At 42.6% G+C, this 72089-nt stretch overlaps 2 protein-coding genes and 1 pseudogene across 2 annotated transcripts; 1 reads left to right on the plus strand and 2 right to left on the minus strand.

The window, feature by feature from the left end:
• Positions 1–1895: 1895 nt before the first annotated feature.
• On the minus strand, positions 1896–3118 carry LOC109555245 (retrotransposon Gag-like protein 8). Its single transcript, XM_019955958.2, has one exon. It carries the CDS (start codon positions 3051–3053, stop codon positions 2712–2714), a length of 342 nt encoding a protein of 113 aa, XP_019811517.1. The 5' UTR covers positions 3054–3118; the 3' UTR covers positions 1896–2711.
• A 29031-nt stretch (positions 3119–32149) lies between these two features.
• On the minus strand, positions 32150–33368 carry LOC109555375 (retrotransposon Gag-like protein 8). Its single transcript, XM_019956208.2, has one exon. It carries the CDS (start codon positions 33309–33311, stop codon positions 32970–32972), a length of 342 nt encoding a protein of 113 aa, XP_019811767.1. The 5' UTR covers positions 33312–33368; the 3' UTR covers positions 32150–32969.
• A 19505-nt stretch (positions 33369–52873) lies between these two features.
• On the plus strand, positions 52874–55676 carry LOC109563095 (transcription factor Sp2 pseudogene; annotated as a pseudogene).
• The last annotated feature ends 16413 nt before the right edge of the window (positions 55677–72089 follow it).

Genomic DNA, 72089 nt, shown 5'->3' on the forward strand with positions numbered 1-72089 from the left:
GAAGGTAAAAAGGTGAAAGGGGTTGAAAGGCTCAGTTGTGTCTGACTCTTTGGGACCCCATGGACTGTAGCCCACCAGGTTTCTCTGGCCACAGAATTTTCCAGGCAAGAATACTGGAGTGGGTTGCCTTTTCCTTCTCCAGGGGATCTTCCGACCCAGGGATCAAACCAGGGTCTCTTGTATTGCAGGCAGATTCTTTACCGTTTGAGCCACCAGGGAAGCCCTAGAGTGAACATTAAAAGACAAATCTAATCATATCAGTCCCCTATTCAGTATATTTCCATTGTTCCCCAGTGAATACAGAATAATTGATATATGCCTTAAAATTACATAAGAGAGATTTTTCACGATGTAGCTTTGTACTTTTGCTATCTCAACTCCTACCATGACCTCTTCCTGACTTTTATATACTAACCACATTCTCTCATTCTTCTGAACTTCAGATTGAGGTGACCCTCTTTAATTGGCATCACATCTCAACACATTTACTACTTCCTCTATTAAGATGGTCCCTGACTCATCTAGGGCAGATATAAGTATTCTTTATCTTATGTTCCCACTGTGTTATATAAAGCCCCAAGTCATTATCATAACCTAAAAATTATTTAAACTCCTACTGTTATTATAGTTACAGCAAGTCCTACACACTGAGTTCTCAGACTTTATATTTGTTATTTAACTGAATTCTCAAAAGGAACCCAATACATATGTATTATTTTACCCACTTACATAAGAGGAAATATGGCTTAGGAAGGTTAAGAAATTTGCCTAATGTCATACAGGTGGAGTGACCAAGCATGGATTCAAGAACTTCTTAATTAAATCCAAAGCTGAGATTTCATATAGACATTTTTTCCACTACAGCTATATGCACTCTAAATTCCTTGAAGACTTAGGCCATAATTTTGTAATGGTGTATCCATAGTTCATAGTACAATGCCTGGGGCATAGGAAGTACCTGATAAATAATAAGTGCCTGTCAATTAGTGAACCAATCAATTAATCAAAATTTGCAGAGAAGATTGAAAAGGGATAGCAAATGAATTGTGAAAGCATTATACTAATATTAGGCATTATAAGTATATCATATGTTAACCAACTAAGACATACAATCTGATAAAAGATTAGAGGGCAGAATGCACCAATGTAATATAATATTTCAAATTTCAGTATGTTTCTGTAAAAACATTAATCCATGTTGTTAGCACTCTCTTGTATCTCTATGCTACATAGAGATTTTGGAATGTACAAGATGAAGCAGCAGCACTGGTGATTTAACAGGTTAGCATGAAGACAAATAGTAAGGAGTATCATTTTTGCTTTTCTGCCCATTGCAGAAAGTTATAATTTTATTTTCCTGCAGGCTCTCAACCAGATTTCTACCTAGATTAACAACAGCAGTTCTGCACTCCCTTCTCTTCCACTTATCAAGGCTCCATAAACGTAAGTGCTTTTTCTGAACCATCTGTTATTCTAATTTCCTGAGTAATAGACTGAATAAAACTTTGACAGGTGTTCACCAACAAATGTGTGGGATTCATCATTGTAAAAATTAGCTATTATGCTTTCAAAAGCAGCTTTTTGGAAAAGAGAAAGTATTTCCCCAAAGTCTCCTAGCTGATTTCTTCCTGGCATCACCTTGGCCAAAATCTGATCCAGATCCATTTCCCAAGGAAGGGGCATGGAACTGATGGGTTTGGAAGAGTTAGCATCTGAGACTGGGTGATCACCAGTAGGGTACCATCACCAGGACCACCACAGGGCTATCTTTTTTTGCTGGATAATACAAGACACCACATCAGCCACAGAATGGCAGAGGACATACCTTCTGAGCAAGTCATGGACCCCACTTATTGGACCATGGAGGGAGAGGTGTCATATTCATGGACACTCAGTTTCTTTCTGAACATCGTCTGACATTTATTGAAAATAAGGGGAAAAAAAGTTTGTCCCGGTAGTGTAGAAGAGCTGGGCAGAGTGCAGGGGTTACTGTGCTGAACAAAAGGCACACATCAGAGAGACAGCTGCACATTCAGAAGAGAACTGGATTCTGGGTGAAACCAACAGGTCCACAGGAGACAATGAGTGACTCGATTTGGCTGCCAGGCAGCCCTGGGACCTAGTGTCAGCAGGAACAGAAGATGTCTCTAGGGTAGGGAAGACCTGGGTCCCATCGCAGGTGAAAGGATGGCCGGCCCCTCCAGGACGGTGGAGAGCTGTTGGAATCCTTGTTTGTCCAGAGGCTGTGGCCAGCTCAGACACCTCCCGGGTGAGTCCAGATCCCCGAAGGCTGCAGGCTGTGGGTGGAATGCGGTGCACGGTGATGGCTGCCGCAGGATAGGTCTCTGGCCACCCGGAGGCGGGCCTGGGAGTCTGGCAGGGGGCGGGTGGTTGGCAGCGGCCGGGTGTGGGTGGTCTGCCCAGTGGGTAACAGGAGCCCGGCTTGCAGTTGGAGAGCAGGACCGAGTCCAAGTGTACAGGGGAGAGGCCTGAGTGGCCCGAGGGCGGCGGCAGCAGCTGGAATCTGGAGCGCTATTCCTGGAACAAAGGCAAGCACTACGCGGGAGGGGACACGAGCACGGGGGAGATCGCGGCCACCCGAAGGTGAGGGGGGACACGGCGGGAGGACGCCTGTGGCGATCTGGGAGGCGGCGACTGGCGCGGCGGACCCTCCCCCGAGCACCCGCCCCCAGACCCGAGGCGCTCCCGGCCTAGAAGTCCTCGTCTTCCACCCATCCAAACACCCGCTTCATCTCGGCCAGGAAGCCCCGGTAATCGTTGAGGAGGGGGCTCTGCTTCCTGATGTAGGGGATCACCCACTGCAGAGCTGGCCCGGTCATGCGGGTGATGAGGAACGTCACCTTCAGGGCATCGTTGGTGAACAGGTTCTCGTCCACTAGCATGTAGGCGCCCGTCTGCACGATAAACTCCGGGAGCCGGTCGGTGTCGCCGTCAAACGTCTCGGGGAAGGGGATCGGGTTCCTCCACCGACGTGTCTGAGGCCGAATGGGCAGGGCCAGGAGGGCCTTGATCAGCTGCACTCGGCCGTCCATCGAGCCTCGCTCTCTTTGCTGGGCTAGATGAGGTTCAGCGGGGATTGGTGAGGAGGTGTGGCGGGAAGTGCGTGTTTAAGCGGGCTGACCGGTCCCCGCGTGGGCGGAGTCATGGCGGTTCCGGCTGCAGTTTAGCTCCGCCCAGGTGGCCTGGCTGTCACTAGTGCGCAGGTGCGACACGGAGCCTAACAAGGGCCAAAGAGGACCCAGAAGGGGTGCTCTGCAGGAGAAGGGAGCGGGCCAACGCCCTCTAGAAGAGAGGTAGCTGGAACAAAGGAGGCGGGTAGTGCGCAAGGGGCGGGGACCAGGGGAGGAGCCTTGGACGCCTGGCTCTGTCGTGAGGGAGGATAGAGTCACTGTCTAGGGCGCTGAGTTGTCCTCCACTTCACTGCTTCCATCCCTCTGTCTCCGCCCTAGTGTATCGTCTGCCTCGACCTTCTGTAGCCACTTGAATGCAATTCTGTGAACATGTTTTCCTGCTTATTCATGGAACTCTCAGAGAAGTCTTGCACCGCTGGTTGTAGATTTCTTTGCCTTGCACCATAGTGGAATCTCCCAAATATTAGTCAACATAATCAAGAGCAGCATATTCAAAGAATAGTGCACCATGACCAGGGAATGTAAAGGAGTCTTAAATGTTAAGAAATCTCTTGATTTGTTACATAGCTTGCTGGAAATTCTCTGTCAGTTGCCCACTCTAGAGACAATTTCCAACACTGCAATTTGCTTTTTATGGCCAGCAGGAGATGGAAAAGGAGTCAGCTTGGAAGATGGAGTTGAGTATAATGTAACCTATTCATAGGGGTAACATTTGTCATTCTATGGGTTAGAAGCAAATCACAATTCCCGCCCACACTCAAAAGGATCATCAGGAGGTTGGGACCGACTCTAAAGTCTGTCGCAGTATGGGTGTATGTTCCACAGTTTGGTGATTCATTCATCAGTTGAAGGGCATTTGGCATGTTTAAAGCTTTTAGCAATTATAAATAAATCAGCTATAAACATTCAGATTTTTTGTGAGCATGTATTTTCATTTCTCTAGGGAAAATGCCTACAAGGAAGATTCCTATGTCATATGATCCTAAAAGGAAAAAAAAAAAACCCTCTCATCAAACTAGGAATAGAAGGAAAATCTTCTATTTAATAAAGGGCATCTACAAAAACCTACAGCTAATATACTGTAAAATGTGAAGGCCAGAATGCTTTCCAACGTTATTCAAGAATGGAAGCATGCCTGCTGCTGCTAAGTCACTTCAGTCGTGTCCGACTCTGTGCGACCCCACAGACGGCAGCCCACCAGGCTCCCCCATCCCTGGGATTCTCCAGGCAAGAATACTGGAGTGGGTTGCCATTTCCTCCTCCAATGCATGAAAGTGAAAAGTAAAGTGAAGTCACTCAGTCGTGTCCGACTCTTAGCGACCCCATGGACTGCAGCCCACCAGGCCCCTCTGTCCATGGGATTTTCCAGGCAAGGGTACTGGAGTGGGTTGCCATTGCCTTCTCCAAGAAGCATGCTTACTCTCACCATTTCAATTAAATATTGTACTGGAGACTCCAACCAGTGAAATAATGGAAGGAAAGAAAGGTAGGAAGGAAAAAAGAAATGAAGGAAGAAAGAGAGAAGACAAAGAATCAAAAGGCATCTAGATCGACAGAAAGAGAGAAGGCAAACTCCTTGTTCAAAGAGGACATGATCATGTATATAGAAAACAGACTGCCTAGGATCTAGGATCAACAACAACAGAAAACTAGAACTAATGAGTGAACTAGGCATGTTTGCAGCACACAAGGTGAATACACAAAAATCAATTGTGTTTCTAGTAACAAACAAGAGAACTTTGAAACTAAAAATGTTTTTGTTGCTTTTAAGCCATACCACTTGGCATGCGAGATCTTAGTTCCCCAACAAGGGACCGAACCCATGCCCCTTGCAGTGGGAGCATAGAGTCTTAACCATTGGACTGCCAAGGAGGTTCCAGAAACTAAAGAAGTTTTAAACACCATAAAAATGTGAAACACTTAGAGTTAAATATGACCTTCCTGAGATAAATGACAATACATCTGAGTAATGGAGAGATATCTATTCATGGGTTGGAAAACAATTTTTTAAGATATCAATTATCTTCCAAATTGATTTATAGATTCAAAGTATCAGGAAATTTTTCAATGTAAATATGTAAAAGTAAGTGATTCTAAAGTGAAGTGTGAAAGTGTTAGTCGCTAAGTAGTCTCTGACTTTTTTGCTACCCCATGGACTGTAGCCCACCAGGCTCCTCTGTCCACGGAATTCTCCAGGCAAGAATACTGGAGTAGGTAGCCATTCCCTTCTCCAGGGGAATCTTCCCAACCCAAGGATTGAACCCGGCTCTACCACAGTGCAGGTAGGTTCTTTACCGTCTAACCCAACTGATGCTAAAACTCATATGGAAATGCAAAGGACACACAATGACTAAAACTAGTATAAAACAGAACTAACTTGGAAGACTAAGAATGTTAGGGGGACCACAGACTGAAACCACCCACCCTAGCCAGGCACCATAGTAATGACTTTGGAGAGTTATCTTACAACATTATAGTTACCTTACAACATGGTATCTTACAACAGGAAGTCCTGTTAAGAAATGCAGAACTAGTAAGCTACCACCAACCAAAAGAATTTGGAAAATGTCAAAAGAATCCTTCTCTCTGGAATTCGTCTTGGCTGAGCATTGTACAGTCACCAAGAAGGACTCAAATCAGAGCGACCAGCCAGAGAAAACCCAGAAACAAACCCCATTACAATGAAACGCAAGACTTCAAGCCACATGGCAGAGCAGTTCTCCTGCTCCCTTACCCTGCTGCCCTCCTCCTGGTTGCCCCTTCCCAATAAAGTCTCTTGCTTTGTTAGCATGTGTGTCTCCTCAGACAATTCATTTCCAAGTGTTAGACTAGAGTCCACTCTTGGGCTCTTGAGTGGCTCTCCCTTCCTGCAACAATACTATTTGACATCAAGATTTATGATAAAGCTACAGTAATTAAGACAGTGTATATTGTCATCAAGATAGACAAATAGGTAAATGGAACAGAATATAGAATCCACAAATAGACCCACACATATATGGAGGTGTCAGTGCAGATCTGTGGAGAAAGGACAGTACTTTCAGCAATGATACATGACCAATTAGATACCCATATACAAAAAATAAATTTCTGTCAATACCTCATTGTACTTGTACTCAGTCACTCAGTTGTGTCCGACTCTTTGCAACCATTTGAACTGTAGCCTGTCAGGCTTCTCTGTCCATGGAATTTTTCAGGCACAAATACTGGAGTGGGTTGCCCTTTTCTCCAGCAGGGGATCTTCAACGACTCAGGAATTGAACCCATGCCTCCTGTATTGCAGAAGGATTCTTTACCCCTGAGTTATCAGGGAGGCCCTATCAATACCTCATACCATACACAAAAATTAACTGAAAATGGTTCATAGATCTAATGGCACAACCTAAAATTATAAAACTACTTGAAGAAGAAAGGAAAAAACCTGAACAACTTTAGATTACACAAAGACATCTTACCTATGACATGAAAAATATAATCCATAAAAGGAAAATTGGGTAAAGAGGACTTCTTAAGATAAATTTTGTGTTCTTCAAAAAACTCTGTTAAGAGAATGAAAAGAATAAGGACAGGCTGGGGGCAGGAGTAGGGGCAGTGTGTGTAAATCATATACCTTTATAAGACTTGAATACAGCTTGTGGAGTCCTGCCCCAAGGCCACAGATGTGAGGCCACAGATGCGAGGCCTTGCACCAAGTCACAGAAGTGGAACCCATAACAAAGGTCACCTCCAGAACTGACTAAGCCCTTTATAACTGTTGTCAAAAGACCCCTTGATCTTCACCAGCAAGCTTTGTGACCCCGAGTTAGGCATAAATGCCCACCTGGTACTCATCGTACAGTGCCATAGCCAATTACCTAATGCCACCTTTCCAGCAGGAACTTTCTTTATCTTGAGGCTATACAAATTGGCTACTAACCCACAAAGAGCATTGGCTCTCCCTTGAGCCAGCCCGCTGCTCTAACAGCATCCAGCTGGCTCTCCCTTCCCTGCTCCATTTGCAGTGCCTTCATTATCTCTGCTCCTTGATCTTAATAAAGTCACTCGCTTCTGAAATACTGAGTCTGGAAAGTCTTGGACTTGTGCTTGGACTACCACAACACAACTCACCAGTAAAAAAGTAAACAATCCAACTAAAAATGAGCAAAATATTTGAACAGACACTTCACAAAAGAAGATACACACAAACACACACAAACATATATATGTATATATATGGTAAGTTCAGTTCAGTCACTCAGTCATGTCCAACTCTTTGCAACCCCATGAACCGTAGCACGCCAGGCCACCCTGTCCATCACCAACTCCCGAAGTGCACCCAAACCCATGTCTATCGAGTTGGTGATTGCCATCCAGCCATCTCATCCTCTGCCATCCCCTTCTCCTCCTGCCGTCAATCTTTCCCAGTATCAGGGTCTTTTCCAATGAGTCAGCTCTTTGCATCAGGTGGACAAAGTATTGGAGTTTCAGCTTTAGCATCAGTCCTTCCAATGAACACCCAGGACTGATCTCCTTTAGGATGGACTTGTTGGATCTCCCTGCAGTCCAAGGGACACTCAAGAGTCTTCTCCAACACCACAGTTCAAAAGCATCAATTCTTTGGCGCTCAGCTTTCTTCACAGTCCAACTCTCACATCCATACATGACCACAGGAAAAACCATAGCCTTGACTAGATGGACCTTTGTTGACAAAGTAATGTCTCTGCTTTTTAATATGCTGTCTAGGTTGATCATAACTTTCCTCCCAAGGAGTAAGCATCTTTTAATTTCATGGCTGCAATCACCATCTGCAGTGATTTTGGAGCCCAGAAAAATAAAGTCTGACACTGTTTCCACTGTTTCTCCATCTATTTCCCATGAAGTGATGGGACCAGATGCCATGATTTTAGTTTTCTGAATGCTGAACTTTAAGCCAACTTTTTCACTCTCCTCTTTCACTTTCATCAAGAGGCTCTTTAGTTTTTCTTCACTTTCTGCATATGGTAAGTAAGCACACAAAAAAGATGTTAATCTTTAAGAATTAATAATTGCTAGAGACACAGACATAGAGAATAGACTTGTGGACACAGTGAGGGGAAGGAGAGAGGGAAAAATTAAGAGAGTAGCATTGAAACATACTTTACCATATGTAGAAGAGTTAGTGGGAAGTTGCTGTATAACACAGGGAGCTCAACCCGATGCTCTGTGACAACCTAGAGTGGTTGGATAGGGTGGGAGTTGGGAGGAAGGTTCAAGAGGGAGTAGACATATACATACTTATGGCTGATTCATGTTTTTGTATGTCAGAAATCAACACAACGGTGTAAAGCAATTATCCTCTAATTAAAGGTAAATTTTAAAAAAGAATGGCAAACTAAACCCACAATGAGTTACAATTTAACACTTACTAGAATGTTTAAAGTAAAAACAAACCAAAATCAGAACCAAAAAAAAAAAAAAAAAACCTGACAATACTGTCACTGAGTTTGAAGAATAAATTAATTTCTCATAAAATGCTGATGGGAATACAGAGGAGTACAGCCACTTTGGAAAACATTTTATCTCTTTCATAAGGTTCCTTTATGCAACTTTGCAGAATATAATTCCCCTTGTCTTGTTGTTGTTCAGTCAGTCAGTTGTATCTGACCCTTTGTGACCCCATGGACTGCAGCAAACCAGGCTTCTTTGTCCTTCATATCTCTCAGAGCTTGCTCAAACTCATGTCCATCGAGTCGGTGATGTCATCCAACCATCTCATCCTCCGTCATCCCATTCTCCTCCTGCCTTCAATCTTTCCCAACATCAGGGTCTTTTCCAATGAGTTAGCACTTTGCATCAGGTGACCAAAGTACTGGAGCTTCAGCTTCAGCATCAGTCCTTCCAGTGAATATTCAGGATTGATTTCCTTTAGGATTGACTTGTTTGATCTCCTTGCAATCGAAGGGATTCTCAAGAGTCTTCTTCAACACCATGCTTCAAAAGCATCAATTCTTCAGTGAGTCCAGCTCTCACATCCATACATGACTCCTGGAAAAAACATAGCTTTGACCAGATGGACCTTTGTTGGCAAAGTAATGTCTCTGCTTTTTAATATGCTGTCTAGGTTGATCATAACTTTCCTCCCAAGGAGTAAGCGTCTTTTAATTTCATGGCTGCAATCAACATCTGCAGTGATTTTGGAGCCCAGAAAAATAAAGTCTGACACTGTTTCCACTGTTTCCCCATCTATTTCCCATGAAGTGATGGGACCAGATGCCATGATCTTAGTTTTCTGAATGTTGAGCTTTAAGCCAACTTTTTCACTCTACTCGTTCACCTTCATCAAGAGGCTCTTTAGTTCCACTTCACTTTCTGCCATAAGGGTGGTGTCATCTGCACATCTGAGGTTATTGATATTTCTCCAGGCAATCTTGATTCCAGCTTGTGTTTCTTCCAGTCCAGCGTTTCTCATGATGTACTCTGCATAGAAGTTAAATAAGCAGGGTGACAATATAGAACCTTGTCATACTCCTTTCCCAATTTGGAACCATTCTATTGTTCCATGTCTGGTTCTACCTGTTGCTTCTTGACCTGCATACAGGTCTCTCATGAGGCAGTTAAGGTGGTCTGGTATTCCCATCTCTTTGAGAATTTCCCGCAGTTTGTTGTGATCCACAGAGTCAAAAGCTTTAGCGTTGTCAAAGAAGCAAATGTTTTTCTGGAACTCTCTTGCTTTTTTCTATGATCCAATGGATGTTGGCAATATGACCTCTGGTTCTTCTTCCTTTTTTAAATCCAGCTTGAACTTCTGGAAGTTCATGGTTCACGTACTGTTGAAGCCTGGCTTGGAGAATTTTGAGCATTACTTTGCTAGCGTGTGAAGTGAGTGCAATTGTGCAACAGTTTGAACATTCTTTGGCATTGGCCTTCTTTAGGATTAGAATGAAAATTGACCTTTTCTAGTCCTGTGGCCACTGCTGAGTTTTCAAAATTTGCTGGCATACTTAGTGCAACACTTTCACACGATTATCTTTTAGGATTTGAAATAGCTCAACTGGAATTCCATCACCTCCACTAGCTTTGTTCATAGTGATGTTTCGTAACGCCAACTTGACTTCGCACTCCAGGATGTCTGGCAGTAGGTGAGTGATCACGCCATGGTGGTTATCTGGGTCATTAAACTCTCTTTGTATAGTTCTGTGTATTCTTGCCACCTCTTAATATCTTCTGCTTCTGTTAGGTCCATACCGTTTCTGTCCTTTATTGTTCCCATCTTTGCATGAAATGGTCCCTTGGTATCTCTAATTTTCTTGAAGAGATCTCTAGTCTTTCACATTCTATCGTTTACCTCTATTTCTTTGCTTTGATCACTTAGGAAGGCTTTCTTATCTCTCCTTGCTGTTCTTTGGAACTCTGCATTCAGATGGGTATATCTTTCCATTTCTCCTTTGCCTTTCAATTCTCTTCTTTTTTCAGCTACTTGTAAGCCACCCTCAGACAACCATTTTGCCTTTTTGCATTTCTTTTTCTTGGGAATGGTTTTGATCACCGCTTTCTGTACAATGTCATGAACCTTGGTCCATAGTTCTTCAGGCACTCTGTCTATCCCATCTAATCCCTTGAATCCATTTGTCACTTCCACTGTATAATTGTAAGGGATTTGATTTAGGTCATACCTGAATGGCTTAGTGGTTTTCCCTACTTTCTTCAATTTAAGTCTGAATTTTGCAATAAGGAGTTCATGATCTGAGCCACAGTCATCTCCAGGTCTTGCTTTTGCTGACTGTACAGAGCTTCTCCATCTTCGGCTACAAAGAACATAATCAATTTGATTTTGGTATTGACCATATGGTGATGTCCATGTGTGGAGTTGTCTCTTGTGTTGTTGGAAGAGGGTGTTTGCTATGACAAGTGCATTCTCATGGCAAAACTCTGTTAGCCTTTGACCTGCTTCACTTTGTACTCCAAGGCCAGACTTACCTGTTTCTCCAGATGTTTCTTGACTTCTACATTTGCATCCCAATCCCCTATGATGAAAAAGACATCTTTTTTGGGGTTTAGTTCTAGAGGGTCTTGTGGGTCTTCATAGAACCGTTCAACTTTAGATTCTTTGGCATTAGTGGTTGGGGCATTGACTTGGATTACTGTGATATTGAATGGTTTACCTTGGAAACAAACAGAGATCATTCTGTCATTTTTGAGATTGTACGCAAGTATTGCATTTTGGACTGTGAGGGCTACTCCATTTCTTCTAAGGGTTTCTTTTCTGCCATAGTAGATATAATGGTCATCTGAATTAAATTCACCCATTTTGGTCCATTTTAGTTCACTGATTTCTAAAATGTTGATGTTCACTCTTGCCATCTCTGGTTTGACTACTTCCAATTTACCTTAATTCATGGACCTAGCATTCCAGGTTCCTATGCAATATTGTTCTTTACAGTAGCGGACTTTACTGTCACCACCAGACATGTCCACAACTGGGTGTTGTTTCCACTTTTGCTCAGCCTCTTCATTCCTTCTGGAACTATTTCTTTGCTCTTCTCCAGTAGCATACTAGGCACCTACCGACCTGGGGAGTTCATCTTTCAGTGTCCTATCTTTTTGCCTTTTCATACTGTTCATGGGGTTCTCATGGCAAGAATGCTGAAGTGGATGATTGTCTTGAGATAACCAATATTCTGTATTCTATAAACATTTAGTTTTGACTATCCTTGACATTAATATAAAAAAGGAATCATACGAGTCTATACTTTTTGTCACTAATCATCAGGAAAATGGAAATCAAAACCACAATTAGCCATCATCTCACACTTGTCAGAATGAATATCATCAAAAGAACACAAATACACGTTAGTGAGGATGTGAAGAAAAGGGAACCCTCTACTGCTGATGGAAATATAAATTGGTGCAGCCACTGTGGAAAGCAGTATGGAGGTTTCTAAAAAAACTAAAAATAGAACTGCCATATAACCCAGCAATTCCACTCCTGGGTACATACCCCCAAAATAACAAAACCACTAATTCGAAAAGATTTATGTATCCCAATGTTCATAGCAACGTTTTTTTACAACTGCCAAGATATGAAAACAACTTAAGTGTTCATCAATAGATCAATGGATTTAGAAGATGTGGTATACATATACTATGGAATACTGAGCCATCAGATCAGATCAGATCAGTCACTCAGTCGTGTCCGACCCTTTGCGACCCCATGAACCGCAGCACGCCAGGCCTCCCTGTCCATCACCAACTCCTGGAGTTCACTCAGACTCATGTCCATCGAGTCAGTGATGCCATCCAGCCATCTCATCCTCTGTCGTCCCCTTCTCCTCCTGCCCCCAATCCCTCCCAGCATCAGAGTCTTTTCCAATGAGTCTATTCTTCACATGAGGTGGCCAAAGTACTGGAGTTTCATCTTTAGCATCATTCCTTCCAAAGAAATCCCAGGGCTGATCTCCTTCAGAATGGACTGGTTGGATCTCCTTGCAGTCCAAGGGACTCTCATGAGTCTTCTCCAACACCACAGTTCAAAAGCATCAATTCTTTGGCACTCAGCCTTCTTCACAGTCATAAAAAATGAGTTTTTGCCATTTGCAGCAACATGGATGGACCTGAAGGATATTACACTAAGTGAAATAAGTCAGACAGAGAAAGACAGATACTACATGATGTCGCTTATGTTGCTGCTGCTGTTGTTTAGTCACTAAGTCTTCTCTGACTCTTATTGTGACCCCATAGACTGTAGCCTGCCAGGCTCCTCTGTCCATGGGATTTGCTGCTGCTGCTGCTGCTGCTAAGTCACTTCAGTTGTGTCGGACTCTGTGCGACCCCATAGATGGCAGCCCACCGGGCTCCTCTGTCCCTCGGATTATCCAGGCAAAAATACTAGAGTGGGTTGCCATTTCCTTCTCCAATGCATGCATGCATGATAAGTAGCTTCAGTCGTGTCCAAGTCTGTGCGACCCTATGGACGGCAGCTCATCAGGCTCCTCCGTCCACAGGATTCTCTAGGCAAGAACACTGGAGTGGGTTGCCATTTCCTTCTCTGGGCAATCTTCCAGACCCAGGGATCAAATTTGTGTCTCCTGCATTGGCAGGCAGATTCTTTACTGCTGTGGAAATCTAGATACTACTACAAACTGGTGAATCTAACAGAAAGGAAGTGGGCTCACAGATATAGTAGCACAGATATAGTAGCTACCAATAGGAAGGAGATTGAAGAGGGTCAGTATGGGATAGGTAATCAAGAGGCACAAGTTATCAGGTATAAAATAAGCTTCAAGAGCCACTTCTGTAGCAGTCCAGTGGTTAAGACTGCCCTTCCAACACAGGGGGCCTGGATTTGATGACCGGTTATGGAACTAAGATCCTGCATGCCATAGGACATGACAGAAATAATAATAAGCTACAAGAATATATTGTACAACACAGTGAATATAGCCAGTATTTTATACTAATGATAAATGGAGTACAATGATTAAAAATTGGGAATCACTCTATTATAAACCAGTAACTTATATAATATTACACTTCAATGAAAAATAATATATGATAATAGAAATAATTTGATATTAAACAGAAAAAACATTCAGTGTCTTTGGCTCTGACCCATGCCCCTGTCCCTCTCTGGAGCCCACCTAGAGAATCCTTGGTCCTGCCCCACCCACTCGGCCCTGCCCCTCCCACCCCGCCCCCTCCACTGCCCCTCCCACCCCGCCCCCTCCACTGCCCCTCCCACCCCGCCCCCTCCACTGCCCCTCCCACCCCGCCCCCTCCACTGCCCCTCCCACCCCGCCCCCTCCACTGCCCCTCCCACCCCGTCCCCTCCACTGCCCCTCCCACCCCGCCCCCTCCACTGCCCCGCCCCCTCCATTGCCCCGAGAGTCCATTAGCTCCGCCCCCTCCTCCTGCACGGAGCCCCACCCCTGTGGAGATAGGCTTCCTGTTGCGCCTGCGCATTATTGACCGCCAGTCCACGTGGGCGGAGCTTCCCGAGCGCTGGAGACCGCCCATGGCCCAGCCCACCCCAGGCCTGGGAAGCCTCAGAATACACGCACTTCCTGCCACGCCTCCTCGAGGACCATCGTGCACCTTGCAGAGCCCAGCAAAGCGAGCGAGGCTCAATGGACAGCTGAGTGCAGCTGATCAAGGGCCTCCTGGCCCTGCCTATTCGGCCCCAGACGCGTCGGTGGAGGAACCCGATCCCTTCCCCGAGACGTCTGACTGCGACACCGACCGGCTCCCGGAGTTTATCGTGCAGACGGGCGCCTACATGCTAGTGGACGAGAACCTGTTCACCAACGGTGCCCTGAAGGTGACGTTCCTCATCACCTGCATGACCGGGCCAGCCCTTCAGTGAGTGATCCCCTATATCAGGAAGCAGAGCCCCCTCCTCAACGATTACTGGGTTTTCTGGCCGAGATAAAGCGGGTGTTCGGATGGGTGGAAGACGAGGACTTCTAGGCCGGGAGCGCCTCGGGTCTGGGGGCGGGTGCTCGGGGGAGGGTCCGCCGCGCCAGTCGCCGCCTCCCAGATCGCCACAGGCGTCCTCCCGCCGTGTCCCCCCTCACCTTCGGGTGGCCGCGATTTCCCCCGTGCTCATGTCCCCTCCCGCGTAGTGCTGGCTTTTGTTCCAGGAATAGCGCTCCAGGTTCTAGCTGCTGCAGCCGTCCTCTCGGGTCAGCCCGGCCTCTCCCCTGCACACTTGGACTCGGTCCTGCTCTCCAACTGCAAGCCGGGCTCCTGTTATCCACTGGGCAGATCACCCACACCCGGCCGCTGCCAACCACCCGCCCCCTGCCAGACTCCCAGGCCCGCCTCTGGGTGGCCAGAGACCTGTGCTGTTGTGGCCATCACCATGCACCGCATCCCACCTGCAGCCTGTAGTCTTTGGCTATCTGGACTCACCCGGGAGGTGTCTGAGGTGGCCACAGCCTCTGGACAAACAAGGATTCCAACAGCTCACCACCGTCCTGGAGGGGCCGGCCAGCCTTTCATCTGTGATGAGACCCAGGTCTTTCCTATCCCAGAGACATCTTCTGTTCCTGCTGGGTGTGACCGCCAGGTCCCAGGGCTGCCTGGCAGTCAAATCGAGTCACTCATTGTCTCCTGTGGACCTGTTGGTTTCACCCAGAATCCAGTTCTCTTCTGAATGTGCAGCTGTCTCTCTGATGTGTGCCTTTTGTTCAGCACAGTAGCCGCTGCATTCTGCCTAGCTCTTCTACACTACTGGGACAAACTTTTTTTTCCTTATTTTCAATAAATATCAGATGATGTTCAGAAAGAAATTGAGTCTCCATGAATATGACACCTCTCCCTCCATGGTCCAATAAGTGGGGTCCATGACTTGCTCAGAAGGTATGTCCTCTGCCATTCTGTGGCTGATATGGTGTCTTGTATTATCCAGCAAAAAAGATAGCCCTGTGGTGGTCCTGGTAATGGAGACCCTGCTGGTGATCATTAAGTTTCAGATGTTGACTCCTCCAAACCGGTCAGTTCCATGCCCCTTCCTTGGGAAATGGATCTGGATCAAATTTTTGGTCAAGGCAATGTCAGGAAGAACAGTTAAGAGACTTTGGGGAAAGAGTTTCTCTTTTCCAAAAAGCTGCTTTTGAAAGCATAATAGCTAATTTTTACAAATGAGGAATCACATACATTTGTTGGTGAAAACCTGTCAAAGTTTTATTTAATCTATTACTCAGGAAACTAGCAGAATGACAGGTGGTTCAGAAAAAGCATTTACATTTATGGAGCCTTGATTGTTAAATGGAAGAGGAGGAAGTTCAGAACTGCTCTTATTAATCTAGGTAGAAACCTGGTTGAGAGCCTGCAGGAAAATAAAATTATAACTTTCTGCAATGGGCAGAAAAGCAAAAATGGTACTCCTTACTACTTCTCTTCATGCTAACCTGTTAAATCACCAGTGCTGCTGCTTCATCTATGTCTAGGGAAGGTTAAAATTTCAGTAGAGTCTGATAAAAAGGTGGAGTTACAGAAGGATACTGAATCAAGTCTGCCTCATTTCTACTTTGGGTGATTTTTCCTGAACAGGGCAGAGAAGAATTAATCATTACAGTGGTTTTTCACTTTATTGACTCTCTCTTAATTTGAACAGGTAAACTTGAGCACTGGTTCATATGACTTAGGTGGAGCTGGAGGTACTAATACATTATCCTCATTTTGTATTAGGATTTTTTTTTTTCAGTATCACTAGAAATAGTGGAAACAATATTAACTTGCCTTTGGCATATAATAGGCCAAAATTCAGAGAAGGCAATGGCACCCCACTCCAGTACTCTTGCCTGGAAAATCCCATGGATGGAGGAGCCTGGTAGGCTACAGTCCATGTGGTTGCTAAGAGTCAGGCACGACTGAGCAACTCCACTTTCACTTTTCACTTTCATGCATTGGAGAAGGAAATGGCAACCCACTCCAGTGTTCTTGCCTGGAGAATCTCAGGGACGGGGGAGCCTGGTGGGCTGCCGTCTATGGGGTCGCACAGAGTCGGAGACGACTAAAGCGACTTAGCAGCAGCAGCAGCAGCAGGCCAAAATTTTAAAGTGAGAGGCAAAATTTGCATCACTTACTGAATTGGAGTTTTATGATACGTAAGTTCTTAAAATAATTGACAGCTGGCTAATTTTGAGATTCCAATTTAAGTTGCTGGAGGTCAGCCATTCTGGATGGGTGTGAAAGATAATTGTGTTAAGCATATTCACTGTTTGGTTTTAAACGTAGATTCTGCTAAAGTGGTTTGAGAAGTGCTTGGAAGCAGTTTATGGTGTAGATCCAGCATATTCCCTACAGCCTGTGTCCATCTGTCTCTCAAGGTAGGTAGAATGGCCTGGGACAACTCGGTATCCTTTGAACAGTGTTGGTAACCCCTTGCCTCCCTCAACAAAAATGCCCCTGCAGTTTTCTTCTTCCTGCTAGAATGGCTCTGTTAGGCATTATTCTTTTGTCTATACCACTTGTATCATACCGGGTCCTTTTTTGTGATAACAAATGTTTTGGGGAGAGGCAACATTTTGCAAGAATTAATCTTGAATGTCTTAGCAAGTTTCTGTACTGATACAAAGGAATGGCATTTTTAAGGCAGAAGGGAGGCTTTTTTCCTCATAACTTTATAAGTGCCCCCTTTTCAATTGTCATTCTTAGGTTAGGTTGTTTCCCTCACCTCATTCTATTAATATCCTCAATATACAATCAAGAATCATTACCTAAGAAGGAGAGAGAAATATAAAGATTGTCAAAAGAGAAGATGAACACATGAGGGATTATAGAAAAACATAATTAATCATTTTTGTTTGTGCTTGAGGCCAATAATGACTTGAAACCTATATTTGAAATAATACAGAGAGATTTTGTCATGCTGAAATCCACAAAAATTTAATATGAGAATAAAGTGGCCTTTGGGTGCTTCAGTGTCACAGGGGACTCTTGGGTCTCAGGGAAACCTTTATAGGCTGTACTGGTGAAACACCTCATTATTCCCCAGTGGCCTAAGTTAACCCCTGTACACAAAGGCAGCCCTAGGGAAGAGATGAAGTAGGGAAGGGGATTCCATATGGACCCTTTGTGAGTGTCCCTGATTTGTCTACCAGAAACTTGGAGGGAACCGAAAGAGTAGTGTGAGAGAGTACCAGGAATCCTGGGTGCTACATTTTCCTCCAGTAACCTTTGCAGGCATCTGATGCCCTGCTTGCTTATACAGGTGTTGACATACTTTGGCTTCCATCACGGTGGTAGTGTGACTACTTCAGTTTATGTCAAGCAGTTCTGAACAGTAATGAGTCTATAATGAAAAGCAGCGCATCTAATGACACCGGGTATGGAAAGGACAAAATCAGTCAAAACACACATGCTCAATGAAATGAAATGAAAATAAAGTAAAATGAAAGCCCATCATGAAGTCAGACTAGTAGCATGGTGAAGTGGAATGCCTGAAGAGGAGGAAATAAAAGCAGTATACCAGTGAATACATAGTGGGATCCATCAAGACCTCTCTCTACCTTCCCACCACAACAGCTAATCACAGACCCCAGATGGAAAGTATCTGGACTTTGTGCTTACGTTTGTATGTGGAGGAAATCCCTGACATCATGACAAGGGAGGTTATGGGCCAGAGGAGGCTACCTGGCTGGATTCAGCAGTCACAAGCCCGGACCAGAACTCCTAATCTTCCCTGTATATTCTGCTCCTTTTAGTCCCCTTGCAGGTCACACAACCATCCCTCACTTAACCCAAGTGCTCTTCGTGCCCTCCCTCTTATTGATTATCCACAGACAGTCACCAAATCCATTCTGCCCTCCTTGGTAGCTCAGGTGGTAAAGAATCCACCTGCAATGCAGGAGGCCCCAGTTCGATTCCTGGGTCAGGAAAATCCACTGGAGAAGGGATAGGCTACCCACTCCAGTATTCTTGGGCTTCCCTGGTGGCTCAGCCAGTAAAGAATCCGCCTGCAGTGTGGGAGACCTGGGTTTGATCCCTGGGTTGGGAAGATCCTCTGGAGAAGGGAACAACTACCGACTCCAGTATTCTGGCCTGGAGAATTCCATGGACCTTGTAGTCCGTGGGGTCGCAAAGAGTCGGACATGGCTGAGCAGCTTTCTCTTTCACTTTCTCCCCCCCCAACCTCAAGGATACCACCCCAACTCCAATGGCCTGCCATCTAGCCTTCTGATAGCAAAGACCCTGCCTCCAGTGCCCTACTGACCCCAGAACCTATTTCCCTCTCCCTGCTGCTGCTGTTTCTCTGTCTCATGGCAGCTGAAAGCATACTGTCACATGATCAAAGGAGGGACATTTAGAATTTCAGAACCTTGTTGGACCTATGGATATAGTTAGCCTGAATTTGGGCATTGAGCTAAAGACAGCAGCCATACCTGTTGTGCAAGCTGAGTGGAGGATTGCATATTTAAACTCACTAGAAGCAAGCACATTCTTGATAAGGTCATTAGGCTAGAGTCCTAAAATGAGCGTATAGATCAAAGTCCATATAACACTATTTTGACCCATCAAAGTCTCACCTCAGCAAGATTTTCAAGTTACATTCTCACTAGTAGTGTGAGGCAATATCTGTTTGCCCCTATCATTATTAAATTTTAAATTTTCAATCAAGATATAATATCCCAATGATAAGTACTCTTTTTTTTAAGTTTTTTTTAAATTAAGTAATTTATTTTCATTGGAGGCTAATTACTTTACAATATTGTGGTGGTTTTTGCCATACATTGACATGAGTCAGCCATGGGTGCACATGTGTCCCCCGATCCTGAACCCCCCTCCCGCCTCCCTCCCCATCCCATCCCTCTAGGTTGTCCCAGAGCACCAGCTTTGAGTGCCCTGCTTCATGCATTGAACTTGCACTGGTCATCTATTTTACATATGGTAATATACATGTTTCAATGCTATTCTCTCAAATCATCCCACCCTCGCCTTCTCCCACAGAGTCCAAAAGTCTGTTCTTTACATCTGTGTCTCTTTTGCTGTCTTGCATATAGGGTTGACATTACCATCTTTCTAAATTCCATATATATGCGTTAATATACTGTATTGGTGTTTATCTTTCTGACTTGATTCACTCTGTATAATAGGCTCCAGTTTCATCCACCTCATTAGAACTGACTCAAATGTGTTCTTTTTTATAGCTGAGTAATATTTCACTGTGTATATGTACCACAACTGCCTTATCCATTTGTCTGCTGATAGACAGCAGACAGGTTGCTTCCATGTCCTGGCTTTTGTAAACAGTGCTGCAGTGAACATTGGGGTACACGTGTCTCTTTCAATTCTGGTTTCTTTGGTGTGTATGCCCAGCAGTGGGATTGCTGGGTAGTATAGCAGTTCTATTTCCAGTTTTTTAGGGAATCTCCACACTATTCTCCACAATGGCTGTACTAGTTTGCATTCCCACCAACAGTGTAAGAGGGTTCCCTTTTCTCTACACCCTCTCCAGCATTTATTGTTTGTAGATTTTTTTTAATGGCAGCCATTCTGACCCGTGTGAAATGGTACCTCATTGTGGTTTTGATTTGCATTTCTCTAATAATGGAAGGTGTTGAGCATCTTTTCATGTGTTTATTAGCCATCTGTATGTTTTCTTTGGAGAAATGTCTGTTTAGTTCTTTTGCCCACTTTTTGATTGGATCGTTCATTTTCCTGGTATGAGCTACATGAGCTGCTTGTATATTTTGGAGATTAATTCTTTTTCAGTTGTTTCATTTGCTATTATTTTCCCCCATTCTGAAGGCTGCCTTTTCACCTTACTTATAGTTTCCTTTGTTGTGAAAAAGCTTTTAAGTTTAATTAGGTCCCATTTGTCTATTTTTGTTTTTATTTCCATTACTCTGGGATGTGGGTCATAGAGGATCTTGCTGTAATTTATGTCAGAGAATGTTCTGCTTATGTTTTTCTCTTAGAATTTTATAGTTTCTGGTCTTACATTTAGATCTTAATCCATTTTGAGTTTATTTTTGTGTATGATGTTAGAGATAAGTACTCTTTGCCACAATAAAATGTTCTCTTTTGTCCTGCTTCACCTCTGTCAACAAAAATGAGGCTTTCAGAATATATTTGCTTTGTGCCTCTGCTCTCTTCTATTTTACCATAATCAAGACATTTGGAACACTTTCGCTTCTACTTTCACATCCCACTCTCATCCCCAAACAATGAGGTTGGTGGAGATTGTTGACATCTGAAAGTATGAAAATAATACAGCTAGAATTTTAAAAATCATTTTTAGGTCTTTATAAGGAGCAATATTTAACTCATAATATGAAAGCTTATCAATCAACTTTCAAGTATTGGATGTTAAATGACATTCTAGAGATAAAGACAATTGTGAAGTTGAATTGAGACCTTTTCAGAGTTCACGGAGGTCTATAACAATGAAGGGTTCCCATCCTCCCAAAAGAAGAAACACAGGTATACTCAATTAATTTGCTAACTCTAGCAAATTTGCCAAGTAGAATATTGAATAAAATAAAAAGAATACCTGCCATGAGATGTTGAGAGAAAACAAAAGGACTGAACATCAAATAAAACTTCATATGTAACTACCCACAAATGTGGAGCCCACAATCATACCCACTAAGAAATCTTAAGCAGAGGATTTAGTCTAAAGTGGTTCTGGACCAGTTGTTTAGAGAATATATGGTTAAAGGATATGAACATTCAAATTTACTTTCAACATGGAGGATTGCCTAGAATCCTCCAAATGGCTCCAGTACTCTACTTTGTGCTCCCTTCATAGAATCACGCAGAGACAGCCTATCTTGAAAGTCAAAGATGCATAACATCTTGACTATAACCATCATTCTCAGTTCTTTTCTGTACTTTGATTATTTGAATGGCACTCATACTCTGGATGCATTCAAAGTCTTTCTCTCCTCAACCATCCAGTTATCTCCCAAATGAGCTGAATGGATATTCTGCCTGAATGGTCAGTTTTATCAGATCACTAGAGTGCTTTGAGTAGGAGGCTCCTGGGCAATCCCAGAACCTCAGGCCACCAGGGGTCATTTGAACCCATTATTTGATGAATTGATATCCACACAATTTACATAATCAAGGCCATAAAGATGACAAGCAAAGAACTTGCTGTGTAAGTAGCCATAACATCAGGGCAGCATTGTTCACTCTGCCTAAAATAAAACATGTTAATATCTAATATTAAAAGTGATGAAGACTTATGTGTGTTGAGCTCCTAATAGGTACCAAAAATATTAGATGTGCATCATTCGCATGATTCTATTTCATCATCATCTTGAGACAAGGTCCATGTTTCTGCCTACTTCTTCAGAACAGCACAGATAAACAGATATCTGCAAACAGGAGAATATACTCCAGATATTTTAAGCAGGTATATCTGAGCACTTACTGCAAACAACTGTAAGAGGGACTGGAGGGGCAGTCTCTAGGTGTGCTATTGAATACTGAAACTAATGCCTATCGAAGCAGATGCTGTTAAATGCTGTTTTAGAACGCGCTACCATTTTCATGCACCTCAGCTCCTCTCTGCTTTTGTTCCCAGTAGCCAGAATCTGTGGCTCTTTCTCATAGGACTGCCCACAGGCTATCAGAACCCCCTTTGTTTGTAAGCTTGAAGAGTGAGTATCTTGTAATTTAAACTAATTATTGATGGATATGCCAAAGGGGTTCTCTGGGAGATTTTGGTTGGTAGAAAATATTGCTTGACTCTCTTCCCTGCACCCCCTCCACAGTTTACTTCCCCACTTTTCCTGTCCATATATTTTTTGGACCACTTCTTGACATATATTACTTTTATATGAGTCCTTGGCCAGAGTCAGATTACAGGGAAACTAACCCAAAGGCACTGCCAAGTTGTTTTCCAAAATAATTCTTAATTTATGCTCCTCAATATATGTGTTCCCATTTCCTCACTGCTGCTGCTGCTGCTGCTAAGTCGCTTCAGTCGTGTCTGACTCTGTGCGACCCCATAGACGGCAGCCCACCAGGCTCCCCCCGTCCCCGGGATTCTCCAGGCAAGAACACCGGAGTGGGTTGCCATTTCCTCTTCCAATGCATGAAAGTGAAAGGTGAAAGTGAAGTTGCTCAGTCATGTCTGACTCTTAGCGACCCCATGGACTGCAGCCCACCAGGCTCCTCTGTCCATGGGATTTTCCAGGCAAGAGTACTGGAGTGGGGTGCCATTGCCTTCTCCGCATTTCTTCACTAGTAGTTGGCATTGTCAGAGTCTAAGTTCTTGTCAATTATATTGTTCTAATTTCTTTGTATCGGTTAATTTTCTATATTATTAAACATGGATGTTAACTTTTCAGAGCAACCACTAAAAGAATAGAAATAGAGAATTTAACTTTTTAACTAATAGAAGAAATTAATGAAAGAATGCAAAGAGCTTGGACCTTTTAATTACAAATAATCACCTCTTCTTGTGATCAGGGTAAGTACTCTTCATGTCATTACTTAAGCTTCATTCATTTTTTAAACTCAAAATTAAATATTTGTGCTATAGTTCGTTTAGATTTAGCCACATCATCTCTTCTTTCATCTCAGACATTTTTACTGGTATCATTTTCCTCTTGTAAAGTATCCTTTAGATGTACTCTTTTAACAATGATATATTAGGGGGAAATTCTATGCCTTTCATTTCTGAAAATGTATTTTCCCCATTCTTTTAAAAAATTATTTTTGTTAATCCCTTTCATTTACAGAATCACCCATGTGTTTGTTTATCCTCACAATATTGTACTATGTGCCCCAAACATTAGTTATGTAATAGTTACGACTATTCAACTCTCATTCCTTTATCTATGGGCATTAGTTCTGAAAGATTTGCTGCAATACTTTTTCTTTTTGCACAGGAGCAGGCAATGATACTATGTCACAATGGCCACTTGGTCAACAACAATTTATAAGACTAAAATTAGTTGTAGGAAACACCCTTATATTAGAAATATTAAAATGTGATAAATTTGAATCATAGTGTTGAAAACAATATTATTCCATGGTCTTTTAGCTTCTATTTTTACTGTTAATAAATTAGCTGTCAGCTTAATTTTGTGTTTCTTCTTTGGTTGTTTTAAGAGCTTTTCTTTGTATTTGATGTTCTGCAACTCTATTATTTATCTAAATATGCAATCCTTTCTTTTTCTTTTCTTATATTTAAAAACATGAGAAATAGATTACATCCAGTAGAGAACAAAAATCTTAAGCATAGGGTAGATGAATTTTTACATATGTATATATCAATGTAACTACGGCCCAGATCAATGTATAGAATATTTCCAACATTCAGAAAGGTTGTTTTAGCTTTCAAATTTAAGTCTATAATCTATACTGAATTAATTTTTATGTTTGCTGGGAGGTAAGGGATAATGTTAATTTTTTTCAATATGGATATCTGATTGACCCAAAAATATTTATTGAAAAGACCATTCTTTCCCCTACTGAACTGAGACAGTGTATTTGTCATAAATCAGGTGACTATATAAGTGTAAAATTTTTTCTGGATTTTTTATTGTATTCCATTTGTCTATTTGTCTGCTGCTGCTGCTGCTGCGTCACTTCAGTCGTGTCCAACTCTGTGTGACCCCATAGACGGCAGCCCACCAGGCTCCCCCGTCCCTGGGATTCTCCAGGCAAGAACACTGGAGTGGGTTGCCATTTCCTTCTCCAATGCATGAAAGTGAAAGGCGAGAGGGAAGTCGCTCAGTCGTATCCGACCCTCAGCGACCCCATGGACCGCAGCCTTCCAGGCTCCTCTGTCCATGGGATTTTCCAGGCAAGAGTACTGGAGTGGGGTGCCATTGCCTCCGTGCACAAATACCATGTGCTTTTTTTTTTTTTTTTTTTTTTTTTACAATAAGCCTTGGTGTCCTGTAGTGTAAGTCATCCAGCTTTGTATTTCTTCAATAGTGACTTGGCTATTCTAGATTCTTTGCCTTTTCATATACATTTTAGAGTCACTTATCAATTTTTTATGGTTAACTTTTGTATCTTGTTTAAGAATAACCGAATATCAGGAAGATATCCTCCTGTATTTTTTTCTAAAGCCTGCTTAATTTTGACTGGAATCACACTGAATCTAAAAATAAATTTTGGAAGAATATATAATGTAACAATTTTGAGTCTTTGAATTCATTAACATGTTATAGCCTTCCATTTATTTTGCTACTCAATTTACTTCAGTAATATTTTGGATTTTCCAGTGTTGAAATATTGCAAATATTTTATTCCTGGGTATTTGGTAATTTATAAACTATAATAAGTGGTATTATTTTTGTTAAATACTATTCCCACTAGTTTATTTTTAGGAAATAGGAATACAATTAGCTTTTTACAATAGCTTTGTTGAGATATAGTCCACACACTACAATATCACTCTTTAAAAGAACTATACAAGTCAGTAGTTTTTAATATATTCACAGAGTTGTACAACAATTGTGTGCATGCATGCTAAGTCACTTCTGTTGTGTCTGACTTTTTTTGTGACCCCATGGACTGTAGCCCCCCAGGCTCCTCTGTGCATGGGGATTCTCCAGTCAAGAACACTGGAGTGGGTTGTCATGCCCTCCTCTATACAACCATTACCACTACCTGTGCTGTACTCAATATGCCAGAAAATTTGGAAAACTCAGCAGTGGCCACAGGCCTGAAAAAGGTCAGTTTTCATTTCAATCCCAAAGAAAGGCAACACCAAAGAATTTTCAAACTACCACACAATTTCACTCTTCTTACACACTAGCAATGTAATGCTCAAAATTCTCCAAGCCAGGCTTCAATAGTATGTGAACTGAGAACTTCCAGAAGTTCAAGCTGGTTTAGAAAAAGAAGAAGAACCAGAGATCAAATTGCCAACATCCGTTGGATCATAGAAAAAGCCAGAGAGTTCCAGAAAAACATCTAATTCTGCTTTATTGACTACACCAAAGACTTTGACTGTGTGGATCACAACAAACTGTGGAAAATTCTTAAACAGGTGGGAATACCAGACCACCTTACTTGCCTCCTGAGAAATCTGTATGCAGGTCAAGAAGCAACAGTTAGGACTGGACATAGAACAACAGACTGGTTCAAAATTGGGAAAGGAGTATGTCAAGGAGTATTGTTACCCTGCTTATTTAACTTATATGCAGAGTACATCATAAGAAATGCTGAGCTGGAGGAAGCACAAGCTGGAATCAAGATTGACAGGAGAAATACCAATAAACTCAGATATACAGATGACACCACCCTAATGGCAGAAAGTGAAGAGGAACTAAAGAGCCTCTTGATGAAAGTGAAAGAGGAGAGTGAAAAATCTGCTGAAAATTCAACATTCAAAAAACTAAGATCATGGCATCTGGTCCCATCACTTCATGGCAAATAGATGGGGAAACTGTGACAGACTTTCTTTTCTTGGGCTCCAAAATCACTGCAGATGGTGACTGCAGCCATGAAATTAAAAGACGCTTGCTCCTTGAAAGAAAAGCTATGACCAACCTAGACAGCATATTAAAAAGCAGAGACATTACTTTGCTGACAAATGTCCATCTAGTTAAAGCTATGGTTTTTCCAGGAGTCACGTATGGATGTGAGAGTTGGACTATAAAGAAAGCTGAGTGTCAAAGAATTGATGCTTTTGAACTGTAGTGTTGGAGAAGACTCTTGAGAGTCCCTTGGACTGTAAGGAAATTAGACCAGTCCATCCTAAAGGAAATCAGTCCTAAATATTCTTTGGAAGGACTGATGCTGAAGCTGAAGCTCCAATCCTTTGTCCACCTGATGTGAAGAACTGACTCACTGGAAAAGACCCTGATGCTGGGAAAGAGTGAAGGCAGGAGGAGAAGGGGATGATAGGATGAGATGGTTGAATGGCATCACCGACTTGATAGACCTGAGTTTGAGCAAGCTCCAGGAGTTGGTGATGGACAGGGAAGCCTGGTGTGCTGCAGTCCATGGGGTCGCAAAGAGTCAGACATGACTGAGCAACTGAACTGAACTGAATTTTAAAACATTTCCATTACCCCAAAAAGAAACCCTGTGCCTCCCCGTTATCCCCTCCCCCAAGCTGCAAAAATCACTAATCAACTCCCTGCATCTATATATTTGCCTGTTCTGGATATTTCATATAAATAGAATCACACAATATGTGTCTTTTGTGCTGGTTTCTCTCACTTAAGTGCTATGTTTTCTAGGTTCATCAAATGTATCAGTCCTTCATTCCTCTTTATGGTTGAATAATATTCCAATACATGGATATACCATATTTGGTTATTCATTCATCATTTCCTGGACTTTTGAGTTGTCTGCATTTTCGGGTAATTATGAATAGTGCTGCTATAAGCACTCATGTACAAGCTTTTGTGGGGATGTATATTTTCAGTGCTCTTGAGTACATGCCTAGGAGTGAAATTGCTTGTTGTGTCATATGGTATTATTAACTCTATGCCTAACTTTTTGAGGAACTGCCAGACTGTTTTTCACAGTAGCTGCACCATTTACTAGCAATATATGAGGACTCTAATTTCTCCACATTGTCACCAATACTTGTCATTGTCTTCTTTAAATTTGTATACATTATTCATGGATTCAGCAAAATCATTAAATTTATTATTTCTAATTATTTGTAGATTTACTGGAATTTTCTATATACTGTCAGACCTTCAAATAGTGGGCTTTATTTCACTTATCTCAATATCCTTTATTTCCTTTTATTGACTAGTTGTGCTAAGACCTCCAAGACATTGTGGACAAAAATGGTGCTACTAGATAATTCTGTCCAGTTTGTGACCTCAGAAGAAAGCATTTGGTATTTAACCTTTAAATATTATCTTAGTTGTAGTTTTTTTCTAGATATACATTATTGTTTTTAATGAACTTACTGTCAAATAATTACAAAATTCATATATATAGTGATATATGTGTATATGTACATATATGATTATATATAAATGATTCATATGATTATATGATGTATTATATATATTATGATGCATATGATTTGGAAAATACATATTTTATATATATATATAGCTAAAGGTAGATAGGGAAAGAGAAAAAGCTAATGCAATAAAGAACATAGGAGTTTCCTGAATTATTCTTGAAACTTTTCTGAAATTTAAAGTGACTATATATAAAGAGGACAAAAAGAAATATCTATATATACATGTATGTATGCATTTTCCATAATGATACTTAATGTTTCCAATTTTCAGGGACTACAAACAGGGATCCTGCTTATGGTCCAGAAGGTTGTTCACTTCTCAAGTGCCCCTTACCAAGCTAGTAACTGAGGCTGCATTCCAGCCCCAAGCCATTTCACCAAGTCAAACAATGGAACTTACTATGAGTTGCTTTTTTTAAGCAGGAAAATACCATCTGGTTGCCGCACTGTGCACACATAAGATTGCTTTCACCACAAGGGGGCACCTTTTATTAATGTAGACAATGGTGCTATACAGCTTAAGAGAGTTCCTAATCAAAACACACTTTTTTTTTAATGCTACAGGCAACATCTTTATCGGAATTGCTTGTTTGTAGGGCATGTATGTCAAATTTTATAAGGCATTGCCACATTCATCTCCAATTTTGTTGTACTGTCAAAAGCAATATATGAGGACTTTCCTGGTGGTCCAGTGGTTAAGAATCTGCCTGCCAATGCAGGGGACATGGGTTCTACCCCTGCCCTGGGAAGATCCCACATACTGAAGGTCAACTATGCGCATGTGCCACAGCTACCAAGCCAGCACACTCTAGGGCCCATGTTCTGCAACAAGAGAAGCCACCACAACGAGAAGCCCACACTCAGCAATCCAGAACAGCCAAATAAAATTTTTAAAAAAGAAGTATATGAGAATTCTCATTTCCCCATGTCACTTCAACACTTGATATTGTCATTATTTTTACTATTACCAACATAATAGTTTTGAAATGGGGTCCCATGGTGTTCTGTTTAAAATCTCTCTGATTACTAATATGATTGTGCATCTCTTTGCATATTCCTCACTTGGAATGGATTGTTCATATATCTTCTCAATATCTTCCATTTGTCCTTTTATAACCGCTCTCCTCCACCCTACTCTGTGCCCAGGAAGCTGACCGTTATGGACTACATTAATGTTTCCCTTGCCTTCTGGATTCTTGTTGAGTTTGGCCACTGGGAAGGCTCCATCTCTACCAGACTAAAAGATGGTTGTGGCTGAGTTCTTCTACCAAAGGCCACAAATTCTGTCCAGGTTACTGTGCTCCAGTAACCATTCCCTGCCCTTACTACCCCTTCTTCCCTGGTGGCTCAGATAGTAAAGAATCTGCCTGCAATGCAGGAGACCCGGGTTCCATCCCTGGGTCAGAAAGATCCCCTGGAGAAGGAAATGGCAACCCACTCCAGTATTCTTGCCTGAAGAATTCCACGGACAGAAGAGCCTGGTGAGCTTGCTACCGTCCATGGGGTCACAGAAAGTCGGACACAACTAAGTGACTAACACTACCCCTTCATGCTTTGGGTGAGGTAACAGCTCCCCACTATTGCTAGCCTCAGGGTATTTAAAAATCCCTTGTTGGTGTCAGTAATAGTTAGCTATTGCTACAATAATGCTGTATAAGATATCTCCCCAAAACTTAGGACAGTCACCTGTTCTCCTTGCTCATGTGCTATGGCCTATTTGGGGCTATTCTACTTCAGAATGCAGTTAGGATGGGCTTGGCTCTAGGATGCAAACTGTGTTCAGATCTGCTCCATGTGAATTACTATGTAGCTCAAACACTGGAATCAGCAGTTACCTGGGGCAAGCTCTTCTCAAGACAATCATAGGAGTGCAAGAAGACTAGCAAAACCACACAAGCATATTGAAATCCTCTGGGCACCTCATGTCTGCTCATATCTCACTGATGAAAGCAAGTGCCTGGCCAAGCCTAAATTCAGAGGAACAGGTGTGTATACTCCATCCCAAAGGTTGTGGGGGGGGGGTGTAGCGAGGAGTGAGTATCTGTACAAAATTGATCCAATGTATTACAATTTCTTTTAACCACACTGAAACCCTTTTACACAGTTTCTTCATTAATTTTCCCTCACTGCTACATTTGTGTGTAGCATCTATTTCTTGTCAGGACCCCGATTAAGATTATATCACTCTCACAAGTTTCTAATGATTTTCCAGTTTTCAGGGATACATATTAACCCCTCCCAAAGCCTCCTAGATGATTCCTTCCTGACATCGCCTTGGCCAAAATCTGATCCAGATCCATTTCCCATTTTAGTGCAGCTTTTTTCCTTTCCTTTTGTCCTCCACAAAAGTCCCTACTCCATCTATGGCATCAACCCTTTCCCATTTCTTGTGATCCATACTAACCACCTAGTTCTTCATGTCTACATAACATGTGTGTATGTGTGTATTCATATGTAAGCCTAATGTATATTTAACAAAAAAGGGGGTTACATTAGGCAATTTTCTACACATTTTATCTAGAAACCTTGGAACAATCTCTCCAAAGCAGCTGGCATAAATGTATCTTATTCTTTTTAAGTGCTGAATTATGTTCCATCATACTGATCCCATTCCTTTCTTGATGAGTGAAGTGAATGATGTAATGCACTGCCCAGATCCCACTTTTATGATTGAGGCACTCACATGCCCCCAGATGCTAGGAATATAGGCTGCTGAGAGTCATAGCTGAATCACCCTCTAGGAATTGCTATGGGTTGAAGGGAGCTGCCTTGCCCAGGGGTACACTACTTCCTCCAGGTAAGACCACATCCAATGACTGGTCGGTGTGGAGGCACAAAGACCTGGCCTCATCTTCTCCATAAATAAATTTTCTGAATGGCCATCCTAGCTTTAGATATCCCTGTAGGATAAGCTGAGCCCTCTATTTCAACTGTGCACGTTCAGTCGTGTCCCACTCTTTTCGACCCCATGGACTGTAGCCTGCCAGGCTCCTCTGTGCATGAGATTTTCCAGGCAAGAATACTAGAGTGGATTTCCATGCCCTCCTCCAGGGGATCTTCCTGACCCAGGGATCACATTTGTGTCTCCTGCATTGCTGGCGATTCTTTACCACTGTGTCACTGGGGAAGCCCTTGGAACTATATAGCTCTTCAAATTCTCCCTTTCTGCAAACCTTCATTCTCTTACAAGTGCTTTTGAGATGTTTCTGGGGGAACTTGCAAGTATAATATTTAGTTGGCCAAAAAGTTCATTTGGGTTTTTCTGTAACCAATCTTAGGGAAACTCAAACTTTTTGGCCTATCCAATATTTAATTCTAGAAGCAGTCTTAAGAAGCAGATTATGAAATAGATTTTTGGAGCACAAGTACCTGCGAGCTGGCTAGAAATGGGGACTGTATCACTGGTGGTAAGTGATGTGCTGATAACCCTTGTGATGTGGTCATGGTGCAATGGTCAAAAATTTCGCTAGTGGTAAACTGATATTGGACACTAATGGAAATAGATTTCCTGGAAGGTGCAATATCTCCGGAGTTTGAGTGGTTCAGAATAAGTGGTAATTATTAATATAAAGACTGTGAAAATAGATGATTGTTACACAAGGCTATTGATGAACTGCAGAAAGACAACAAAAGGTGAAGGGTGATTAAACAGCAATTTAAGACAAAGTCGAAAGTCAGATGACTTAGACGCAGAAGGAAGAGAAGTCAAAGGATTGGCCTGTGCTCTTTAGTCTTTTTTGTCCTGAAATCATGGCCCATTTTTGCTTTCTACCACATATTAAGCCAACCCATGCATGAACTAAGCTCAGTCTTTTCCTTACCTCTTTCATGTATTTTGGAAAAATAACTCAAAATAAAAATCAGGGAGAGATGATTCTATTGCCTTTTAACATCACACGAGTGTTGCCCTATAAGCCCATCTGCAATCATTGACTGTTAGGAAATTTAAGTTGCCCAGCCATAGATGAAGTAGTAGAGGCTTTTTTCAGTACTCATGATTTAATAGGTTAGCATAAAGAGAAACAGTAAAGAGTAACGTTTTTTGCTTTTCTTTCCATTGGAGAAAAATATAATTTTATTTTCCTGCATGATCTCAACCCGGTTTCCACCTAGATTTAACAAGAGCAGTTCTGCACTCCCTTCTCCTCCACATAACAATCAAAGCTCCATGAATGTAAATGCTTTTTCTGAACCAGCTCTCATTCTGCTGGCTTCCTCAGTTAATAGATTAAATAAAACTTTGACGGATGTTCACCAACAAATGTGTGGGATTCATGATTTGTAAAAATTAGCTATTATGTTTTCAAAAGCAGCTTTTTGGAAAAGAGAAAGTATTTCCCCAAAGTCTCCTAGCTGATTTCTTCCTGATATGTCCTTGGCCAAAATCGAATCCAGATCCATTTCCCAAGGAAGGGGCATGGAACTGACAGGTTTGGAAGAGTCAGCATCTGGGACTGAATGATCACCAGTGGGGTCTCCATCACCAGGACCACCACAGGGCTATCTTTTTCACTGGACAATACAAGACACCACATCAGCCACAGAATGGCAGAGGACATACCTTCTGAGCAAACATGGACCCCACTTACTGGACTGGGGAGGTCGCAGTGCCATATTCATTGAGACTCGATTTATTTTTGAACAGCATCTGACATTTATTGAAAATAAGGAAAAAACGTTTGTCCAGGTAGTGTAGAAGAGCTGGGCAGAGTGCAGGGGTTACTGTGCTGAACAAAAGGCACACATCAGAGAGACAGCTGCACATTCAGAAGAGAACTGGATTCTGGGTGAAACCAACAGGTCCACAGGAGACAATGAGTGACTCGATTTGGCTGCCAGGCAGCCCTGGGACCTGGCGGTCACACCCAGCAGGAACAGAAGATGTCTCTAGGGTAGGGAAGACCTGGGTCCCATCGCAGGTGAAAGGATGGCCGGCCCCTCCAGGATGGTGCGAGCTGTTGGAATCCTTGTTTGTCCAGAGGCTGTGGCCAGCTCAGACACCTCCCGGGTGAGTCCAGATCCCCGAAGGCTGCAGGCTGTGGGTGGAATGCGGTGCACGGTGATGGCCGCCGCAGCGCAGGTCTCTGGCCACCCGGAGGCGGGCCTGGGAGTCTGGCAGGAGGTGGACGGTTGGCAGCGGCTGGGTGTGGGTGGTCTGCCCAGTGGGTAACAGGAGCCCGGCTTGCAGTTGGAGAGCAGGACCGAGTCCAAGTGTGCAGGGGAGAGGCCTGAGTGGCCCGAGGGCGGCGGCAGCAGCGGGAACCTGGAGCGCTATTCCTGGAACAAAGGCAAGCACTACGCGGGAGGGGACACGAGCACGGGGGAGATCGCGGCCACCCGAAGGTGAGGGGGGACACGGCGGGAGGACGCCTGTGGCGATCTGGGAGGCGGCGACTGGCGCGGCGGACCCTCCCCCGAGCACCCGCCCCCAGACCCGAGGCGCTCCCGGCCTAGAAGTCCTCGTCTTCCACCCATCCAAACACCCGCTTCATCTCGGCCAGGAAGCCCCGGTAATCGTTGAGGAGGGGGCTCTGCTTCCTGATGTAGGGGATCACCCACTGCAGGGCTGGCCCGGTCATGCGGGTGATGAGGAACGTCACCTTCAGGGCATCGTTGGTGAACAGGTTCTCGTCCACTAGCATGTAGGCGCCCGTCTGCACGATAAACTCCGGGAGCCGGTCGGTGTCGCCGTCAAACGTCTCGGGGAAGGGGATCGGGTTCCTCCACCGACGCGTCTGGGGCCGAATGGGCAGGGCCAGGAGGGCCTTGATCAGCTGCACTCGGCCGTCCATCGCGTCCTGCTTGCTTCTCCGAGCTCCACTGGACTCGGCAATGGGCGGCGAAGAGGCGTGGCGGGAAGTGCGTGTATGCGGAGGTGGGCCCGGTCCCAGGTGGGCGGGGCCATGGGCGGTAGCTGGCGGGCTGGGCTCCGCCTACACGACCTGGTGGTTGCTAGTGCGTAGGAGTGACGCTCGGGCTGAGTTGGGCGGGGCGGGAATAGGGGAAGGAGTTTGGGCTAACGCCCACCCGAGGAGGCGGGGTCCAAATCTGAGGGGCGGGGCCGAGGTTCCTGACGAAGAATGCAGGAGTCTTAAGCAGTGTGGGCTCAGCCCACGAGACAGGTGATCTGAAGTGCGCAGGTGCAACAGTGATGGTGAGGGCGAGCCGCCCTAGGTTTGGAGATGATCAGGGCTCCGCCCCGCGAAGGGGAAATGGGCTTGGCTAACGTGCCCTTTCCACAGTTTATTGTGATCCATACAGTCAAAGGCTTTGGCATACTCAATAAAGCAGAAATAGATGTTTTTCTGGAACTCTCTTGCTTTTTCTGTGATCCAGTGGATGTGGCAATTTGATCTCTGGTTCCTCTGCCTTTTCTTAAACCAGCTTGAACATCTGGAAGTTCACGGTTCACATATTGCTGAAGCCTGGCTTGGAGAATTTTGAGCATTACTTTACAAGCGTGTGAGATGAGTGCAATTGTGTGGTAGTTTGAGCATTCTTTGGCATTGCCTTTCTTTGGGATTGGAATGAAAACTGACCTTTTCCAGTCCTGTGGCCACTGCTGAGTTTTCCAAATTTGCTGACATATTGAGTGCAGCAGTTTCACAGCATCATCTTTCAGGATTTGAAATAGCTCAACTGGAATTCCATCACCTCCACTAGTTTTGTTTGTAGAGATGCTTCCTAAGGCCCACTTGACTTCACATTCCAGGATGTCTGGCTCTAGGTGAGTGTGAATGATCACACCATCGTGATTGTCTGTGGAATAAACTGTGGAAAATTCTGAAAGAGATGAGAATACCAGACCACTTGACCTGCCTTCTGAGAAACCCTATGCAGGTCAGGAAGCAACAGTTAGAACTGGACACGGAACAACAGACTGGTTCCAAATAGGAAAAGGAGTATGTCAAGTCTGTATATTGTCACCCTGCTTATTTAACCTATATACAGAGTACATCATGAGAAACGCTGGGCTGGAAGAAGCACAAGCTGGAATCAAGATTGCCTGGAGAAATATCAATAACCTCAGATATGCAGATGTCACCACCCTTATGGCAGAAAATGAAGAGGAACTAAAAGAGCCTCTTGATGAAAGTGAAAGAGGAGAGTGAAAAAGTTGGCTTAAAGCTCAACATTCAGGTAACTAAAATCATGGCATCCGGTCCCATCAATTCATGGCAAATGATGGGGAGACAGTGGAAACAGTGGGTGACTTTATTTTTCTGGGCTCCAAAATCACTGCAGATGGTGATTGCAGCCATGAAATTAAAAGACGCTTACTCCTTGGAAGGAAAGTTATGACCAACCTAGATAGCATATTCAAAAGCAGAGACATTACTTTGCCAACAAAGGCCCGTCTAGTCAAGGCTATGGTTTTTCCAGTGGTCATGTATGGATGTGAGAGTTGGACTGTGAAGAAAGCTGAGCGCCAAAGAATTGATGCTTTTAAACTGAGGTTTTGGAGAAGACTCTTGAGAGTCCCTTGGACTGCAAGGAGATCCAACCAGTCCATCCTAATGGAGATCAGCCCTGGTGTTCACTGGAAGGACTGATGTTGAAGCTGAAACTCCAATACTTTGTCCACCTGATGTGAAGAGCTGACCTGATTTGAAAAGACCCTGATGCTGGGAAAGATTGAAGGCAGGAGGAGAAGGGGACAACATAGGATGAGATGGTTGGATGGCATCACTGACTCAATGGACATGGGTTTGGGTGGACTCCAGGAGTTGGTGATGGACAGGGAGGCCTGGCATGCTGCGGTTCATGGGGTCGCAAAGAGTTAGACACGACTGAGCGACTGAACTGAACTGAACGTGCCCTTGAAGATGCAGGGCCATAATCGAAGGGGCAGGCTGAGTTTTCCAAGGCAGGCACCTGGCTAGGAATGGGAATCAGGGGAGAAGCCCTAGACTTTTTTTTTGTAAAGTTCATGGGGTTCTCCTGGCAAGTATACTGGGGTGGTTTGTTATTCCCTCATCCAGTGGACCATGTTTGGTGGCTCAGGAGGTAAAAAATCTGCCTGCAATGTGGGAGACACAGGTTTGATCCGTGGGTTGGGAAGATCTCCTGGAGAAGGAAATGGCAACCCATTCCAGTATTCTTGCCTGGAGAATTCCATGGACAGAAGAGCTTGGCAGGCTACAGTCCATGGGGTCGCAAAGAGTTGGACATGACTGGGCGACTGGACAACAACAGCAACCTAGAATTTGTGCTGTAGGGCCCACAGCACGTGGAGATGAACACAGTTCCTCTTCTTGGAGTTGAACAGTGTTTCCTTTTCGACCCAACTTATCCACTCACTCCAATATTCTTGCCTGGAGAATCCTATGGACTGAGGAGCCTGGCATGCTACAGTTCATAGGGTTGCAAAGAGTCGGACACAACTGAAGCAACTTAGCTAGCTAGCTAGCGAGCCCCTCTGCCCAACTGTATCCTTTGCCCACCTTTGGACTGGGACACCACTTGGGTGCAGTTCTTTGAACACATTTTCTTACTGCTTTTCTCAGCTGGAGAAGTATCCCACCACTGGTTGTAGGTGTGGTTGCTTTTCACCACACCAAATATTAGTCAACATAGTTCAGAGTAACTCAAGGAGTAACTCAAGTAACTCAAGTAATTCAAGGAGTATTGTACCATGACCAGTCAATGTGAAGAGGGTCAAATGATACAAAATCTCTTACTCTGGTATATTAAAAGACCAAAAGAAGTTTATCAGTATATAAACCAAAAGACAAAAGAGGTGTTGGATGCTTTCCAAATAGGATGGTACACATCTCCATACATGACAATAAGGGGGAAAAGTAGCTAAGACATTAACCAATTGAAAGAGGGAAAACTAACCATTACAGGTTATATCTGAATTCATTTGTATGGCTGAGTACAAAATTAATATATATTCCATACACACTTTCATATAATTCAGTAAATAATCAATTAAAATAGATAATACTGTTAATTACTCAATTCAGAAAAGCAATTTAAAAGAAATAGTGCCTAAGGATATACTTGAAATATCCTAAAAGCCACTTAAAGAATATTTTGAAATGTGAAAGGGGGGATATAAAAGAATACTCAAGCAAACACAAATGCAAACTCGGGTCTGAAATAGGATGGCACAACATCCTATTTGGCACCACTAAAGATGCTAATTTTTCCTGTGTGAGGAGATAGAGGAGGTGCGGACTTGTGTGCTGCCTCATACCAACAAGGTGACAGCAAATTTGTCTCCACTTGCTTGAGTTGCAACAGTGCTTGGTGATCTCATGATCTTCAAGTGTAAAATCTCCTGTGGACCAGGCTATTCCAGAATTATCCACAAGTAAAAAAAATTCAAATTATATGAAACACTAGTTTTGTGACATTGGACATCAGGCAGCCACAGTAATATTCCTAAGTGTGAAAAATACTTAAAGTGCACCCTAGTATTGCCTCAGTTTACAGTCAGGAGCAAACATCCAACTTGCCTGTTTGTTTATGAGTGTGCATTGGCTTGTTTGTTTACTCTTGCTGATCCCAAATGGAAAGCAGATGTGAAAAGTCCTCCAAGACTCCCAAAGTTTTCTCTTGATTGTTGTCCCGTAGATCTTAACTTTCTATTGAAGATGTTTAACATTCCCCTTCCCATTATGTCTCTTTCCCCAAACCTGGGCTCTCTCCATTCAGAGTGGGCACTTCTTTTTGCCACGAGTCCCCCTGGGGGAGTTAGAGTGGGAGGGTGAACCAGCCCCAAGCTCTCCCTGGTCTGTGGACGGTGACAGCTCAGAGAACCTCCAATAGCTGAGGGAAGACAACACACACTTGGCTGAGCAGGAGTGGATCCAGTCATCCAAGCCACATCTGAATGATGACAAAGATTCATTCCTGGATTCCCATCACATGCTCTGGAAGGCCATCTGTTGCCACCTGTGGCTGTCCTAGGCTGAAATGGAGTCTAGTTGGTAACAATACCCCAAATGTCACTGACCATCTGCTCATCGAACTCATTTCCTTAAAAGCTGTTCGCCACCCAAAACAGCATTTCTGAGAATCTCTAGAGAGAGGTGTATACACACTGAAATGGAGCAGGACCCTATAGTCCTTTCCCCCGACTCCATGTCTTCCACCTACCTTTTGTCTTTAGAAAAACTTTAGTCAAAGAATAAACTTAATCAGAGAAGTCAGAAAATGTAAAAGCAAAGGAAAACAGTCTAAAAAGACAAAATAATATTAATTTAGTCAAAAGCCAAGGACCTTTATTTCCTCCTCAAGGATTATAGATAATATTCTGAGCCATATCCTTTGAGCTGTCTTGTAGATAGACTGAAACCCCAACCAGGTGGAAGAAGTTAAGTACACGATGACAAAACTGCTGCTATGACATAAGCTGCCACAATTCTGAGAACTGGTCTCAAAGATATGGGAATAAACTAACCCTGGAACTGACAATAAAGTTGAAGCTAATCAGACCACCGCATGACGGATTTCAAGATTACTGTTAGAGCTGACTGTGCTGTTTCTGCATGTAGCCCCATCTGTCTGCTTATACATCCCTGAAACTCTTGCCTACTGATTATCAGTGGTGGGGAGTCAGCCTGTGGACAGGAGTGCCCCACCCCTCTCTGTTGCCAGCCTCGGAAATAAAACAAACTCCTTTCCACCAACCTTGCCTCTTTATTGCCTTCAGAGCAGTGAGCAGTAGGACCCCACTTTTGATAACAACACCATGGAGACAGTATACGGGTTGGGGGTGCAGTGACCATAACCGAGTGGGGGTATCTCACACACTCACTCTTTATTTAACATAGAGTTTAATAACAGGGCTATAAATAAAGTTCCAAGTGCTATGGGAAACTAGGGGAGCTTCTCTGACCTCTGCATGCTGAGGAACCACTCGGGCAGGACATGACATGTTATACCTACCTTGAGGCCCTCTAGACTGGATGACAAGAACTGAGTTGTGGATACCTTCAGCCTAAGATCTTCATAAAATCCTAGAGAGAGACCCGTGCCTACTCACTCAGGACATTTTCAATCAGGACAGACCACAGAGGTCTTGCTCTCTTTTTCCCTGGAAGAAGATTTTAAGGTCTATAATGTAAACATTCCTTTGTTGTTGTTGTCATTTAGTCTTTAAGTGGTTTCCAACTCTTTTGCAACCCCACGGACTGTGTAGCCTGCCAGTCTCCTCTTTCCATGGGATTCTCCAGGCAAGAATACTGGAGCGAGTTGCCATTTCCTTCTCCAGGGGATCTTCCCAACCCAGGGATCGAACCCACGTCTCCAGCATCTCCTGCATTGGCTCTTTACCACAGAGCTACCTGGAAAGCCCATAGGCAGCAGAAAACTCATCTGACAATTCTCTGGGACTGGGATTCCTGAAACTTGAATACGTGCTCAGCTCGAGAAAGAAAGTGTAATTCCAGTTTATTGAAAATTTTACACAAACAGTGGGTAGAGTATTGCAAACAATGTCAAAAAGATTCTAACCTTGACTTATGTATTTTGATTCTGGTTCTTCAAAGCCAGGTCTCACCTCAACATCCAGTAGGCTGCTTTCTACAATCACCCAGGACTCTCCACTTCAGGGTTTTTCTACTCGCCCTTGGCACATGCTGGATGTGACTCAAAGCCAATTGGAAGTGTGAGAGATTTATTATCCCTAGAAGCATCTTTGTTAAATAATGGTTGGGGTTTTGGTGGCTGCATACTCCAGCTTCCTTGTCCCATACTTGAGATGGATTTGAGGTGCATTCTACATAGTCTCCCATCATACTCCCTCCATGAATAAGCTCCAGTTGCTCCTAGTGCCCACCTGCTAGATCATCCCTCTTAATTGGCTGCCTTCCTTCTAAGTTTCACTTCCCCACACACTGCTCTCTAAGGTTCCCTCTCAAGTAAACTATTTATATTCACAGGTTTGTCTCAGGGTCTACTTATGGGAAATGCACACATAGACACCGTATACATGAAAAATGCATTTAACTTATTCTCATACTCAAATGTTTGGCTGGAAGTAGAATTCTAGGTTTCAAATTATTTCCCACCAATATTTGAAAGATAGAGCCTATACCATTATTTTTCTCTTGGGTGTGACTGCTTGCATTTTTTATATACAAGGTCTCTGTGTGTACATTTCTGGAAAGTAGACCCTGAGACAAACCTGTGAATATAAATAGCACTTCCAACTGGCCTTGGGTCATGTCCTTCTCTATTGATGAAGTACATCAGGAATATGGAAATGTACGGAATGTATGGGAAACAGTATAAGAAATGTCTGTATACTCATCTTCCAGCTAAGGAAATAAAACTTCAAACACGGTGGCTCCATTTGTCCCTCATGTAAACACTATCCTGGATTTGGGCTTCGCCATTCTCATGTCTGTGGAATGATTATGTAGAGCAAGTAGGGGTCAAAACCCAATAATTTTGGAGTTTCCAGATTGGTGAACCCACAGAGATGCAGGGAGAGTGGCCTGCCTGGCAAGGGCACCGAAGCTCTGTGTCCTTTCCTCATACCGGGGCCTACGCATCTTCCATCTGGCTGTTCCTGCATTATGTTCTTTTAAAATAAACTGTTCATCTAGCACTAAAACCCTCCTATGTTTGGTGGTTATGAAGCAGAGAGACACTGGGGAGAAATTACTTATAATTTACCAATCAAACAATGGTATTTTAACAGCAGTGATAAAATGTACAGTATTGGAGATGATTATTCACCTCTTAAACCTTATTATAGGCTTCCTGGGTAGCTCAGCTGATAAAGAATCTGTCTGCAATGCAGGAGACCCCAGTTCAATTCCTGGGTCGGAAATTTCCCCTGGAGAAGGGATAGGCTACCCATTCCAGTATTCTTGGGCTTCCCTGGTGGTTCAGACAGTAAAGAATCTGCCTGCAATGCAGGAGACCTGGATTTGATCCCTGGGTTGGGAAGATCCCCTGAAGGAGGGCATGGCAACCCACTCCAGTATTCTTGCCTGGAGAATTCCATGGACAGAGAAGCCTGGCTGGCTATAGTCCATGGAGTCGCAAAGAGTCGGACATGACTGAGCGACTCAGCACATATCCCCAAACAAATGTGAAAATGTTAACAGTACTAAAAGGATTGCTAAGCTTTTTGCTATGAATGAATGAAATCATTTTCAGAATCATAGAATTACTGGAAAGGAAATGGTGAAAAGTCACTGTTGTCCACACAAAATAAATACATATGGAAACCAAAGCCCAATGGAGTCTTTTATTTTCTAACTATTGAGTGATCGAGATATATTTTAGTTTTACAAAGCAGAGAAATTAAACTGTGTTCTACTTCTAAGAATGTTGGTGTACATGAATGCAATTAAATGATAAATTTTCTTAAATTTAAATCTAAGTGATTTAAGTGAAGTCTTTTTAATTACTCATGATCTTTAATTCTAAACTTCCAGAATCATTGTTTAAGTTAAATGGGCTTATATAGGATTTCATCCTTCTGTTCTTTTATTTAATGACATGGTTCAAAGTTACCACTGCCATAAGCATTGATTCATGTCATGCTTCACGTTAACTTGGCTGTGTTAATTCTGTATCACTCTAATTAGACGAAATCCATCTTTACTATAGTATTCAGTAGGTAAAAACAATAAATTCATGTTGTTCCTTATGTTAAAATGTGTTTTCTTTAGTCCCTGTGATAAAGAGACAACAATCATTTTACCATTTAAAAAAAACACACAATAATTTTGTCCTCTAACCCCTCCCAATGCCCTTGGGTTCTTCTTTCTCTGCTCCCCATCATCAGTCCCAGGGTCAGCCTCATGATTTTTTTGGAGCACTCTCAGATAATAGAATGTCTTTGGTGACCTTAGTATTCCACACAATCAGTGTTCAGTAGTTTATATGTCCTGTTCAAGGTAATAATCACAACTCTAATCTTCTTTCAGTGTCAAAGCCTGTCCCTTCTCAGGCCTGGCCCAGGCTGCAGCCTGCAGTAGGAAAGGGAAACAAGGTGTAGCATGATGCTTCCACTGGGGCTCAGCCAGCATCTGCTTCCCTACCCCTTTTCACCTACTTGTCCCCCAGGGTCTGTTGCACACAAGAACAAGAGGTCTAGGTCACAACCAGTCCCCCTATCTGGATCAAGTTTGTGGTGGTGTGGTGTTTAGTCACTAAATTGTGTCCTATTCTTTGCAACACCATGTTGCAAACCCCATGTTGCAACCCTGTTAGGCTCCTCTGTCCATGGGGTGAAGTTTAGCCACTGTTCAAATCTGACTGTTTAAATTTTTTCCCTTGGCGGGGTCTTTCATAGCTACTTTAAAGACCACATCTCTGGGCCTTGATGTATGTAGTTCCATATGTATGATAATGTACATATGTAGTTCCCTGACATACAGCTTCCACACAGAGGAGAGCTCCCCCTATCCTCCCAGTCTCTCCCATTTTAAATTTATTTGTGGTTCTGACTTATTCCCACTGTCTCCCTCGAACCTCAGGGGAGACAAATCAAGACCCCCCAAGTGGCCTTCTTGAAGCCCTAATCCCCCCTAGTAAATTAGGGCATTTTTCACATGTAAATGCAACAGATTTTCCAACTTCTCTCAAGAGGGCCCCTCTAAACTGAAATCCCCCAGACTCTAAGTGAGTCAACATTCTCCAAAGGTGAGTAACCAGACTTCACATGTTTGTGGACTTTGGGTAGCAGGGAGAAAGTTCAGAGGTACAAGCGGCCCATGAACAAAAAACACATCAAACCAGAAGAGGTGAAAACACAACTTCAATTTTAATGGTCCCTTCAGGGGAAAGATTTGTTGATCCACACCATTTTTCATAATTCTCAGGGGCCATAGGTGGAAGTCACATGATATTTAGGGAAAGGCCAACTCCACCCTGGTGTTTTTTGTGTCAACCCCCATAGCCACTTTGTCAGCGCCTCATCATTTCTGTGCCTCCCTAGCTGCCTACCAAGTAAAAACATCAGCATGTTTCTGGAGGCCACGGTGGGTTTCAGGTATTCATCTGCTATCCTGATGATGGGTGTGGGCGTTCCAGGACTGACTTCAGAGGCTCCTTTATCCATGACTGGTTGACGCCACAGATGGGCTTCAGCAAGAGAACACAACTGAGAAAACCTGTGAAAGATGATGGAATCCAGAATTACCAGTAGGAAAAATACCAAGTGGTTCCAGAAGCCCCTCTGCATTTCCATCTTCCCTAACAGACACACGTGCCCATGTGTGCACACACACACACACACACACACACACACACACGGTCATAAAATACTGCCTTGAGGCAACATCTGATTGCTTTATGATTTAATTCCCATGTATCTATGAAAATATTTTTATTTTAATATACTGTATGACACATGCCCCCACCCCCACCCCCTGGACTAATCCCTCACATTTTCTCTTCAAGGTATTTTTATAATCTAGTCCTCCAGTTCCACACACACAATCAAAATCTTGTGATTTATGACTGAGATTGCACTGAATTCAAAGATTAATTTAGGGAAGAATTTATATCTTTCCAAAAATTAGTCTTCCTTTCCAAAAGAAAGTTACTTAAAAATATCATAAAGTGTCCACATAGGAAGTTCATAAAAAGTTTCATGTATGTTTTTCCTATGTTTTTTAAAAAGTTAATTGTATTTGTAGATGTTTTACACTGCTTGATACCATTTGAATAGAATATTTTATTTCTATTATATTTCCTAATTATTAGAGGCATATGCAGAATCTATTTTTATGTGTTTAACTTATATCAACAATCTTTCCTGATCTACTTGCCTTGACTATTCCAAGAAGGCAATACCTTAAGAAAAGGACAGTTTGCTACCTTTTTGTTAATAAAATACTATACACTAATAATAGCTCTCATCCCTCTTCAATTTCTTTTAGACACTGAGCACACTATTTTAGTCTCTTTCCATGACTCTATATGAGATGGGAGGAAATCTGGAAGACAGAACCTCTCAAAGAAGGGTGTGTGTGACCTGGGTCCATCTCACAGACCTCCTTGCCTCAGTTTCTTCAGTTGTCACATGAAATTGACCACAGTAGGGTCACCAGTGTAGGAATATATCAAATTTCTTCATAGTACTCATGCTAGACTCTTAGGAAAGCACTATCAAAACAAAAACAAAAAACACCACCACCACCACCACCAACAGAGTCCTGTCCTCACAATTACCCCTCTTACAGCCTGTAAGAACCCATGTCATGACACTAAACAATACCCACTTGGATCACTCATCAATGTCAGTTATGTAGCTGTTCTGTATCAAAGACTTGCAAGGTAATATGGCATGAGAAGTATGGCTACTCAGTCAAAATTTCTACAATTAGACACCCCACTTATGACGTGAATTGTGCATTTCAGAGTTGTGGCCAAGGCTGTATCTAGAGATCGAGAAAGAAGCAGAAAATTCTACCTGAGGCCAAGTTCCTGTTTGGCACTTGAGGCCAAAACTGCTCAATACTGACCAGAAGACCTATGGATATGCAATGGGCATTTTAACTCCTAACACAGGAAACATTTAATGGGAGAGATTTTGAATGAGTCAGGAAAGATCTCTGAGGCCAAGAGAACTGAGTATCCTTCCAGGGAACAGATATGAAGATGGTAGCCAAATATGGGTAGTATTTTCCCCTTTTACTAGCACCTCTCAGTCACTCAGTGTTCAGCCTCACACCAGAGATAACCTAGCTGGTGGTATCCATGGCGCCAAAATCAGAAAGTTCTTTGAGGCATTGTGAGTCATCATGACTCCTGGGTCTGACCAACCAGGCTCTCACAAGGGATAAGACAGGGAGAGAGAGAGAATCCTCTGACTAACTTCTTGCGGTCTCTTCAGGACTCTCCTTCCAGAGAAACCTGAGTGGTCTGGGTGGTAAGCTATCCAGATATATACAAAGTAAGGTAACATTGTTTTTTACCATCACCATACTAGTCCACCTGATAAACTCCAACCCTACAGTATGAGACTGTCATTTGCTTTATAGAGAATGATGTGGAGCACAGGCTCTAGAAACAGGCTTGGTTAGTTCCAATCCCCGCTCTGTGTTACCTTGGACAAGTTAGATGAGACCCCAAAGCAATCTCTTATGAGCACTGCTGGGAACGTGTGTGTGTGTGTGAGAGATTGTGAAGGGAAGAAGCCCCTGGGTCCACTGGATTCAGTGTATTTCATCATCTTTTTCAGGCCTTCTCGGTTGTGCTCTCTTGCTGAAGACTGTCTGTGGCATCAACGATTCATGGATAAAGGAAGCTCTGAAGTCAATCCTAACACACCTACAGTAACTATCAAGAAGGAAGAAAAACACCCAAAATCCCGCAGGGTCTCCCAAAATGTGCTGGTCTTTTTACTTGATAGGCAACTGGGGAGGCACAGAAGTGATGTGGATTTGTCCAAGTGGGTGTGGATGCTGACATAAGCCACAACCAGGGTAGAGTTGGCTATTGCCAAAAAGTCATACTATCTAAGTGCTTATGTATGCCCATAATTTTAGAAAAAAAAGCAAAAAAAATGTGGAATAACAAACTCCTCCTTTGTTTCAGTTGTTAAAATAAAAGCTGAATTTTCATCCCTTTTGACTCAATATGTGTTTATGCTGATACAGTTTTCCTGGGTTACACTGGAAGGGGGATTCTGTTCATCCTAACAGTCTACGCAGAGGCTCTCAGACATAGCAGAGATGGTGCGATCACACTGCATGTCCGATTTCTTTCACCTTTAATTAAAAAAAAATCAAGGGACATTATATAGTTCTAAGTCACTCAAGGACCCAAGACTCCCGTCCCCTAGGCCTTTTGGAAAGACACTCATTGTGTTGCACTCTAAAACCTGTTTGCTTATCCTGGTGAGAAGACACTGTTTAAGAACAGGCCATAAGGTGGGGAGTGGTGGCATTTAAGACAATCTTTTTAAAATGTTGATGCTCATGAGAATATCATTTAAATATTCTGCAGCATCAACTCGTCTTTGTTGGCTCTATTTACTATAAAAAAAACAACAACACAAGGCATTTAAAAATGGGAACATACATTCAGAGCTTTCTAATGGTACTACTTGTCATTGTCCCCAAACAAGTGGAATCCTCGGGTCCCTTATCTGCACCATGTGAAGTACACCTGTTCAGGCCACAGCTGGGTGAACAGAATCCATTGGACTGAAGTGATGCCAGCGAAGATAGCTCCCCAAGAGATGTGCTGGGAAAACCATGATGCCCACTGGGGTACAATGGAAATGGGAAGTTGGGAAATTGGGCATTCAGAGTGGGAGCTAAGCTGAGAGGAGGACAGGATGAGCTGAGAGGCAGGAGCTGCGGGGGTGTGAGAAAGCCTGCTGACCAGTGAGATGTTCGGCTGGGACTCTTGCCCTTGTTGGACTTGGCAGACTCCCCAGAACGATTGGTATCCATACTGCACATCTCCCAAGGGTGGTCTGATCATCCACGGAGGACAGACGGCTGACAAGGGTATCACATGCACTCATGTGACCTCTGACTTCTCACCCATGGAGGGGCAGGGTATGGACTCACATAAGAGTCCAGGGGGCTTCAAGCCCAGAGAGGCCCTCCTCACAGAGGTTCATAAATGTGCTGAGTTTAAAAGAGGCAACTAAATATCCCTTACGTACTGGGAGCATGAGCTCTCAAGATGTCCACTTGGAGGGCTTGATTTGTTTCTCCAGAAGTCAGAATCACAAATACAAAGTTCAAAAAAAGGTAGAAAAGGGTAGAAAATATGAAATTCAAAAAGGCTGGCAGAAAGAGAGAGAGTTAGAGAGAGAGAGAGAGACACACACACACACACACAGATGGCTGGAATCCTCCTAAAGGAGTTTTTACCATGAGATGTTTGCAGAGGCTATATGCAGCTTTAACAGAGGATCAGGATGCAGGTGAGGCTCAGGGATTAGGCTAATTGGAGAGTGTCTCATACAGTGCCACAGAGAGACATACTGTCTCCTTAATTTCTGCATGCTGCCTCTCCTTGGCCAATGTATCTGCTAGCCAGAGAGAAAGAAAACCATGGTAACAGCAGTCTATGGATGTCAGCCTTCTGGGGCACAGAGCAGTGGAGAGAAGGGAATAGAATTATCTGGGTGGACAAACAGAATAAACAATCCTCCACTTTTTCCACAGGCAGCATCTACTGTTGGTTTGCTCAGAGGAAGGAACACTTTGCCCAACATAGCCACCTTATCACTGAAAGGTGAGATAGATTTGGCCATAGTCCTGCCTGGAAGCTAAATTATAACCTTAGTGGCCAGCTGTCAGTTTTGTAACCCAACGACCCAAAAATGGACGGTTAACGATCCACCAACCAAGGAGTATTTAGGGCTGGTTCACCCTGCTACCCTGACTCCCCCATGGAGACCTTAAATGACAATGAGAGGTTCTCAGCCCGGATGGAGAGGGGCAGGAACTGGGGAAAGAGGGCACAGGGGGACAAAAGGTGTTAAACTCCCTCATTATCATATATTCCCTGTATACATATATTTCCAGATATATTATATTTAAGTTGGTACCTTAATTATTAAAATAATTACTGATAATAACAATACTGTTTCCAGATATATTTAAGTTGAAATAATTACTTAAATATATCAGTAATTATTGAAACAATTACTGATAATAACAATACTCATCAATTTATTCAACAAATAGTTCTTGACAATTCTGTGTGCCAGCCACACAACAATGATCAAAAGATATAATATTCCTGCCCTCATTGAAAGAACTTCCCTGATACCTCAGTTGGTAAAGAATCCGCCTGCAATGCAGGAGACCCAGTTCAATTCCTGGGTTGGGAGCTTACATTATAATTAAGATTTATTGATTTCTCAGGTCCTGTGCCAAACACTTCATGAGTACTGTATATTCCTTTCAATAATGCTGTGGAGTAGGTACTCTTAGCTAGTCTTTCAGCTAAAGAAGCTATAATTCAAATAACTTCAACAATTTGCCTAAGATAAAACACATTACTGCAGTGGGCAGCCTATCCCTTCTCCAGGGGATCTTCCTGACCCAGGAATTGAACTGGGGTCTCCTGCATTGCAGGCAGATTCTTTACCAACTGAGCTATGAGAGAAGCCCATATTTTACAAAAATGGATTTTGAACCCAAGCAGAGCTTCACCTAAAATCAGTGCTCTTAAATACTATGTTACTATTTATATTCACATTAGCTAAAACTATAGCTGAATATATGGTCATAGAATATCCACATGACTACTGAATATTTAAGTTTTATTTAATAAATGAATAGAAGTGTTTAATGAAATCATTTATTTAATTGTCATTCCTCAGAGTCAATCATTCACATGAATATTAAATTATAGAACTCATTTTGTATTGCCTTTGATAGATTCTTTCTGTACTTTGTAAATTTACATGTGGCCATGTATGACAATGTATGACAACATAGATAATTTTTCAATTAAACTTGGAAGAGACACAGATATTTACTAAAGTTTTGTGAAGATAAGAAGAGATTATATCACATATCACACAGTTAAACTTGCTAAAAGTAAACCTCTAGTTTCCCAAATTTCACCTAACTACTGTTAGATTTATCACCCTAGTATCAGTGTCTTCTCTCTCACAGGTTCCCCCAACCCTCTCCCAGGCCACTCTACATCCTCAGAATTTCCCTAGTCCTTTATAGCCTCTCGCCAAAATTTGGTTTGCCAGTCTACCTAATAATAATAGGACTCATTCAAGCAATGAGATTTCAGCAAAGCAGATATGCTTGGCAGCCACTCTCTTTGTGTCTCTGGCTAGTTTCATCTTAACACAATACATTTTACAAATATTTTTACAGTTTGAATTTTATATTTTGTAGTTTTTAATAGCTTGACAATTATATCTCATATTTTAAAATCATTTTATTTCAATGGAAATTTTAAACAGTGAAAAATGTAAAAAAAGGAATGTTCTATAATTGCATCCATGCTCAAGAATTAACCAGAATTAAAATTCAAAAATATATTGTGACCATGTTTCCATATGATTAAATACTTTCCGATCACACAATCTTTTACTGACTGAGTCAACATATATTCATTGATTCATTAAAATATATTTTTAGACCACTACTTATGTGCTCTTAACACGTATATGGTGTTTTTGACAAATTATATAGAGTAAATAATAATTTTTAAACAAAATTTCAGCCGTATACCTTTATATTGATCATTTGTGATTTAGTACATTAGCTTTAGATTTTATGCTGCCGCTGTGCCTGCTGCTGTCACTTCAGTCGTGTCTGACTCTTTGCAATCCTATGGACTGTAGCCCTTTCCTCCAGGCTCCTCTGTCCATTGCATTCTCTAGGCAAGAATACTGGAGTGGCTTGCCACTTTCTCCTCCAGGGGATCTTGCCCACCCAGGGATGGAATCTGTGTCTCCTGCAGCTCCTGCATGCAGACAGATTCTTTACCACTGAGCCATGGGGAGATCCTTAGAGTTTATAGAACTAATCAAATGAAAATATTAAGATAAAGTATGGAAAAACCATTGAATACATTTTTTAAAACATGGTTATATAAATAAGAACCAAAATATTTATTTTTGTTACAGATTTAATTTTTCATTAAAACGGTAAAACTAGTGTCTGAAATATGTACCTTTGAAATGAAAGTCATCTTTGAAAAACATTGTCATTTTTGTTGAGAACATATATGCTTGGGGAAAACATAATTGTTTTGTTGTTTCTAGGCAGCAAATTATGCTCAGAGACTGAGATTGTCTTTGACAATTTATGTAACACAGGTTCACTGAGGGAGATAGAGTAATTTCACAATCCAATAGCATACAGGATAATTTCTCTTAAAAAGCCAATAAAGAAATAAAAGAGTTCAAATCAATACTGGAGGAATGACACTATGGTTCCGGACAAGAGGGAGACAAATAAAGTCCAAATTTAGTTGAGCTGCACCTTTCTACAGCAGGCCGTCCAGAGAGTGGGCTTGGTCGACCACAAGCAGATGCCCAGCTGCCAGGGCAAAATGTTGCTAGACCACGTTGCTAAGGAAGGTAGAAGCCATGCTAGAGGACAGGGCACGTTCCTAGGAAAGGAAGACACTATATTGGCAGCCAAAGCGATCTCCTTAGGCTGCTGCAGGCAGGCAAAGAGTCATTTCGTCCAGGCGGGAGCTTATCCTCACCCCTACCCCACTCCTACCCACCGCTCAACACAACGTCTTCAGAGAATTATTTAGATCCGCAAAGAGCTGCCTTGCACAGACCGAACACTCTGGAGATACTGTTCACATCTCTTGGTACTTAAAGCTTAAATGTTCTCCAGTCATAGTCGCTCCTCCTTGTGTTCTTACAGATAAGCACCCAGCAGTGCCAGTCAGTAGCGGAATTAATGTATGCTTGAGAATTCCATGGACTGAAGAGCCTGGCGGATTACAGCCATGGGGTCGAAAAGAGTCAGACATGACTGAGTGACTAACACTACTTCTATGACAGCTACAGATACCAATGATAACATCCTGACACAGCTTCCTCAATGTGAACAACTTCACTCTCAGAGCAAAACAGCTTCATTCTTAGATCAAAACAAGTGGGTTTGAAATCATATCTAATGAATGCACAACAGTAATTCTCAAACTTCACAAAAAATACCACATCTTATGATGAAGTGAAAGTGTAAACCATAGTGTATATGGTAATGGGTTTAATATGAAATAAGTAATTCCATTCAGAAGAATTGTATCATCCTGACATGAAAACATACTGAAAGAAAAAAATTAAAAATTTTATTAACAAAATGTAATGATTTTTACCACTACACCAGCTGCATTATTTTAGTGTTTCTAGCCATCAGGCAGTGAATCTCCACTAGACATATACACCCATAGTGTATATGGTGATTGGAGAAGGCAATAGCACCCCACTCCGGTACTTTTGCCTGGAAAATCCCATGGATGGAGGAGCCTGGTGGACTGCAGTCCATGGGGTCGAGAAGAGTCAGACACGACTGAACGACTTCACTTTCACTTTTCACTTTCATGCATTGGAGAAGGAAATGGCAACCCACTCCAGTGTTATTGTCTGGAGAATCCCAGGGATGGGGGAGCCTGGTGGGCTGCCGTCTATGGGGTCGCACAGAGTCGGACACAACTGAAGTGACTTAGCAGTATATGGTAATACTTTATATCATAATTTTTAATGATCAAGCTTTTTGGGTAGAAAAGTTGTTTTCTATGTTTGCTCCAATGAGCACAAGAGGCTGTGGAGTCACATGTGTTTTATTGTTGTTTTACTATGTTTCTCCTCTGTTGTTACCATAGAAATGAAGTAGCATCAGAGAGTCATGTCATTTTCAATAAACATGCTTTCTTATTTGTTTGTAACATTGTTTGACAAATGTAGTTTAAATCTACTATCCAGATATTCTGGCTTTTCTTTTTAGTTAGGCATTTAGGTTGCTGTGCTGTTGCTTAATATTAACAGCTTCATGATTTTTATTAGTGTGATAGTGGATTGATACAATGGACTTCATTCTCTTCCAGCCTATTTCTCACACTGATTTTATCTTCCCAGCAAAGTGCATCTTAGTCTCTCTTTGTCTCTGTCACTTTTATCTTTGTCTCTATCATATTTAGCTTAGTGGCTCAGTGGTGTCCAACTCTTCACAACCCCATGGGCTGTAGCCCACCAGGCTCCTCTGAAATAGCCAAATTTAGAATAATGATGTTTTACAACTTATATCTAGACTATTATTTTAAAAGAACAAAATAGATTTCTCTTGTTGTTTGACTAATGCTAAATATTCTTCACAATGTTGTGCAGGAAGAAAGAAGAATGGCGATTCAATTATGTGTTTATTTGTTGTTCTAGACTAAAGACTCCACTGCTGTAACAAAACAGCTCCCACTGCATTAGGTTATACACTACTCAAAACAGAGAGATAGGATCAGGATCCTTGTATTAAATTGGAGGAAATTAATTTCATTTCCAAGCTCTTGAAAGTCTTTACATGAATTACCTCATTAGATTCTTATAGCTAAGCTATGAGTTTGGTCCTGTTACCTACTCTGTATTACGGCAGGAAAAAGTGTTTAAATAGGTATAGTATCTTGCCCTAAGGTACAGCTTGTTAGTAGTAGTTGTTTTTGAATCTTGGTATTTACTGCTGCTAGAGTACACATGTTTAAATTAATCATTACCCTAGAGTCTAGGTAATGATTAGTACTGACGAAGGACAGCTCATGCAAAGTGATTAAGGTCAAGACAGAAAAGAGACCATGAGGTGTCTGGGGAACTGGGAATGGCTTAAAATGATAAGTGTGATGGTTAATGAGCAGGAGGCCAATGACAGAGTTCCTCTGTCTGCTTGGTGACTGTCTTACTCCATTCAGGCTGCTATGATAAAATATCATACATTGGAAAGCTTATAAACAACTGAATTTATTTTTAACACTTTTAGAGGTTGGAAGTCCAAAATCATGATGCCAGCATGGTCAGGTGATGGTCTTCTTCCTGGTTCATTGTTGTTGTTCAGTTGCTCGGTCACGTCTGACTCTTTGTGACCCCATGGACTGCAGTACACCAGGCTTTCCTGTCCTTCACCATCTCCCAGAGTTTGCTCAAACTCATGTCCATTGAGTTGGTGATGCCACTCAACCATCTTGTCCTCTGTCCTCCCCTTCTCTTCCTGCCTTCAATCTTTCCAGCATCAGGGTCTTTTCCAATGATTTGGCCCTTTGCATCAGGTGGCCAGAATATTGGAGCTTCAGCTTCAGCATCAGCCCTTCTAATGAATATTCAGGGTTGATTTTCTTTAGGATTGACTGATTTCCTTGCAATCCAAGGTACTCTCAAGAGTCTTCTCCAAACCACATTTTGAAAGCATCAGTTCTTTGGTGCTCAGCCTTCTTTATGGTTCAACTCTCACATCCATACATGACTACTGGAAAAAATATATATATATATTTTGACTTTGACTCTACGGAACTTTGTTAGCAAAGTAACGTCTCTGCTTTTTAATATGATACCCTGAAGAAGGAAACGACAACCCACTCCAATATTCTTGCTTGGGAACTCCCAGACATGACTTAGTGATTAAACAACGAGTAAGCAGAAAAGTTTAAATATGAAACAACAGGTTGACACTATTGAAAAAAAAAGAAACAGACATAAGAGAGTAATGTAATACAGCAATGATGTTCAAAAAGCAGAGAAAGTATAATCCTAGAAAAAAGAATTATTCCCAAATAGTACAAGAAGAAGTTAGTCATAATCTTCTTTAATACTAGTAAGAAATTTCAACTCATGGAAAAAATGAAATTAAAGGGGAGAAGAGGCTCTCGGTGGCGGCGGAGGCGGCGGAGGTGGCGGAGGCCAGGGAGGAAGATGTCGTAATGAGCGATCCAGACCAGCATGGCTGCCACTGCCGCTGTCAGTCCCAGTGACTACCTGCAGCCTGCCGCCTCTACCACCCAGGACTCCCAGCCATCTCCCTTAGCGCTGCTTGCCGAGACATGTAGCAAAATCGGCCCTCCAGCTGTTGAAGCTGTGGTGACGCCTCCTGCTCCCCCCCAGCCTACTCCATGGAAACTCATCCCTATCAAACCTGCCCCTCTCCCTCTCAGCCCCAGCAAGAATAGTTTTGGAATCTTGTCCTCCAAGGGAAAGATACTTCAGATTCAGGGGTCACAGCTGAGCACGTCCTACCCTGGGGGGCAGCTGGTGTTTGCCATCCAGAATCCCACCGTGGTCAACAAAGGGACCCGATCGAACACCAGTATCCAGTACCAGGCGGTCCCTCAGATCCAGGCCAGCAGTCCTCAGACCATCCAGGTGCAGCCCAGTCTGACCAACCAGATCCAGATCATCCCTGGCACCAACCAAGCCATCATCACCCCGTCCCCGTCCAGTCACAAGCCTGTCCCCATCAAGCCAGCCCCTGTCCAGAAGTCAAGTACGACCACCACTCCGGCACAGAGCAGGGCCAATGTGGTGAAGCTGACAGGTGGCGGTGGCAATGTGACCCTTACTCTGCCTGTCAACAACCTCGTGAACACCAGCGACCCCGGGGCCGCCACTCAGCTCCTCACGGAGAGCCCCCCTGCCCCACTGTCTAAGACTAACAAGAAAGCCAGGAAGAAGAGTCTTCCTGCCGCCCAGCCCCCTGTGGCTGTGGCCGAGCAGGTGGAGACGGTGCTGATCGAGACCACCGCAGACAACATTATCCAAGCAGGAAACAACCTGCTCATTGTTCAGAGCCCCAGCGGGGGCCAGCCAGCTGTGGTCCAGCAGGTCCAGGTGGTGCCCCCCAAGGCCGAGCAGCAGCAGGTGGTGCAGATTCCACAGCAGGCCCTGCGGCTGGTACAGGCAGCATCCGCCACACTCCCCACCGTCCCCCAGAAGCCCTCCCAGAACTTCCAGATCCAGGCTGCTGAGCCGTCACCTACTCAGGTCTCCATCTGTACGCCTTCTGGTGAGGTACAGACGGTCCTTGTCCAGGACAGCCCCCCAGCAACAGCTGCGACTGCCTCCACCACCACTTGTAGCAGCCCCGCGTCCTGTGCTGCCCATCTGAGTGGGACCAGCAAAAAGCACTCGGCTGCAATTCTCCGAAAAGAACGACCCCTGCCAAAGATCGCTCCTGCTGGGAGCATCATCAGCCTGAACGCAGCACAGCTGGCAGCGGCGGCCCAGGCCATGCAGACCATCAACATCAACGGTGTCCAGGTCCAGGGCGTGCCCGTCACCATCACCAACACTGGCGGACAGCAGCAGCTGACTGTGCAGAATGTATCTGGAAACAACCTGACCATCAGTGGGCTGAGCCCCACCCAGATCCAGCTGCAGATGGAACAGGCCCTGGCTGGAGAGACCCAGCCTGGGGAAAAGCGGCGACGCATGGCCTGCACGTGTCCCAACTGCAAGGACGGGGACAAGAGGTCTGGAGAGCAGGGCAAGAAGCACGTGTGCCACATCCCCGACTGCGGCAAGACCTTCCGTAAGACGTCCTTGCTGCGGGCTCACGTGCGCCTGCACACCGGCGAGCGGCCCTTTGTCTGCAACTGGTTCTTCTGTGGCAAGAGGCTCACACGGAGCGACGAGCTCCAGCGGCATGCCCGCACCCACACAGGGGACAAACACTTCGAGTGTGCCCAGTGTCAGAAGCGCTTCATGAGGAGTGACCACCTCACCAAGCATTACGAGACCCACCTGGTCACGAAGAACTTGTAAGGCCAACTGAGGCAGAGGCCCCACAGATGCAGACCTGCCTGGGCCTCTGGCAGAAAGGAGGCCCACGCTGTCATGGGCCCGCCTCAACCCCCGTTCCTATTGTGTGACTGTCCCCACAGGAAGGGGCTCTGCTGCCCCATATGCACCTCCTTCTGAAGCCCCTTGGCTCCGCCCTGGCCCTCCCCTCTCACCACAAGCTCCTGGCCTGCCCAAACCATGGACACTGGCCATGCCCAATGAGACGTTCTAAATCAGGACGAGTGGGAACCCTTATTTCCAAAGGAAAAACATGAATTTCACTCTGTCGAGGAGCAAAGTGAGCCCCCTCCCCCCAACACTGCAGGAGTCGCATCGTGCCATGCCCCCTCCCTCTCCTGTACCTCCCTGGCCCCCTCGGCCACTGCGGGCGCCTGGACGTCCGGGGCCCTGCACCCAGGGCTCCACTGGCAGCCAGTCCGCCTCCACTCCACACGCCCCACCCCACCCTGACTCTCCTCCAGCACATTCCAACTTTCTATTTAAAAGTAAAGCTACCCACCCACTCCCTGATCCCCCTTTTTCTATGGAGAACGTTGCCTTGCCTTATACTCTACTTCCGATGATGAACACTGTGTGGTGTGTGTGCTTTAAAGACGTTTATTTAATTGCTCCCTTCTTCCTGTCCTTGCTACTCACCTCCCCCATGCCTGCTTTTAGTTTAGGGGTTTTGGGGGGCAATGATGAGCATATGAATTTTTTTTCTCACTTTAGCAATTCTCTTTTCTAAATGACACAGCATTTCAACTCAAATCTGGATTCAGATGAAACACCTTCCCATCCTGAACCTCCTCCCTCTCCCCATCATCTCCCCCACCCTGACCAGCCCGAGCCCTACTTGTGTACAGTGTATATTGTATAATAGACAATTGTGTCTACTACATGTTTAAAAACATATTGCTTGTTATTTTTGAGGCTTTTAAATTAAAACAAAAATCCAACTTTATTTTTAGTTGTAACTGCTTGAGGTATATTTTATGAATTAAGTGACAGATTTGTTACCCTTTATTAACGATGTACTTTGTTGGTCAGCGCTGGGCTGACAAAAATTTTTTCTTGCTAATAAATTTAGTTGCCTGAGGCAAAATCTGCAAAAAAAAATAAATAAATAAAGGGGAGAAATTGACAACAATGAGCTGACAAAATTCTTGTGAATATAGGAAAAAATAAAGCCATTGCTGAAGTGAAACATTAGAAGCATTAGGAATCAGAATGGATGGTACAGAAGAAAAAAGGTCTGATACCAGGATATAGAACAGAAAAAAAAACCCCACAAAGAAATAAAAACTACTAGAAGAAGGCGACAGATAAGAAAAGGAGAGAACAAAGCACTAACCTATGGGTTGTTGTAACTCCTACCAAAATTCTCAACTGGAAATGTCATTTTTACAAGGGGAAAATATCAGGCTGGTTTTAAAATTCTTTTCTGTAATTTTTAGTGTCAAAAGGCGTACTAATTTACCATAAACTCAGTAGATTAAACAACAGAAATTTACTGTCTTATAGTCTGGAGACTATAAGTTGGAGATAAAGGGGTTGGCAATTTTGGTTCCTTTTGAGGGCTGTGAGGTAGAATCTATTCCAGTCCTTTCTTCTAGCTTCTAATCATTTGTTGTCAATCTTTGGTGTTCCTTAGTGTAATAGGATTCTCCAGAGAAATGGAACCAATATGATGGGTGGATGGATAATGACACATAGACAGACAGATTTATTATAAAGAATTAGTTCATATGATTATGGATGCTGAGCAGTCCCAAGACCTGCAGTCAGCAAGCTGGAGACCCTGAGTCCAAAGGCCTGAGAAAGTAGGAGAGCTGATGGTTTAATTTTACAGTCTGAAAGTCAGTAGGCTCAGGCTGGAGAGTCAAGAACAGCTGATGATTCAGTCCAAATCTGAAGGTCAGAAAAGATCAAGGTCTCAGCTCAATCCAGGCAGAAGGGGTTCTCTGACTCTCTTTTTTTCTTTTATGAGAAATTCCCTCTTACTCATAGAAGGGTCAACGGTTTTGTTCTATTCAAGCCAACCACTGCTTAGATTATGGCCACTCGGATTATGAAAGGCAACCTGCATTACTAAGTCTACCAAATTTAAATGTTAATCTCATCCAAAAAAACACCTTCACAGACACACCCAGAATAACGTTTGACCAAATAGCTGGGTACCCCGTAGTTCAGTAAAGATTGATACATAATATTAACCATTGCACTTAGCTTCTGTTGCATCACTCTGATCTCTGCCTTCATCTCCACATGGTACTCTCCATGTGTACATATATGTATCCAAAGTTACCCCTTTTATAAGGACACCAAGTCCTATCAGATTAGGGGGCCACCTTAGTCCAGAATGATCTCATTTTAATTAATTACACCTGAAACAACCTTATTTCCAAATAAGGTCACAGTCTAAGGTACTGTGGGTTTGGATTTCAACACATGAACTGGGGGCGGGGGGGGCAAAATTAAACCCATCACAGAAGGCTTATCAGTGACTTTTCTCAAAGTTAGGAAAGAGGAAATACGTGACACAGAAATTGTAAAGCTTTCTAAGCAGGGTCTTGAGTTGTGCGACTCCAGAGGACAGTCTCAGAGACTGCAAGGTGAGCTGTTTCTGGAGGCACCATGCACACCTCATTCTAGGTGACAAATGCCCCCTGGAGTTACATACAATGGGCATTCTCCTGTTTTGCAGGCAACAGGAAATCTCAAACATGCACTGACACAGAAAACACAGGCACCCATGAACCCAGCTTGCAAAACAAAATCAACCACGACCACCTAAAGGAAAATGATTTAGGACTGGATGAACAATTATATTAAAAGGACAGTGGTAGAGTGGTTGGAATTCTGTGGAATAAAAACTACCCTTTAGCCCCTTGTGGCCTGCGGTGGCGGGCATGTCAGTGTCCCCCAGCCGGGTGTGCTCCCAAGGGCGCGGTTCCTCGCGGCGCCTCGCCTCCTCTGGCGCCTAGCAGCCGACTTAGCACTGGTGCGGACCAGGGGAATCTGAAAACAACAACAACAACAAAACAAACAAACAAACAGAACTATCCTTTACTTTATAAAAGTATATACTGTTCAAATATTTTTATATTAAGCTCATTTCATACTCAAAATCCAATTTTAAAAAGTCATTTTGTTTTATTTTATACTCAAAATCCAATTTTTAAGTCACTTTGTTCAGTTCTTATTTGAGCTAATGATAGTAAATACAAGTCTCTATAATTCAGCACTATTACTGTTTCCTTCTGTTGTTAGTCACTCTGCTGCTGCTGCTGCTGCTAAGTCGCTTCAGTCGTGTCTGACTCTGTGTGACCCCACAGACGGCAGCCCACCAGGCTCCCCGGTCCCTGGGATTCTCCAGGCAAGAACACTGGAGTGGGTTGCCATTTCCTTCTCCAATGCATGAAAGTGAAGTCGCTCAGTCATATTGGACTCTTAGCGACCCCATGGACTGCAGCCTACCAGGCTCCTCCGTCCATGGGATTTTCCAGGCAAGAGTACTGGAGTGGGGTGCCGCTGCCTTCTCCGGTTAGTCACTCAGTTGTGTCCAACTCTTTGTGATCCCATGGACTGTAGCCTGGCAAGTTCCTCTGTCCATGGGATTCTCCAGGCAAGAATACTGGAGTGGGTTGCCATTTCTTCTCCATTGTTTCCTTTGAACAACATCAAATATCACCCTGACAATTTATATTTGTATACTGCTACAGAATTTAAAAAATATTTTTACAGCATCATTCTATTAATTCTCACAGCAACCTAATTTCATTGGAGCGTGTATATTATCTCTGTTTAAAATATCTTGCCTCGGGCTTCCCTAGTAGCTCAGTGGCAAAGAATCTGCCTGCCAATGCAGGGGACACAGGTTCAATCTCTGGTCTAGGGAGACCCCACGTGCCATGGAACAGCTAAGCCCGTGTGCCACAGCTACTGAGCCTATGCTCTAGAGCCCAGGAGCCACAACCACTGAGCCCATACGCCACAACTAGTGAAGCCTGCACACTCTAGAGCCTGTGCTCCCCAACACCACAACAAGAGGCCCATGCACCCCAACTAGAGAAAAGCCTGTTTAGCAGCAAAGACTCAGCAGAGCCAAAAATAAATAAATAAAATTATTTTAAAAATAATAGTGTTAGGCAAAAAAGAAGCTGGCCTTATATATCTTACCTCAGATCATCTGGCTATAAGACATGAACCCAGAATCTACCTGGTACATAATTCATTCAAATATGTTTAAAATATTTTGCTGAATTTATGACTGTGAAAGTCTTGGGTAAAATAGAAAATTTTGGCTAAAAAGAATACCCAGAAGAGTATCTTGAGATGCTAGATGTGGGTGTGGGTGGACATCAGTATATAAAAGTTAACTTTAAATCACATCCAAACATTCTCTCTTCTGTGAGTCTTTTCTTGGTTTGGTTTTACCACGTTTTTTTACTTCTGTTGAATTGTAACCTCATTTCAAAAAATGGAACAATTTAAATAAACTCATGTTTGTTAAAGAACTGTCCATCTTTGAAATAAAACTAAATTGTCTTTAAATATGAACTTTACACAATCCTGAATCTATCTCTCCCCTGAGAATACCAAGGAAACAGTGCCTTAAATTCAGTTTTTAAATTATTTTGCCATTTTCCAGGATGTTTAAATAGTAAGATACAGGTAACTGAGGATTAAGATACAAATTCAGGGCAAAGAAATGAAGATTAGAAAGGTGGGATTTGCTACACAGGCTAGTGGGATGGATCTTTTGTGCTGTACAAACGGTGTTGGTGGGGACTTAAATTCACTGTTGTCATGGAGACCTTTGCACCTGGCTGACATCTATTTCTGCTTTATTGACTATGCCAAAGCCTTTGACTATGTGGATCACAATAAACTGGGAAATTCTGAAAGAGATGGGAATACCAGACCACGTGACCTGCCTCTTGAGAAACCTATATGCAGGTCAAGAAGCAACAGTTAGAACTGGACATGGAACAACAGACTGGTTCCAAATAGGAAAATGAGTACATCAAGGCTGTATATTGTCACCTGCTTATTTAACTTATATGCAGAGTACATCATGAGAAACGCTGGGCTGGAAGAAGCACAAACTGGAATCAAGATTGCCGGGAGAAATATCAATAACCTCAGCTATGCAGATGACACCACCCTTATAGCAGAAAGTGAAGAGGAACTCAAAAAGCCTCTTGATGAAAGTGAAAGTGGAGAGTGAAAAAGTTGGCTTAAAGCTCAACATTCAGAAAACGAAGATCATGGCATCTGGTCCCATCACTTCATGGCAAATAGATGGGGAAACAGTGGAAACAGTGTCAGACTTTATCTTTTGGGGCTCCAAAATCACTGCAGATGGTGATTGCAGCCATGAAATTAAAAGACGCTTACTCCTTGGAAGGAAAGTTATGACCAACCTAGACAGCAAATTCAAAAGCAGAGACATTACTTTGCCAACAAAGGTCCGTCTAGTCAAGGCTATGGTTTTTCCTGTGGTCATGTATGGATGTGAGAGTTGGACTGTGAAGAAAGCTGAGCGCCGAAGAATTGATGCTTTTGAACTGTGGTGTTGGAGAAGACTCTTGAGAGTCCCTTCGACTGCAAGGAGATCCAACCAGTCCATTCTGAAGGAGATCAGTCCTGGGTGTTCACTGGAAGGACTGATGCTGAAGCTGAAACTCCAATACTTTGGCCACCTCATGCGAAGAGTTGACTCATTGGAAAAGACTCTGATGCTGGGAGGGATTGAGGGCAGGAGGAGAAGGGGACGACAGAGGATGAGATGGCTGGATGGCATCACCAACCCGATGGACATGAGTTTGGGTGAACTCCGGGAGTTGGTGATGGACAGGGAGGCCTGGCATGCTGCGATTCATGGGGTCGCAAAGAGTCGGACACGACTGAGCAACCAAACTGAACTGAACTGAACTGACATCTATTATTTTCTTTATTGAGATGGCAATCACTTAGCTTGTGGGATCTCTGATGCATCTTGCTTTGCTTTCTCTTAAACTTTTTGTGAATGAAAGCAGACATTAAAATGTGCTAATACAGTGTCCTGACTTTGGGAGCTCTTCTTCCACTACATTCGTGATTTGTTAAGGCTCATCTGTGGTTCATTTTAGCCATGGTGTTGGGAGGAAGAAGCAGACAAGTAGGATGCCTGAAACCGCCTGCACTTTTGCCTGGGGGCCAGGAAAGTGACCTTTCATCTTTATTTGCCTAGACTATAGTTTTCAAGTGTTTAAAGACCATTTCTTTCCAGACAATACAGCAAGGGCAAAAATAAAAGTGAAAGTTATATTATTTGTTTTTTAATGTTGTTATTATGATGATTTTAGCTTTATTTTAATAATTCAAGCTGAGGGTTACGTGTAGAAAACAGTAATAATTTATTTCTCACCCCATAGCTGTCAGTTCACCTTAGTCAGTGACTCACATATTGATAAAGTAAAAGCCAAATAACCAAATTAAACAAAAAGCAGTTTTAAGAAGGATGTGCCATTTCCCATGAGCCAGTTTTATCAAAGAAACATTGTAAATATTTAGTAAATGTTTTAATAAAAATTGACAGGTTATAAATAAATACTTTAGATTTTATGAAAGTTATGAATATCCATCGTTAAATAGCAATTTATAACTCAGCAAGAAGTCATCCAACTAGTGTCAGTATATAATTTGACAATGCTTTGTTATACAGCATTTGGGACTACATTAAAGAAAGCCAATTTTTTCTTCTGCATTACTATATCAGAAGCAGAAAAAGCATCTTTCCTGTCTGTCTCTACATCTATTGTTTCAATATCAAGAATATGGTATTGTTGCAGGAAGGGGAACCCCTTCCAGGGCCTGAAAGTGGGCTCTTGTCTAACACTCAGAAGTGAATTGTCCGAGGAGACACATGTGCTGACAAAGCAAGAGATTTTATTGGGAAAGGGCACCCAGGCAGAGAGCAGTAGGGTAAGGGAACCCAGGAGAACTGCTCTGCCACATGGCTTAGTCTCAGGTTTTATGATGATGGGATTAGTTTTGGGTTGTCTTTAGCCAATCATTCTGACTCAGAGTCCTTCCTGGTGGTGCACGCCTTGTTCAGCCAAGATGGATGCCAGTGAGAAGGATTCTGGGAGGTGCTTGGACACGTGGTATCACTTTTGACCTTTCCTGAACCCTCCCTGTTGGTGGGGGCTTATTAGTTCCGTGTTCCTTACCAGGACCTCCTGTCATAAAACAACTCATGCAAATGGTGACTATGGTGCCTGGCCAGGGTGGGCGGTTTCAGTCAGTGTGCTTCCCCTAACAGTATGCAGTTGTTTTGCTTAGCAGACCTTCAACATAAATGCAAGTAAGTCAGGTCCCACAGCAGTATAATGACTTATAGTCAAATACAGGTGTGACAAAGAGAACTTTTAACACATCAAAGCAGATTCTTGCTTTTGTCCATAAAAAGGGAAACTTTTACAAGCAAATATCTAACTGTTGGTCACAGCAGAAAGCCAGACTTTTTTTTTTTTTGGTAGCTAAATTAGTCCCTGACAATAACTCTCTATAGAAAATAGTATTTTATATATTACTTTGGTAAATCTAAGTCCCATAAGTCATAGGGTAAAATTGAGGACCTTGAGACAGTTATATACTTAATAATGTAACTGTGTCACTTTCCTCAATAGCCAATGCCTACAAAATATTAATAAAATTACTCTTCTTTGCACACCCATATCACCAAGGCATAATTACTTACCCACCCTTATTTGTTGGAGTTCAGCCCACTCAAAGAGTTATCACTGGAACTTCCAAAGTGGTCTAGTGGTTAAGAATCTGCCTGCCAATTCAGGGGACATGGGTTCAATCCCTGGTCTGGGAACATCCCACATGCTACAGATCCCAACTACTGAGCCCACACTCTAGAGCCTCAACAAGAGAAGCCTGTTTGCAGGCAGCTAGGGAAGCCAGAGCATGGCAAGGAAGACCCAGCACAGCCAAAATAAAAAATAAATACAGAAGTATATTTTTTAAGAGTGTTTCCATTAAATATTTCTGAGCATTGAGAGTGGGACCTGCTCACCTGTGCTCTGGAACATGCTGCTTCGTGGCTTGCCTGGACTTCTATTGTCCCTAGGCCTCTGGTGCTGTTGATAAGGCAGAGAGGTGCCTGATCTTCTGAAAACAGCTGTCATTCCTCCACTGTGCATGGTCATTCATCCTCCAATTCCAAGTTGTGGGACAAGTCGCTGCTCTGTTGAGTTTCTCACAGCACACATTACAGGGAGCTGAGTGTTGTAAAGACCTTGATAGTGGCTTAGGGAATACCCCCATGAAGAAAACAGCTTATATTCACTCCCAGACATGGCTGCTCACTGACCACGAGCCTGGTTCAAGCAGCCCAGTTCAGCCTTGAGGTGGGGAGCACTGGCATGCCACATCACCACACCCCAGAACCCAGAACATTTTGCCACAGAAAAAGAAGGAATTCTTTCCCCCTGAAAACAACTCCTTTTCTGCCTCTGGATGATGGAGCTAATACATTCATTTTCCTTAGAGGGAACCCCATGCCCATCTCCACGGAATGGACTCTGGATGCTATGGCCTAAACAAGACCATTCACAATACACAGCATTTGGCCAATGTTTGGCCTATTCTCAATTTAAATTACACCACAAAGGCCTCCTATAGTCCAATTCTATAGTCCAGTGCTGTCTATTGTGATGGTCTTGTTCAGGCCAGGTTATCTGGGATCAATGAAGTCTAATTTCTAGCCACAGGTTTTCCTTTAGTGACAAGTCAAGGTAAGATCAGATCTCTTATGCTCCCCAATTTGTGAAAACTGTTCAGAACATTTATGGACATCTTTCAAACTCAACAATGATCTCAGGCATAGGACGCATCTTGTCTATGTGTGACTCTGCCAAGGTATAATCTATTTTTAAATACACCAATTTATTTTACTAAACAACACAAAATCTTGTCTGCAGTACCTTCTGGATTCATACTTGCCTACTGTCTGAATGACTGCTAAGACTCACCAAATTGATCCCACCCTAAAAAAAAGGAAGGCTTCTGTAAAATCAAATTCCATTTGTCAATGTAAAATGCTGGAACTGTAATCTTTATAAATGCGGCATTCCAGCTTAAAAAATTCCAAGATACCGGCCCCAACAGGCCCCTCATGCGTGACAGAACCATAAGGTTCTAATTATTTCATAATATAAGCCAGTCATACCAGAAGAATGACTGTATGCTCCAAAGGGGACTTTAACAAGACTGAGCAACCTAAAAATGTGTCTATAAACTTACTTTTGTTGAAGTAGTTGATTTTTGGATGTGTAAGTCAATTTTTATAAGTTTATACTATCAGATCAAATATTTGATCAAGTTTTATGGAAAAAAATGGCCTTTTAAAGTTTTGTCATATATTTCTGTACTGTAAATTAAATATTTTTTATTTTATTTGTTTCAAAAAAGCAACCAAATGGAAACTTCTATTTATAATAAGGAAACTAGCTTCACTCTCTTTCAGGTCATTCATTTCATTTAATGCAATTTTAATCAAGGTTTTTTTTTACTCACATCTATTTGCATAAAAATCTTTTTTGCATAAGAATCTTTAAAAAATCTTTTTACTAATCTCTGAGACAGTGAACTGAAAGTTCCTTAGTACTTACTCATTGGTATGCCGGTAAATAGTTGCCAACTGGCTCTCAATATATATATATATGAAGGCCCTGATTTGTAATGTTTGCCAATTTTCATCATATAAATACTTTCACTTTGGTCAATTTCAACCCACCAGCATCACGTCAGTAAATATACAATCAGTTCTTGGCCATTGTGAAGTGGTACACTCTCCAAAACTAGTGTCAACTAGTTCCAGCACTTTGTAAGATCCACTCTCTCACTTCCCAGAATAAAACTAAAAACACTCACAAATATATCAATTTCTGCAAGTAGAGGGTACAGGGTGTGTATATTGTTATTGTTAAGAGATAATCTGTTTTTTTTTTATGACAGCAATTCTGATCTATTGCTGATTTATGGGACAAGAAACACAGTTTTCTTCCTTTGTTCTCTTAAGATTGTTCAGTCCGCACAGAAGAATATCTGCAGATGAGATGGGAAAAAGTATTTTTTCAAAATACTAGTCATTTTTAAGTACACTCTTCCCTTTAAATTGAGGCTATATGCAATGGACATGAGTGTGAGTAGGTTCCAGGAGTTGGTGATGGACAGGGAAGCCTGGCATGCTGTAGTCCATGGCGTCACAAGGAGCTGGACACGACTGAGCGACTGAACTGAACTGATTTTTCTCTTGTAACAATGGAGTCAGAAAGCAAAACTAAATGGTTTTTCAGTTATTGAAAAGCATCATCTTTCTAAAAACATAATTGAATCTTCAAAAAATGAAAATCAGAGCTACCAAATGATTCAGCAATCCCACTTCTGGGTATAATCCAAACAACTGAAAGCAGGGTCTCAACAAGATATTTGCACATCCATGCTCACAGCAGCATTATTCACAATAGCCAAGGAGAGGAAGCCACCTAAATGTCCATCAGTGGATGAATGGATAAAACAAAATGTGATGTATCACATAGTGGAATATTACTCAGCCCTTAAAAAGGAAGGAAATCCTGTTGCATGCTGCAACATGGATAAAACTTGAGGACAATATGCTAATGAAATAAACCAGTCGGAAAAAAGCAAATACTGTATGACGATTCCACTTATATGGAGTATTTAAAGTAGCCATATTCATAGAAACAGAAAGTAGAATAGTGGTTACCGTGGGCTGGGGGAAGGGACAAATGGAGCATGAATATAGAGTTGTTCAATGAATATAGAGTTTCAATTTTGCAAGGTAAAAATTCTGGAGATATATTGCACAGCAGTGTGAATATACTTAACACTGGTGAATTGTACATTTAAAAATGGTTAAGAGGACAAAATTTATATTGAGTTTTTTACCACAATTTTTAAAAAGGTGACTGAAATATTATGATTTGTAGTGCTCTAGTTCTTTTTCTAATCCATCAGTCTTCAGGAAGACAAGGTACCAAGTTCATGGAGAGAGTTTGGTCTCTGGAAATTTGGGTTGGACACAATTTGGTTGTCATTATGGCTGCACTGTGTGGAGGCAAGGGGATATATCTAAAGGAAAAAAACAAGTCAAAGTGTCAAGTGGGCCATCACTTGAGCTGTGGACTTTGGGGCTTATACAGAGAGGAAGAAACTGCCAGAAATGGAACAGGACTGAAATAAGAGGGGTCAGAAGATAGCAAATGCTCAAAGTCAAGAGATATCAGAACTTGAAATAATTCTCTTGTAAGCAGTAGGACATTTTACATGATTCCTACCACTGTAATAGGAATATGTGAATTATCCCACACAAAATGAGCACACTTTTATCCCACATACTTAATTCAAGCTCATTTGAACTCTGGTCTTTATTTTTTGACCCAATAAATTTATTTAGATTATAAATGGGTCAATGCTAACTAACAACTTTTGGGTTTCGTTTTGCATGATTTTAAAAAATGTATTTTCTGTCACATATTTTACAGTGCATTTCAAACTCCCATTACCCATAATTTAATTTATACACTAGAATACATTCATATATTTATTCATCTTTTAACCCATCAGCCTGTGTTAAGCCCTATGATTGATATCAAGATAAGTAAAGTCTTCAATTAATCTATTAGAAGAGACAGACATATATACAAATAATTATTAAACATAGACAAATAGGTGTTTTAAAGAATATCACAGAAACCTGAATATTTGAGTGTAAATTATACTCAGGGACTGAATTATCTTTGCCAATAATTTATTTAACACAGGTTCACTGTGGGGATTATAATAATTTCACAAGCCAATAGAATATAGACCAAAAAAAAGTCTCTTAATAAGCCAGTGAAGAAATTATATACTCCTAACCAATATTAGATTAATCACACTATGGTTCCAGGCACCAGGGAGATGAAAGGAATAAAGTCCAAATTCAGTTGAGTCGAACCTTTCTTCTACAAGTTGGATTTTCTACAAGTAAGCTAAGGCAACCAAGGACAGACATTCAGCTGCCCCCGCCCCTGCAGCTGGGAGGGAAGTTGCCATGGGAGCTGGCAAGTTGATCTCTTTCTAGGGGGTCGCTGCAGGGTTTTCACCATTCCAAGCAGAGTCCTTCCCTTCCTCCATCTCCTCAAGGTTTCCAGAGAACTATTTAGATCAGCAGAGTCGCCTTGCCCAGACTGAACACCCTCAAGTTACTGTTCACACCTCTTGGTGAAAGTGAAATGACTTTTGCAGCCCCCTGGACTATACAGTCCATGGAATTCTCCAGGCCAGAATACTGGAGTGGGTAGCTTTTCCCCTTCTCCAGGGGATCTTCCCAACCCAGGGATCAAATCCAGAATCCAGGTCTCCCATATTGCAGGTGGATTCTTTACCAGCTGAGCCACAAGGGCAGCCCAAGAATACTCGAGTGGGTGGCCTATCCCTTCACCGGGGGAACTTTCCTACCTAGGAATCAAACCGGGGTCTCCTGCATTGCAGGCAGGTTCTTTACCAACTGAGCTATCAGGGAAGGCCTTGGTATTTAAAGTTTAAATGTCCCCAGCCATAGTCCCTCCTCCACGTGTTAACAATAAACTCCCAGCAGTGCTGCTGCTGCTGCTGCTGCTAAGTCGCTTCAGTCGTGTCCGACTCTGTGCGACCCCATTGACGGCAGCTCACCAGGCTCCTCCGTTCTTGGGATTTTCCAGGCAAGAACACTGGAGTGGGGTGCCATTGCCTTCTCTGCCCAGCAGTGTTAAAGCTGAACTATTCAGTGCTTATAGTCAACCACAGATATCAGTGATGACACACTTCCTTAATGTAAACAGCTTCTCTCTTAGATCAAAACAAGTGGGTTGGAAATCATATTAACAAACACACAGCACTGGAGAGGGAGCTCTTAATTCAAAAGAAGTTTATTAAGAAAAGCAGGAAAGTGAAGGAGGTTGAAGAATTGGTACAAAATTCAGAAATCGAAACAGAAGAATATGAACTAAAGAATATGATGATGACTGGAACTGTGAGAAAATGTGCCAGGTACAGGGAATCAGTTGTCTGCCTGTACCTGAGAAGCCCGCCCAGTGAGAGAGGAAAATGAAAGTGTGGGTTGAGTCAAAATCTGAGTGTTTAGAAACCTGCACTTGATTCTTTAGGCAGGAAGGAACCACTGAAAGTTTCTGAGTCATTTAAAACTGTTCATATTAAGTAGGAACATTATTGGCAACAATTTGATGAATGTATTAGAGGTAAAGGGAAACTATTACGGGCCAGCAAGCTACAAGGCAATCCAAATACAATATCCCAGTTAGAGGTCTATCAGTGTGGTCCAGGTGAAGGATGATGAGAACCCCAACTAGGTTGATGACTATGTGAAAAGAAGCAGGACACAGTTCAGTTTTAAGATTTAATGAAAACAATTTTTTGGACAAAGGTTAGCAATTCATTAGATTTGAGGATTTAGAAGTGGAAAATGACTCGGAAATCAATTACTAGCCTCGGTGGCTGACATGGTGGGTATTTATTTAGCTGAAGTAGTGCACAGAGAAGGAGAAACAGTTTTTGAGTTTAAGGTAATAGAGTAAGCTTTGGACAGATTTAAGGTGTTTGGGAGACATGAGTGAGGCAATACCTACCAAGCAGTTAAACAAAGGTATTATTCATAGAGGGCTTACTATGTGTTGGGCACTTTGCTAAGCCCTTGACATGCATTATATTGCTTAAAACTTACAATAGCTTTACAAGGCTTCTTTTGTCATCATCTTCCCTGGTAGTTCAGCGGGTCAAGAAACCACCTGCAATTCAGGAAACCCCGGCTCGATTTCGAGGTCGGGAAGATCCCTTGGAGAAGGGATAGACTACCCACTCAAGTATTCTCTGGCTTCCCTGGTGGCTCAGATGGTAAAGAATCTGCCTGCAATGCAGGAGACCTGGGCTCGATCCCTGGGTTGGGAAGATCCCCTGGAGGAGGGCATGGCAACCTATTCCAGTATTCTTGCCTAGAGAATCTCCACGAACAGAGGAGCCTGGTGGGCTATGGTCCATGGGGTCACAATCGTGTCCGACTCCTTGTGAGTCGGACACGACTGGTGTCCGACTCCTTCAGACACGACTGGTGTCCGACTCCTTCAGACACGACTGAGCGACTAAGCACAGTGCTCTATGATAGATTTTTTTTAAAAGAGCCTTAGAAAAGTTAAGTAACTTCCTCTGAGCCACACAACTTGCTAGTACTGAGTCAGTTTATATATACCTAAGCAATCCTAAGAACCTGGCTGCCAATGCAGGAAACGTAAGAGATGTGGGTTTGATTCCTTGGTTGGGAAGATCCCCTGGAAGAGGGCATGGCAACCCACTCCAGTATTCTTGCTGGGACAATCCCATGGACAAAGGAGCCTGGTAGGCTACTGTCTATAGGGTTGCAAAGAGTTGGACACAACTGAAACGACTTAGCACACACAGCAGTCTTATTTTATAGCTCACCGCATTGGCCACTGCCCTATATCAGCTCCCTAAAATGTAGATTTGGGGCTTGGGAGAGAATCAGGGCTAACAAAGTAGATTTGGAAGTTTATTCCACAAGCCTGTATTGAACTCTTGCCAAGGTCCAAGCACAGTGCTCTGAGTTGTAAGCACATGAATACCATCAGTATGACCCTAGAGTGGAAATTAAAACAGTGGACTGAATCAATGAGTGTGAGCAATAGGAAGAGAAGAGGCTCAAAGTTGGGCACATGAATAGGTAACACTCAAGAAGAGGGACAATAAGTAACAGTCCCTCTGTATCCCTCCATATCTGTAGGTTCTGCATTCACAATTACAGAGGGCTAACTGCACCAGACCATTTTATATAAAGGTGGATTTTGGTCTCCACAGGGCTCCTGGAATCAATCTTCCTCAGATAGAGGGTTGACTGTATAGTTACTAAGGTTTTGATAAGTTTACAAACTTACAATAATTACACACAGTATTCACTTTTCCTACAAGCATTATATGTGAACTAAGAATTGACTTCACCCTCCCAAATTGTGTGCTGGGCCTTCAGCCTTTTGATTAGCTTTGTTATTTGTTGGTTGGTTTTTTTATGATCAATTTTAGGGTACCAGACAATCACAAAATTCTCTAAAAGTTGAAATTGTTTGTGCCAATGAATAGGAAGGGATATTCTTATTCTGTCCCAAATACAGAATTGCTGTGCTATGCTCAGTCCCTTCAGTCATATCCCAACTCTTTTGCGACCCTACAGACTGTAACCCACCAGGATCCTCTGTCCATGGGATTTCTCCAGGCAAGAGTACTTGAGCATCAGTTCTTTGGCACTCAGTTTTCTTTATGGTCCAACTCTCACATTCATATATGACTACTGGAAAAACCACAGCTTTGACTAGATGGACCTTTGTCAGCAAAGTAATGTCTCTGCTTTTAATATGCTGTCTAGGTTGGCCATAGCTTTTTTATTTTTTTGGATAAGAAGATATGTTTCTCACTCTCAATGAGGTAACAGAATTCTCACAGACTGTTGCTCCTCTTTTATGTTTTGCACTATTTTACATATATTATCTCTACTTCCCAGCTTTTATGATACCGTGGAATAGAGGAAAAAATAACATGATGGCATGTTATAAGAAGTAACTGGTCAAACTCAGAATGTGGGAGATTCTTTAAGAATAAAAATCTCATTCCTTTTTTAAAATTTTTATTCATTTTTAATTGGAAGAAAAAAAAAAACTCATTCTAAAACCAAATCAATAAAAAAGGGTGTCAGGAGCAAATGACTGAATGCATGAAAGAGAGGCAAAAAGCAAAGTAACTATGTGGGTGTTATTTGGATCTTCATTTGAACAAAACAAATAAGAGAAATTTGAATATAAACTTGGGACTTAAATGATATTAGGTGATTTCCATTAATTGGCCAGGGAATCACTATTGATTGGGATATGGCATATTCTTACAAAAAAGTGATGCATAATGCAGTGGTCATGAGTAAAATAACATAATATCCTGGATTTGTTTTGAAATACTTTGTCAAAAGAAGCCAAATGTTCATCAGCAGATGAATAGATAAAAAATATGTGGTATGTATATACAACGGAATATTATTTAACCATGGTAGAGGAAGTTATCTTTCCATTTGTGACAGCATGGATGGCTTTGAGCACGTTATGCTAAGTGAGATTAAGCCTGAGAGAGAAAGACAGCTATGGTATGGTATCACTTATATGTAGAATCTAAAAAAGTGAAAGTTGTGGAAAACAGTAAAACTGTGGATATGAGGGAATGGAAGGGGATTAAGAGTGATGGTGTTTAAGTGTACAAACTTATAACAGGTAGTAAATAAGCCATATAGATCTAATGCACAGTATAATGAATACAGACAATAATATTGTACTATAGTTGTATAATGTGATAAAATATAGTCACATACATTATAAGTTATAAATGTATATAATCTTAAACTTGAATGATGATACATGTCATATTTATTTAATTAAAATTTTTAAATTGATTTTCAAAAAAGAAAGGAAAAAAAAATCAAGGGAGGGATAAATGAAACAAGGTGGTCAAATGTTGACAATTATTGAATCTGGGGAACAGATCCAGGAAGCTCGTTAAAATTAACTTTTAAAAATTATGAATGTTTGAATTTTTATAGTGAAAAATTAAAAATTAATTGAAAGCAAGTTAATGAATTAAACAGTAATCATGCAATCACCCAGGCTCTCATTTTATTTTTGGCTGCCACTAGGCCCATAGGACACTGGAGCATTAACTAGACAAGGACAGGGAAAACTGATTCTCCTTTTCTGAGAATCATTTTGAGACTCATAAGGTGTCCATAGACATGTTTCAGGAGAGTCTGAACTCTATGTAATTATACACTAAATTTTATTTGAAATTTTTTCTAGGGAGGTGGTTTATAGGTTTCACTGCATTCTCAAAGTCATTAATGATTCACAAAAGTTTAAGATATACTACATTAGAGAGTTTACAAAGCCTTTTCCAGGTTTAAAATTCTACAAACCTGAAGGGGATGAGAACATGCCACTCTAAATATGCCACTTTGGCATAAGAATTATTGTGTGTGTGTGTGTGTGTGTGTGTGTGTGTGTGTGTGTGTGCGCGTGCGCGCGCGCGCGCTCAGGTGTGCCCAATTCTTTGCAACTCCATGAACTGCAGCCCACCAGACTCCTCTGTCCATGGGATTTCCCAGGCAAGAATACTGAAGTGGGTTGCCATTTCCTCCTCCAGGGGATCTTCCCAAAACCTGCATCTCCTGCATTGGCAGGTGGATTCTTTACCACTGAGCCACTTGGGGACCCCA

This window comes from Bos indicus, chromosome X (assembly GCF_029378745.1).
Source record: "Bos indicus isolate NIAB-ARS_2022 breed Sahiwal x Tharparkar chromosome X, NIAB-ARS_B.indTharparkar_mat_pri_1.0, whole genome shotgun sequence".
Classification (NCBI taxonomy): domain Eukaryota; kingdom Metazoa; phylum Chordata; class Mammalia; order Artiodactyla; family Bovidae; genus Bos; species Bos indicus.

Excerpts from the sequence above, each read along its gene's own strand:
- LOC109555245 (XM_019955958.2), bottom strand. The coding sequence starts at position 3,053 with ATGGACGGCCGAGTGCAGCTGATCAAGGCCCTCCTGGCCCTGCCCATT.
- LOC109555375 (XM_019956208.2), bottom strand. The coding sequence starts at position 33,311 with ATGGACGGCCGAGTGCAGCTGATCAAGGCCCTCCTGGCCCTGCCCATT.